At 39.1% G+C, this 72,089-nt stretch overlaps 3 protein-coding genes across 3 annotated transcripts; all 3 read right to left on the reverse strand.

Moving 5' to 3' along the window:
• Positions 1–12,090: 12,090 nt before the first annotated feature.
• LOC140233382 (phospholipase A2-like) lies at positions 12,091–28,670 on the reverse strand. The gene is made up of 5 exons (XM_072313488.1): positions 28,616–28,670; positions 25,000–25,113; positions 19,209–19,425; positions 13,576–13,712; positions 12,091–12,341 (listed from the first exon to the last, which is right to left on the reverse strand). The coding sequence occupies exons 1-5, from the start codon at positions 28,668–28,670 to the stop codon at positions 12,175–12,177; spliced, it is 690 nt and encodes a 229-aa protein (XP_072169589.1). The 3' UTR covers positions 12,091–12,174.
• A 4,591-nt stretch (positions 28,671–33,261) lies between these two features.
• Positions 33,262–54,919, reverse strand: LOC140233383 (neuronal acetylcholine receptor subunit alpha-7-like). Its single transcript, XM_072313490.1, has 8 exons — positions 54,773–54,919; positions 51,582–51,626; positions 41,966–42,075; positions 38,791–38,993; positions 37,723–37,855; positions 36,747–36,940; positions 36,031–36,264; positions 33,262–33,557 (listed from the first exon to the last, which is right to left on the reverse strand). Exons 1-8 carry the CDS (start codon positions 54,917–54,919, stop codon positions 33,262–33,264), a joined length of 1,362 nt encoding a protein of 453 aa, XP_072169591.1.
• A 7,245-nt stretch (positions 54,920–62,164) lies between these two features.
• LOC140232512 (gamma-interferon-inducible lysosomal thiol reductase-like) lies at positions 62,165–70,576 on the reverse strand. The gene is made up of 5 exons (XM_072312606.1): positions 70,319–70,576; positions 68,565–68,759; positions 67,829–67,996; positions 65,741–65,887; positions 62,165–64,539 (listed from the first exon to the last, which is right to left on the reverse strand). The coding sequence occupies exons 1-5, from the start codon at positions 70,433–70,435 to the stop codon at positions 64,417–64,419; spliced, it is 750 nt and encodes a 249-aa protein (XP_072168707.1). The 5' UTR covers positions 70,436–70,576; the 3' UTR covers positions 62,165–64,416.
• Positions 70,577–72,089: the final 1,513 nt, after the last annotated feature.

Raw genomic sequence — 72,089 nt, forward strand, 5'->3', positions numbered from 1 at the left:
TAAACATTCATGAGCGCCAAAAATCAGCATTTGTTACTTTCGTTCTCTTTAAATCAAACGTGTGTGTGTCTATGTTTTGGTCTTCAACAATCTGAAGATCAAAGTTTATCCCAGCTACTTGTTTAATTTTGTTCTCCTATTTTGGTGCACTTAGCATAAAGTGCTAAAGATGATTTTTGTTCTCCTATTTTAGTGCACTTAGCATAAAGTGCTAAAGATGATAAGAAACATTTTTCCTGCAGGGCGTGATAATATGGCCAAAGCGTACATCCTTGAAGAGACTTTCTAGAGAATAACGTCGTAGGAGAGATAGCATAATTCAACGCGTCTTCTTCAAGTTACATCAATTGGAATGCAGACTGGATGCCATTGATTCATTAAATCAGAATTGGTGGGCGTACAGCTGAGATGCGGTGTGAGATTTGAGATGGAGTTGGCCTCGTCGATCGTGTAGTTATGTCCAGTTTGAGTGACGTGTGGTCATAGGGCGCAGATAGAGATGAGTGTGAGAAAGAAAAATGTGATGGAGAGAGAGAGAGAGAGAGAGTGTGTGTGTGTGTGTGTGTGTGTGTATGAGATGGAGAGAGAGAGTGTGTGTGTGAGAGATGGAGAGAGAGAGAGAGTGTGTGTGTGTGTGTGTGTTTGTGTGAGATGGAGAGAGTGTGTGTGTGTGTGTGTTTGTGTGAGATGAAGAGAGAGTGTGTGTGTGTGTGAGATGGAGAGTGTGTGTGTATGTGTTTGTGTGAGATGGAGAGAGAGAGTGTGTGTGTATGTGTGTGTGAGAGATGGAGAGAGAGAGAGAGTGTGTGTCTGTGTGTTTGTGTGAGATGGAGAGAGAGTGTGTGTGTGTGTGTGTGAGATGGAGAGTGCGTGTGTGTGTGTTTGTGTGAGATGGAGAGAGAGAGAGTGTCTGTGTGTGTGTGTGTGAGATGGAGAGTGTGTTTGTGTGAGATGGAGAGAGAGTGTGTGTGTGCGTGTGAGATGGAAAGTGTGTGTTTGTGTGATGGAGAGAGAGAGAGAGTATGTGTGTGAGTGTGTGTATTTGTTTGTGAGAGAGAAGGAGAGAGTGTGAGTATTGGAGAGAGAGGGAAGGAGGAGGAGAGAAAGACACAAATATAACGAGGTGATACAAAGGCAAACGTTCTCAATGGTTATGTGCGATATACACAATGTTATATTGTGTTTATAAAAGCGTAAGTGTGTGTGCATGTGTGTGTGTGTGCGCGAAAAAACCCACAAGCATGCGTGTGTCTACGGAGGGTGTGTGTCTGTCTGTCCGTGTGTGTGTGTGTGTGTGTGTGTGTGTGTGTGTGTGTGTGTGTGTGTGTGTGTGAGTGTGTGTGGGAGTAAAAATGTCCATAATAAGAATAAGATTGAAAACACGAATGGAGAAACAGATCATTGCGGAGACAAGAACATCCGGATCAATATTACTGCCTTTAAGAAAAAAGCACCATAATTGGAGTTCTTGAAATGGATGCAGCAAGTATAGAGAGAGATTGACGAGAGTGAAATAGTATCCAGGAATCCAGAGAACATTATGAGGAGGAGGAATCAGGATGTAAGAGAGAGAGAGATTGAACTACTATTCCTTAATCTCGCTTCAAAATTGAAGCCATTTTCTGGCGGGGATTTTCATTCCAACGAAAAGTATTGATGTACTCAATCATAACGATTCACATTTCTGTCACGAAAAAAAAAAAAAAAAATCTGGTTTAATGGCTCTCTGCTCCCTGGGCAATAGGGGGCGCAGACAGATTATCCAAATACGGAGGAAAGCGGACAGACCGTTTTATATGGTGTCCATTTTTGACAAATTGAAATAAATGTTCAATTACCTTTTATCTAAGTTGTTGCCATTTTTTAGAATATTTTATATCAGTAGTCAGCTGGCATGTTTCTACGTCGAGATCATATTTTTTTTCTTTTCAGAAACTTCATATCCTACTGTGAGATAACCAAGTATACAAAGGCTTTATCACACTGTATTGTCCTGCTCTCTAACGAAAATAACAATTTTGTAACTAGCTTGCCTCATTTTTCCAGACAAGGATAGACATAAAAATGATTTCCTTCAGGATATAGAGTATAATCTTTTATCCATCGACCGCCTGTTAAAGACCCAGTGCATCTTTCTTGTTTCTTTTATGCGGCAAATGAATTACCGGTAGCCTATAAAATCCTGATTTTAACCTTGATTTTAGTAATATGGTTTGTTTTATGTAACAAAAGGAACTGAAATTTGCGTAGTTGATTGATCATTACATCACAGCCTTAGTGTACTGTTTGTGGAAAGCTGTAAAGCTGTCTGTAGAAAACGGGGGCCCTAATGGAGCGTATAAACTGCGTCGCACGTATAAGACATCGGTCCGCCAAATTGCACCTTGAAAGCACTCCGGCTTACTCAACATACACACACACCACCTCCCTGCACACACCATGGTTGATGTATTTGTTATCATCATTCAGGAAAGCGATGGCAGTATCCAGCGTCATTCAGCGGGTCGATCGACGATCGCATTCGCACCGAGTGGGCGGACCACGTGAGCGCTCGATTTGTTGCTGTAGGTGACCTTCAGGCCTGTCCATCTTAACATTTTTATGGGTGATGTCCAGACTTTAAAAAAAATAATAATATCGGTATTATTGATGACAAAAACAATCCGTATAAAAGAAGGACATTATCATGGCTTTTTTTTCGGGGGGGGGGGAGCTTTAAGGCAGTTGTTATAATGAATTCTTAATTGTTGTTTAAAAGGGTAAACAACTGCGTCTTTTTTTGTGTGTGTGTTTGTGTGTCTATTATGTATAGGGCCTATGTATGTTTCTGTATTGTGTGTTTCTGTGTGTATGTATGTGTGTGTATGTGCGTGTATGTACGTGTGTGTATGTTTGTGTGTGAGTGTGTGTATCCTAGCTAGGAAATGGTGTCTGTGTCAAGAATGATTATGTGTATAATGTGAGTGATATTGCAGTTGTATCTGTGTTTTTTCCTTTTCTCTAACTATCTCTGACTATGAAGCCATACCCAGGAATTTTCGCGCGAAAAGAAACACGATTTCCATCCAACTGTTTTTTTATTCCAAGGAATCGGTCCGTTGTGAGCAATCCATCTACCAATGTTACTGAATTAGCTTCAATTTATGCCACCAGAAACCGTTTGCGATTCTATTACGGAAGCGCTTGCATTTTGCATGAATATGACTTTTGCTGAAAACAGATATATCACTCGAAAAGAGAGAGAGATTATTATTGAATGAAAAAGATATATTCTTGTTAAATGGGAACAGTGAACCGGTTGGTACCAGCAGGCTGTTTGAATGAAGGTTCAAAAAGTTATGAAGTGTTGTTTACAGACATTATTATACACATAACGTATATTGTTTTACCGGAACTTCGTGAGAACATTGTTGTTGGTGTTTTATGTATGTTTGTGTTATAGATGTGCAGGAATTATGTAAGCACTCATAAAGACCATACGGCCAGTCTATGGATCATTGTAAATGGATCAGGAAAGCGAAGTGTAGTATTGCATGAAACCAAGTTGCACTATATACAATTTCCCCCACAATACACTCGGTATTTCACTCTGCAGAAACTGTTATTCCCGAATGCCTTTTAAGGACCGTCATGCGCCTCCAGCAGTATACACCTTTCCACAATCCATCTCCAGGAGCTCCTTTCTAACGACAACAGTTGTCTCAAAAGGGGAGATACCTTGGTTTTTTATTAATATCGTCAACTTATATTAGAGAGTTACTCGCGTCTCCTTTCTCGCCGGGCTTTGAACGTAAACTTGAAATCACGCCACCTTTTGAGGTAAACTGGAGTGATGTATATGCTTCCTACCGCTTTGACGTCGTCTACACAGAACGCCGGGTCATCGTTTGTGAGAACAGCTTTATGTTCTTTGCTGTAAGCCCTACCTATTAAACACCTCCCCCAAGCTTTCCGATAGATGTTTGATGTAACATTAACTACCTTGTTTTTAGAAAGTTACTCCCGGCTCCTTTCTCATCGCGCCTACGAGCGTAAACCTCAAATTACGTCACTTTTTGAGGTATAAACTAGAGTGAGGTATTTTTGTCGTCATTTTGGCGTCGTCGATACAGAGCGCAGGGCCATCGTGCGAACAGCTTTTGTGCTGTGCTTGCTTACCCATCACCTCCCGAGCCTTCCGGTATAGATAGTTAATAGCTTTGATCTATGATACTAAGTTACCAATTGAATTTGTATTAATACAATTGTTATGCTTATCGCGTTTCGAGCGCCAACTTTTGTGAGTGATGTTGTGTTAATAGTATATGCTTGATAAATTGCTCATTACTCTGTAGGGCTGTGAATTCGAATTGGCGTATGATTCAGTTTGAACAGTGATGAATAAAAACGGAAGAAATGCTTCTACACCGTCACGTACTTAGTTAAGCTGCCGAATGCAACTTGATGATGGTCAGATCCCTTTGCCATTTGCAAACAACGTACACCTGGAAAAACGTTGTAATTGCTCCTGAAATATAAAATGAGAAATCGCACACTGAGCACAGCATTGACAGGTCTATAAAGCAATGCCCAGATGACCTTTTGTCAATCAAGCTGTGAAGAGGTCACTTTTTTTGGTATTCCAGATATGCAGACGGTCTTAGTTGGTCAAGTGCACTAAAGTCTCCATGTCCAGCATGTCCATTGAGAAGATTTAAAGGGAGGGTACGCGGAGAGAGGACTATCTGGGTCACCACATCCATGATATACATCTGCTGCTCATTTCACAAAGGGGTTCAATATGATTGAGAATTACTGTAATTGCAATTACCATGGCAATGACCCGAATACTCACATCTGATTGGTTGCTACCTGGATGCTGTCATAGAAACTGCATGGAATCATTGTAACTTACGAATCATTATTGCTGTAAAGAGCCCCATGAAATGGTGTCCTGTGTACATCAACGGAATTATAAAGATCTGCCATCTTAACTGTCATTACCGTTAGATTATGAGTAATACATGTCATCGTACGTGGAATCAATCATGCTGAGCGACTTTATGGCTCAGATTGCGGGTGTATAAATGATAATTTTGCAAATTCCCAGACCCAACAGCTCATCATAAAACCCAGGTTTCCTAGAGCGCAGGGTGGAAGGTGTCATGGCGATGATGGGGACCATTAGCAACCGATATGAGACACGACACATTGATGTGAACCCTGGAGGTTTTATCCTTAATCACAGAGACACGCCTTCCAATTCTCAACCGCCTTCATTATAATCATAATTCCTAAACCTGCCATTCCCATTACACACGCCCTGCTCCTACACTGGATATACAGTCCCATAAAGCATGGGTTATACGGTTCGTTGTCATAATATATTATCCTCATTAATGCGGTATCATCCAAACTGAACTGCATGTATCTACATTCTCCATGTTCTGGTCTAGAGCACTCAGACATTATATGAACACACTCACATGCACATGTACACACACGCACTCTCTCACACAAACACACAAACACACAGACACACACACACAGACACACACATATTATATGGAAATCAACATTTGTGTTAATCACTTTTTTGTGTGTGTTTTTTTCCCCGAGTTCTCACTTTATGATCTTCATTTTGAATTTATCGTGAGATATACCGCATTAAAGAATGAGCGTAAATGTTATTACAAAGCAGGGAGGTGGTAAGTTAATACACCAGTCATTTAGATAGCTGAATGTTTACTCCGAAGACACACTTCCGGAGATTTCAAAGAGTCAGATTAACACTCGCCTCTCCCGTCCAACGTCAAGCCCTCCGCTCCTGAAGTACCAATTGGAGTGTTGTGATAATTAATCCAGAAACGAGTCACCAGTCCACCTCCTGGAGTAACCTGTATTCGATCGTGCATGACATTTAGCGCGCTCAATTACGGTCAGAAAACTCTTGTTAGCCGGCTGCAGACATTCGAGTCTAATTTATCAGCAGGGCGATCCATTACAACCCTTTGATATGTTTCCCTCATCGGATTTCAACCTACATTAGTCACTAGAATGTTTGATTCGTATGTTTTGCTCTCTTCCAATCTCGTCAATTTCCTTTCGGAGAAAATTCGTTTCGAGGAACGACTCTTCATCTCCTTGATACGTGTTTACTACCTCGTGTTACAGTAATGTACATTAATCCGTATACTTGATTTACAGGATCCATCGAGAAGCTAACTTTTGACATGTGTAATTATTTGAAATCCAGAGCAACGAGTGATATTGAAAGCGTACCGAATAAGCACTGGACGTTTTCCCTTTTTATGGAACCATTGTAAAATGACACCTAACATTAAAATGTGTAGACTTCATCAGTCTTGCATTAGAGACCGCAATGAATGTATCCATTCAATTAATATTATTCAGTCCAGTCATCCTCGAACCCCCTAAATCAAAGTGGTCGGTATGACTGTGGCTTTTGTGATGCATTATGTGACAGCTTTGATGGTAAGTACATCATAAATGAATTTATTTTTAAATACATAGTAAGACAATAGGATCGTTGAAAAGAAATATTTTACCCCGACCATTTGCTACTTTAAAAACGGATCATGACACCTGACGAATTGAGCAACACATTTCATACTACCTCGAGTTTACAAAAGAATTCACCAAAATTGACGGATTTTTTGTCATTTCTTTTTAAAGGAGAGTTGCTAACATCGAGAAGATTATGATTTCTCAGCGCCTTACTGATGGGAAGTCGAAAAGTGGTTGCATCTTCAGTCAGCAGAGTATCCATCTTATAAAAAAAGGTTTCGGGTTCGAATCCTATTGAGCCCAGTCATTGCCAGTTGAGTGATTTAATAGATCATCATACCGATTTGTCTTTGAAGATGCAAACCTCTCCCTCCCAGCGAAAGACATTAAGATTGAAGTCTAGCCTCCTGCGTGAGAGAGTTACAATCCAAGGAAGTAAACGGTCCCCATGCTTTATTTCACCTGAGGAAAATGACATAAAGTCACTGAAGTAATCAGTCACATACACACACACCGTATAATATACGTACATACTGACAGGCAAACAGGCAAACAGAGGGACGGACACTCCAAACACACACCCTGAAAAACGTTGAAAATGAAATCGACATCTCTGTATCGCCGATGATAACGATGGGATATTATGCAAAGAGACATCAATCAAGTTCATTGTGATAATCTGACTTAACCCCCACGGCCCGGAAAAAAAAAAGATATATATTATACTTCACGGGTGATACCAACCCTTTGCACTGGTTTGCCAGAACTATTGCTTTGACCGTGACAGCAAAAAGATACATAAAGTTAAGAAAATGGATATGAGGAGATGAGGAAAAAAATAAATAGTGAGGGCACCGACCAGCAGAATCTGAACGCGATCGGTCACAAAATTAGAAAGCTGTGATAATTTGATCATCGGTAAGTCACCTGACGTGACCTCCCCTGGGCATTCCCCCAAATTGTCGTGTTGCATGGTGGTCCCTTGAATTTGACATCTCCCTTGTCTGAAACTAAACACAAGCAGAAAGACACAAACACACACACACTCACACACACACCCACCCACACACACACACACAGTCACACACACACAAACGCCGGGATGTACCAGAGAATATATGATATTTATTCAGAGAGTTTGCGCTGAGAAAGTGTGAAATTCAACAATACAAAAAATGAAAATCGAATGAACACGTTTTGAGGGATTGTTAGTAATATAACGTCACAGTTACAAAGTTAGTTAAAAAGTTCTGTCCTTATTGACACAATGTTAGCAAACACTTCATCAGCTATGGTTTTCTACCTAAAACTTTTCAATTTCCGTCAAATTTTGCAAGCGTTGTAACTGATCGATTTGTTTAATTTACTAAAGTCAGAATGCCTCTTTTTGTAGAGGAGCATTACCGAGAAAGAGTTGTTTTGAGATTCGGCACTTGTGACCACCGTAATGCTTTTAATATCATGTTTCTATCTCATTGTTTGCACAGAGTATTGAGATAATCTGTTTCTATGATTATGATTGTAAACACATGCAATTCAGCCTTTGGCTGCCAGACATGATTTTTATCAAAACCTGTTAAATCAATTTCAATTGTTTTGGAATGCCTGTCAAATCCCAGTTTAAAGGGGTCATCCAGTCCAAATATAAGTTAGTCTGATAAAAAAGGGTAAAATCTTACAAGTTCAGTAGGAAAAATTTGACTGAAATCGGATGAAACATAAGGAAGTTATGACATTTTGAAGTTTTGCTAATTTCTGCAAAACAGTTCTTGTACAGTGGATATGAATATGCAAATGAGTGAGCTAACCATATCATCACCTCACAATTTTCCATTGATCCTGTACAAAAAAAAAAAAAAAAAGATGACGAAATTCAATGTTTCTGTCATTGAAATCTAAAACATATTCTTCCTGATTGAATAACTGCAGAATAGTAATTAGTTGAATATATCAGGATTTGAACATCGGGCATAATTGCGTTTGAATGAAAAACTGCTAATTTCAAAATTTTATGTACGAACTATATGACAAGTTGTTAAGTTATGACATGCTCACTTTGCCATCTGCATATTCATATTGACCGTTCAAGAACTGTTTCCTGAAAAAATTAGCGAATCATAAATGTCATAACTTCCTTATTTTCCCCCGATCTTTATCAAAGTTTTACCGTGGAACTCGTAATATCTTTGTCTTTCTTATCAGACTAACTTATATTTGGACTGGATTTCTCCTTTAATCTTTGCATTGTTAAGATTGAGGTGAGATTGAGTCTGTTCGGTGCTCACAGGCTTTTAATGCCTCTTGGGCGAGAGTGACTGTCATTAGGAATTTACCCGGTGATGTCCCCCTAGGGGAGTCCTTCACCTCCCCGATTTGGTGTCAATTAGTTCCTGCAAGCAGAAAAGCTCGAGTTATTAGACTATTATCTTACTGAATCGTGTTCTTGCTCCTGAGCTACCTTTATATCAATGTGTATTATTTACATCAAACGTATCCAAAATTTCATAACAAGCTGCACCCTGTCGACAGACTTTGCCAAAAGTTTCTGAATCAACCCCTCCTTTTCCATTTTCGATAGTTAGAGTTCACCACCCCCCCCCCCCCCCGCACTATATATATATATATATATATATATATATATATAATACGGTTTATTTATAGTATACACTGTACCACGCTATTATTATTATAAACTGACTGAAAGCGCAACTATTGATATAATACTAGTAACAAGAGATGGCGCTGTTTATGTTCCTGACTCAGTGGCGTTCATGCCCAGTCCCGAGTCACTCAGCCGCATATAATTTCTGTATGTCCTCTCCATTCGGGCGCTGTACAAAATATGATTATCTTTTTCGTTTTCATCTGGTTTTACTGCAGGAAATTGACTTAATGATTTCAAGAGAAAAATCTTAACAAAACTCGACAGATTTCTATGATGCGTTGAACCTTTATGACTACCCTATGTCCATTCAGAAAGGACAAGAATGCAAGGTACTTTCCATGTGAATTGTTAGGGGCACACAGCAGTTCTCCCCGTCCCCTTTCTCGCTCTCTTTGAGTGTGAATGTGTGCATATGTTTGTTGCTTATCAATACAAGTATTCAATTTCTTTGTTGTTACTCCGTCTCTTGTAAACAATGCCAACCCGTTCTGTACAATCTTTAGCGCAATACTTTGTCAATAGATGGCGCCGTTATTTAAAGTTGGTCTACGGGGTTCGTGAAGCAGAAATGACAGTGAGCCAGAAATATTCGGAGATTTTGTTTTTTTATTCATTATTATTTGTCTTTCAGAACAATTTGTACATCTCCAATACCGGGGAAACACTTGAATACCCGGACTTGTTGCTTCAGTTTTATTCAGCAACAGATAAAATGCTAACATGTGGACGGTAGATATTTACACAAGATGCGATTAAATCGGTATCCTTGGGTGGACAGTGATTCAACAAACTCAAATTTTAAAACATTTCGACATCAAAAACAAGCAGCGGGCATTTTAACAATCATTTACTCTGTATTCAGTGAGTGTCAAAATATATCATAATTGTGGATATCTCAGCAAATAAAAGGATCAAGTTTCCCTCCGAACTGTTTAGTTATCACATTTACGACGGTAAAATGTCACATTTTCTCTTTCCATCATTAGACAGAAAGAAAATTCAATATAACTATCATCTTAATCGTTTGAAAAAAAGTTTCTTTCACTTCCATGATCTCCCTAATTTCTAATTCATTTCACATAGCAACCGTAAACTCAACATTTTACAGTTGTAAGTGAATCACAGTTTAAACTCAATATTACTAAAAATAGAACGTTTCATGCCTATTGGATATCCAGGTCGACGCCGGACGCCGTACGCCAAAGTAGCTTTAACAACATTATTGTCATTGCACGATGAGAGAATATCTTCGATACATCGTGAACCCGGAGCCCGTTTCATAAAACTTGTCTTCAGTGACAACTGGCACATTTCTGTGACAAATTTGCTCTCAGCCAATCAGATGCAAGGATTTCAGTAGCTTGTCACATCTATGACAACTTGTCACTGATGACAAGTTTTATGCAACGGGTCCCAGATCCTTTAATTTACAAAGCGTTCTGGAATGTAATGTTGACAACCTTGGGTGCTTATTCCACTTGGGTGACAATTTGTCGAACCAAATCAGTAACGAAATCAGAATGTCTCATCTTTACAAGATGGATAGCATTGTGGCAGTCATACGGACGGACATTGTCGTACGCAGCTTCTGAACTGACAGTAAAATAAGCAGAAATACGTTTGAGGCCAATTATTCTTTGAAAGGTGATTTTCTACATACCAAGCCTATAGAATACAAAAAGACGGAATCGACAAAGTACGAGGCGTACATAATCCCTCGCCAACATGATGTTATCATTTCTATCCCAATGCTTACATACACATTCTATGGCAAAGTCAGGTCCTGTATAAGCAATGATTTAAAGTAACACTATCCTTCCAAAAAAAAAAAAAAAAACAACAACAACAACAACATACAGTACATGTACTTTTCACTTTTATGCCAGAGTTTATTAACGTGGAATTAAGAATGACATCGGCATAAATCTCTCACACGTGATGAATGCAATCAGGTCATTACTTTTTGTTAACAAGCGCGCTCATTGAAATAACGTATAGGACCTGTAACAGGGCTCGACATTAGCGGTGGCCTAGAGGCCCGCGGGGCCACTAAAAATGATGGCGGGCCACCAAACTTTCTAAAAGCATATAGATTGCCATGTTTCCTTGTATTTAGTGGCACTACATTACTTCTTTTTTTTTGGGGGGGGGGGGGGGCACCAACATTTCAAATTCAACGATTTCAGTGGCCCGAACAGGCCACCAGAGAGAGGGAAAAAAAATGAGTCGAGCTCTACTTAAAACTTATAGTCCGATGTACCACACTTAGTGACAAGCCTACTAGTCAGGTGACGTAAACGATGATACAATCAAACGTCACAATGGTATGAGGAAGACAAAAAGACAGCTGCATATTGATTAGTGAGAGTATCTCAGACAACCACTCAATACTCTTTACATCTTCTCTCATTAATGATGAAATACCATCTAGCCTCGCAACACTTCGTTTATCGACTTTGACTGTGATACGAGTTCGTCAACATCATGTTTACAGGCTGTACAGACAAGACTATAAACTTTGGCAACTGGTGCACTTCAAATTGCCCTACTCATACTGTTACTTCGCCCCTTGTTCATGAATGATTGCCACATCTTATGGGCATGAGATTGCACTGCTCATAATACTATTAGACCAGGGAGGGGAGATGGAAGAACTCCCACATTCTTGATTAAACCAGGGAGGTGGGAAGAGACACCTCCCTGATTAAACCATGTCATTACTTCACTGATCGTTCATAAACGAAGAGACGGTTGACGATTTCCCGTGAGACGGTGCTTTGGAAGCCACGTGAGTGGATGCTACATGTACTCTTTAAACTCTTTAAAAACTTTTCGAAGCCCAACTGACGCTGTTTACGGTCTCGTGTACTCATTCCTGGGCTGCGTGAAAACGACCCGGTTATTCTCAATCGGTTAGAATGCTACCTCAAAGGTAGTCGAGTCTCTTCATGGGGCATTTAATGCAAACTTCCCTCAGGGAACCGGCAGAAAACTCCGGATTCCTAGCACAATTTCTTCCCTTGGTAAGAAGCATAGTCGAGGTTGTATGAGGCACTGTGGCGGGCAAAACAGAAAGCAGACGTTCGGTCGCAGTGGCAGAGAGCCATGGCACATCGGGCCTGCCGTCCCGCTAAAAGACTGTCGAAGAACGAGTACTGATGGTGGTGTGCTGTGGTTGGAATAAAATATGATGATAAGGTCTACAGTTACCGAAATTAATCATTTCAATGCATTATGAAACTTCACTCCAGACTTTCTCCTTTGTACAAATTTGTCAGCTATCCAACTATTAAAGTGCGGGGTGCAGCCAAAGTTATCAATTTTGAAGAAACTCCTTTCTAATGACATTGCTATATCTGCGAATGTCAACACACAGTTCGGTTCCTGGATGGAATGAATGGTAATACATTGATTGTAACAAAAGGTCGGGGTTCAAAATGCTATCCAGTATTAAATGACTCTATAATTTCATTTCATTTCATTTCATTTCATTTATTAAGTTTCCTCACAAACCATACAGTGTTGTGTTCACAACATCCATCCATGACAATGTAAAGTAACACATAATTCATAAGTTGTAAGTTCAGTATATACAAATAACATTTACGTAGCACAAAATCAATTGAAATCATTCTCATGGGAACATTCATGACGGAATAAATAAAATTGTGTGTGAAGGGAACCTACATAGAAGCAGATCATTGCAACCTAATCTCACAGAACTGCACAAGCATTGATGATTAACTTTGAACTTGCCTTGTCTCAAACAAAAGCCGACTTAATATTCCCTTGAGTAACGTGGCAAGATCTGAATTAGTAAAATGCCATCATATTTTTACAAATACGCACTCTATCTGGATAACACATTTTGGGATTCACCTTTGATTGCCAACTTTCACTCGATTTCATCCTTAATTGGAATCAGGTCCTGATTTTGTGATCATTTTGCTTTTCTTAAAGGCATAATTTACAATTTGCAGATAAAACAAAAACCCAGCATCAGTGCTTCAAAATAATTCTAAAATGTGAGTTAGGGATAGAAACAACCAATGTAAAAATTTGAACCAGTATAATCGATGTTAAGTATTGTTAAATATACAAAATGTGAACAATAGTTATAATAAAAATGTTTCCAGACTAAACCGTCTACAGTTATGGTTTAATGAGAAAAATAGTGATATCTCGTTATATTATAGGTTTTACTGCAAATATATATATATATATATATATGGTAAGATGTTTTGTGATACAACTGACCCATACATATGCATTAAATGGGATATCTTGAACATTTTTAAATCACTGCTCCCAAAGGTAAACAGGATCTTTAAGATTATTGATAGAAACAGTAAAATGATTTTTTTTAAAAGCCCACTGGTGGTCAATGCTCTTGGTATACGTACAACAGGTAATCTTGGCGTTGGGCGTGTCACACTGTGTCATGTCCACCTTGTACCACGTGATGTAGACAGACTTATCCCCCTTACAGATTCCTTGGCTCTTCAGTCTGCTGTAGCACTCGTCGTGTCGCCGGCAACATCTAAAAGGAGACAAACGAGAAGGCTTGAATGTTCAGATAATAACAGGAAAGGATTCGAGTTCATTAAACAGTATTGAATTGGCCGATCTTACATCTACGAATGGTGAAAATTGACTATCAGAGTTACAATGTTTAATTGTACAAATAATATTGATGATTATAACAGTAACGAGTGACTAGTAGCATCGTTATAATGATAATAGTATGGTTAATATGAAATGCATTGCCTTTAACATATTTAATATTCACTGGGATTATTTGGCAGGGGTTTCTTTGAAAGAATAGTTATTCCATCAAGGGGTCTTGCAATTATCGTTGAGAATTTAATTCTACACTGCCCGCTCCTCTCGAAAAGAATTGTGTGTGTGTGTGTGTGTAAAATTGTGATTTAGCAGCACAACTTATAAGACCATATAAGCTACTTAGTTTTGTTTACATTCATTTCATTGTGAATATAATGATGTCGAACGAAATTCAAATAAAGATTATGTAAGATAGAATAAAAAGTATATAGGGCCTATGTGTGTGAGATGCGCTGTGTAAAAAAAAAAAAGAAAAAAAAAAGAAAAAATGTGTGTGTGTCTTGTTTTTTTGTTTTTATTTTTGTTTGATTTTTTTTTTCTTGGCCGGCTTCATTTCCTCCCGAATCTGCAAGTACTTGATGGATTTGTCTGACTAATTCATTACAGTGAGAAATTCGATACTTCATTCCGTGAGTGGAGGTTGTCATCGCCAGAGACCTCTATAAGGTGCTGAAGGGTTAAAATGCAGCGGAATTGCTATGGGCGGTGTCGAAAGAGGACCTCTGTCTTCTACATGATGTTAAGATAATTGACGCTAAACTCACTTCGGTACACGTGAAAATCCACGTGACGTACATCACTAACGTCCTCTCGACAGAAGGGGACATCTAAAAATGTCTTGTGCCTCAAGACCCTCCTGAAAGGTCGTGACGAGAAATTAGGACTACCATTTTTGGTAATCGATTGGGGAGAATTCCGCCTTGTGTTACACAGGCAGTTAATAGCCCAACCCACATTGTGTAGGTTTGCTAGTAAAAATAAAATGGTCATGATTTTAATCGGAAGAAATTTTCAAAGCAGCAACAGTGTAAACAAACTGACAAACAAACACTAATCATACTCTATCTATTCTATTCTATTCTATTCTATTCTATCTATTCTATTCTATTCTATCTATTCTATTCTATTCTATTCTATTCTATTCTATTCCATTCTATTCGATTCTATTCTATTCTATTCTATTCTATCTATTCTATTCTATTCTATCTATTCTATTCTATTCTATTCTATTCTATTCTAATAGTATTCTATTCTATTCTATTCTATTCTATTCTATTCTATTCTATTCTATTCTAATAGTATTCTATTCTATTCTATTCTATTCTATTCTATTCTATTCTATTCTATTCTATTCTATTCTAAAGCTATTCATCATTATTGAAATCTATGTCCCCATTCCCTCGAGCAATATTGGTTGGATCATTTTGAGTGAGTAATGGATTCTCACTGTAGCTCTCTGCATGCCATATTAATTTCCTGTCCACAGGTTTGAATGTGAAATATGTGCAAATTTGACTCATTGGCAGAGAAAGGGTTAAATTAACCCTTTTTGCGCCAACGAGTCTTAACACTCTTCTAGTCTTCTAAATGCAGTGTTAAATGCAGTGTAAACCGAAGTATCTAATTGACCAATTTCCGGAAACAATTTCGACCCGCGCATGTGCCAAAGGAGACTTCATTTTCAGTCCTACAGTATATCAATATCTGGCCCTATGAGAACCTAACTAGACTAACAAAATTCCCTGCCCTCTTGCCCACCCCCTTTCCTTTCCCCTTCCTTCAGCCAATGACCAAGGTCCAATGAATATAGTTCTAACTTAATTATGAGATTCAGATGTAGGACGAAGTATAGCGTTCATGCCAAGATAGGCATGGCGTTTCTCGGATGACACACGTCCGAGTATATATGGCATGCCGTGTGAGGCAAAATTCCCCGATAGACGATTATTAGCAGGTGTTAAAGAGAATTATGGAATGCCTAATAAGTAAAGTATCAAACTAAATCCTGTCCCTATTCCTTCTAGATAACATAACTCGCCGACCTACATAGAATTGATTAACTACACATTTGCCTAAATCTTCTGATATTAGGACATGCGGAACTTTGCCTTGCCTACTTACATTCAAGATATAGGAACAGGAATGCATTGTTCGTTCCGTTTCTTTTGGAAACAATATTTGGTTATGCATCCATGTTATCAAAGGGCCTTCATTTTCATTTGAATCCTGGCCAGATAGGCCAAAGATGATCAACCCACAATTACTTACTTGGCACTCATGTACGTGACACGAACCGAATGTCATAAACATTATGAAAGGAGTAAACACCCCAGCCATACAGAGATCTTTAACAACAGATGAAGGTAACATACTTTCATCACAGTTTTTCTACTGGTTGTATATTCCCAAGCAAAACACATTTTGAACGATGACGATGCTCTTTGGACTTTTTGTTAACGCTTCACCAGTCCTGACATAAACATCACGTGATGCGTACATGTGTTGTAAATGGTTGTAGTAAGACGTCATCATTAAAATGTTATCTAATTAAAGTCCTAAAATAGTATTTTGACCATTGTTACAACTTATCCCCAATTTATTTTAGGAAATATCCTTCACGTCATAGCAATGTCTCCACGGAGAGAGCTGCACACCAGTATCAAACAAGTCATGTAATACTAGCTATACCTCGACATTTTCCTCAGCTTAAACTGTACTTGACAGCTAAAACGATAATTATCATGTCGAATGTTGAACCTCCTTTTCCGAAACATTAATCACGTAATTCGTTGCACGTGGAATCGAGCGTGTATGCAGGACAAATTAAGTATACACTATACTACAGGGATTCTAATGTTGGTGCATTCGCGGGTCAATGTTCTAGCTATGTGCCTATCGGATGTTGCTTGTGTGTTATTTTTAATCAATGCCGGCAAATGGATATTTTGGCTAGCAGGTGAGTATTGATCATTGTTAACAGCGAGTTATTTTTATCTCGTTATGTTAGCGATTTTAGTGACTGGCAAAGCACAAGCTTGCAATGCATGTAGCAGACTTTATCCTATCTAGCAGCCAAACATTTCAAGAACTGTGAAAATTGTCTTTTCTAAAGCTTGTACTGAATTAAGCATTATATATTTACTCTTATGGATCTGAGACATAGACCAATGAAAAGACCATGCAAGACCAGCTTGACGGTACACAACCCGGCTTCTTATGAAAGTAGGCCTACACACTAAAAAATAAAGGTTCCAATTTGCACCCTATTTGTCCCTATAGCAGCACCCTGGGGTGTACAATTGCACCTTTTATTATGCAAGTAGAAAATTAAATCTCTTAATATTTATATTCGTACCTACAAAGATGCAGATATATCCATCAGAGTATAAGTTTGATCTTACGAGTAAAACCTTGGTACTCATGGTCCAAATTTTCAATTCACAATGTATCAATAATGTTTATGGTGCATGTTTGCACCCTTGATTAGCACAAAAACTGAGGGTGCAAATTCGCACCCCTGCAGGTTCAAAATTCAGCGTATTGCACCTCTACGGGTGCAAATTGCTTATTGGGGTGCAAAGTTGCACACTACAGGGTAGTTGTATAGCGACAATTTGGGGGTTCAAATTTGAACCCGTATTTCTTAGTGTGTAGCCTACTGATTATTATAGTTGGAGAGAACACAACACGAAAGAGGAGATCTATGGAGATATTTAATAATACAGGGTACTTATAATGCGCCAGTTCTACATAGTTAACGTGCTCAAGGCGCAGTAGAAGAAGTAAGTCAGGTAATACAAAAATCCTTACACAAACATGCACATGAAAATGAATGACACAATAATAATGAAAAAATATACATCATAATATACAATTCTACTGGAAAATGGTCATGAACAAATGAGTCTTGAGGGCAACTTTAAAGGAGTCAACATTCGAAATGTGATGGATAGCTTGGGGCAACTGATTCCACAGGTAAGGTCCAGCATGTGCAAACGACCGATCCCCCCATGATTTCTTCGTTTTTGGAACAACAAGCAATCTACAATCGGATGACCTTAAACATCTGGAAGGATTATAAAATGTCAGTAAATTAACATTGTACTCTGGGGCAGATCCATGTATGCAATGAAAAACAAATAGTAATAGTTTAAATACAATGCGAGATTCAACAGGTAACCAATGCAATGAGGACAAAACAGGGGTATAATGTGAGTATTTCTCCTGGTAAGGAGAAATCCATTTCTTACTTCCGTGCTGAGGAACAATTAAGGTTTAATCATATCTGATGTAAATTCTTTGAGACTATACTCCCCATACAGAGGATGAAGACCTCTGGGCACCGTTTCATGAAAGTTGTCAGCCCTGACAAGTTGTCAGTCTCTGACAATTTCAGCAAAATCCTTGGTTTTGACTGACTGAGATGCTCTGGTCACTGACTGTTACTATGGTAATTGTCAGAGACTGACAACTTGTCAGGGCTGACAACTTTCATAATACGTTACCCTGAACTATATACAGTATATTTATTGCGTTGCACAAGATATTGGGCATGAGATAGCCGACACGCAAACACTGATGATGGACAGTGATATTTGGCAAGGCATTGTGTATAATCCTCGACCTCTAATGCATCCGTCAAGACAGTGTAGGTAGTATAGTATTTTAGTGATTGCACTGATTCTTCTGATCTCAACAGTGATATGCGATGTCAAAATGAATCAGTAGGTCAGTGTAGATAAGACCATAATGCTGTAAATGAATCATTTTGTTCAATGTCTATTAGCTCGTTTGTTTGTTCGAGAAAGAAATACGTAGAAACAGTGAATTGACTTCTGAGAGAAACTGACCAGACAAAATGAATGTAAAGAACATTTTACACATTGCATTTTTTCCGTTCTTCCTGTACTGCTGTCAACAAAAGATACTTTCTGAGAACTTAAAATGATGAAGGCAAAATACTTATCGAGCCTTGTCTTGTATCTCCCGATTAATGAGCAACCCTATGAAAACTCACAGAGTAACTGTTAAGAAACATATCGGCTGCAATCTCATTGACGTTTTGGTGAAAAGCTAAAATCAAATAATGGGTTATAATCATTCCATTGCCACGGCAACGTGGCGACATCCTTAGAGGTGATTGGTCGTAGCTGCTGTAGGGTGAAACCATACTGTAATTCTTGACAGTTTCTCTGCTTGTGAGTTTTCATTTGCTAACTCATTTATCAGGGGACACAAAATAAGGCTTGATAGATATTGTTGCCTTCATCATGTTTAAGCTCTCAGAAAGTATCCTTTGTTGACAGAAGTACAGGAAGTTGCCTTCATAATAATAATTCGCTTCAGTATCATTTAACATGGTACCACGCCCCCTTTTAGCAGGGGACGGTCAACTCGGAGTATAGACACGTACCTATCAGTTGCGTCCAAGGGTTTCCCACTACCACCCAGACCACAGTAGCAGCCGTAGCCGTTGTATGCCAGAGATCCCCTCCTCACCAAACAGTCAATCATGCCCCCGAATTGCACCACCATGTTGCTGGGAGCTATGGCTCCCCCGTCCGTTCCGGCGGCCACTGCTGCCTCGGCACCGCCTCCTCTCGCCTGCTCGGCTACCATCTGGGCTTGACCTGCAGACAGCGAAAAGTTACATGAGAAAAGAAAAAAATCCACATGATCACTTTCGATGGCAGGGTGTCTTTTTAACACCTTGAAGATATTAATGATGACAGAAGAGTACAGGACAATCTCATTCTAAGAATAATCATGAAAATATCACACTTTGAGAATAATAATCAACCAGCTTGGTTAAAAATCTCAAGGTGCAAATACTTGAACATTATTTTATGCCATCTTTTGATCATGTGGTATCAATGTCTTAAGTAAGGCTCTTTGCAGTAGGAGTGGTATTCTTTGTGATTCCATGAAGACTTATGACGTTGTATTATTCGATCAGCACCTGTACAGACGTTTACGAGTTGGCAGTCAACGATTGCCAGAAGCCATGTCTACCTTTAAAGTTGTCAACACTTAGAAAGTCTGTGCGCGTTCTGGTACTTCGGAAATAGTTTGAGAAACTTTCTTGTCTTGTTGAGTTTGAGAAAGTTCCTTTCCAGGACAGTAACTACTTACATGTAGTGCATTTTATCGTTTGTAATCGTGCTCTAAAAGACGAGTGATAAGTTATTATCATCGAACATCACCCATTAGACACCGAAAGCATGTATTTTACAGGACTGAGCTTAATCCGCATGATCCATAGTGTATGTTCACATGATATACAAGTACCACTGCTCTGGGACCCCTTCTCAATTCAGTTCTCGCGCAAAACACCTGTTGAACATAGTCAGCACATCCTTGCTCTCGTGAGGCTACCAGAGGTTGTCGAAAGTGTCACGATTCTGAATTGACTCTTCTTTAACACGTAATCACTTTTGCCAATGTTTTGTACGGTTAGGTACCGACTTGAGATCAGTTCCTAGAACTTTGTGGTGTTAACATTAGTTATTAGGGGTCTAGGGCAATTACCCCCTGGGCAATTACCCCAGACCCTTCCCCTGACCCTAACCCTAATCCTAAATCCTGAACCTAAACCTAACCCTAACCCAAATTCTATAACTGTAAACCTAACCCTAAACCTAAATTTTACTCTGATCTTATCACTAACCAGTATTACGGTTATTAGAATTATGTCACAGTAATTTATGTTTCATTGCGATTACAAATCATCTTCATATTCTGATATTGTGCTTTTCCTCGCCTTAAAGTACAAGTCACAATACACTTAAGAGGCTTGTCTCTTTTGCAAGTGCGGTGTTTTCACTGTTAATAGAATGTTCACATTGCGATGTACTCTTGGCTACGACATTGCCTCGCACTTTTTGTTTGTTTCTTTTTTTTTTATGAATAGGAAGATGTGGCAGACAGCCTTTCGTTAACCTTGGAGGTGCAAATGCGAAAGATCAGCTAACATTATTTTGGGTGTGATAACCTTTACAAAGGCAACCCCCTGTTAGGGATCCACGCGATCCAAATCAGCTGATGGGGAGGAGATCAAATCAACGGTTTGACGTCACAGCGTTATACCTTTGTAGCCATGGCAACGGAGAACAAAGGTGGGGCACGTCAAACAATGCTCCACGTGATTGGAAATGATTGAAGAGAGTTAAGCGGATATAGTTCAATTTGGTCGTCTGTGTTGACTGATTGTTTGAACTTCATGTCCGACTTTAAAACTACGACTGCACGGACTGCTCCAATGACAAGATAACTAGTACTCGGATTATCATCTTTCGTCACCGTTCAGTATCTTACTTTTGATGTCATTCTCTGTCCTGACACAGAGGCTGGACTTACGATCAGTTGCAGATAACGAGAACAAGTCGAAATCGAAACAAAACAAACGAATGCTGCTGTCTGTTTATCAAATAGCTGCAGGCGAAAACGAACGATATGTAAACGGCTTTATGTTTTGGTCATTATTTGATATGTCTTATGTGCATTTCTTATTTTGTGGTTGTTTGCTTTATTCTACTCGATACAAAAGATTATTTTATTAGTTTCATCGTTGAAAGGTATCAATCTTGCCTGTCACTGTTATGTGATTGAACTTTGTCAGGAGATGCCAGAAAAACAAAAACAAAAAACAAATCCCAAATGTGGCAATGTCTGCTGGAAATACAGCCACAACCTGGCGTTTAAAAGTTTCTGACGAGCACGTGCACGTCCGTCAAGGGATGCGCGCAAAAGTTGATGTCTCAACAACCCTGGTTGTCATGGTGACGAGGAAATTCACCTAACATCTCCAGGGGGCGTCCTGTCATGATTTGAAACCAGGAAAAGGACTTGAAGGAAAGCTTGTGACCATTGAATTCCTGGTGAAGTATTTATGGGATTCTCTGGTGTTGGCGTGTCCATATTCTTGGCACCAGTCCATGGTCCTCACCATGAAATCCAGTTGCTGTTTGTTTGATTTTAATCATCAGAAGTCTTTGCAACATTAACGAACCAAAGAGGGGAATTTTGACAATTATATATTGGGGTTCTGTATCCTTAGTAGTTATTGAGTTTGTTTGATATTTAGTCAAGTGCTAAATTTCGATTACATATTATTCCTATGAAAATGACCTCAGCGGAAATTTCATGTCATGTTTCGATGACATAAAAACCAAATATAAACAAAAATTAACCACATGAATTCGACACTGAATGTTTCTTTCAATAGATTCACTCGATAATGGGTATCTACTGTGCGACTTCACTAACAAAAAGAAAGAAGAAAACTCCAAAGCAAACATTCAATGACCATTTGTACCTATGCAATGTTATGTTGTCTACTTGACGAAATCGTAGTGAATGCCAGGGTTTTCGTTCATTTCTCAAATCATTACGTTGAAAATTCATGATTGTAGTGTAGACAATTATTATATCTTTATAACGTACAACTTTCTCTTAAAGTCGAATTGTTTTAAAGAGCCTAAAGAAAGACTAGCAGCCCGCAAAATCGGAAAGATGACTTGAGTCATAGTCCCGTTTTTGGTCCGGGACTTAATCAGCATGGTGTGCTGGGCTGAACTCGGCCGGGGAGAGTTCAGTGTCGGGTCAATGAAACTCTATGAAAACCAGTGCTCCCTCTCTTGACGAGTATTACAACCCTTCGCGTATTTGCGTCCAGCCCTTGCGTACATCCGTACACTGTATCGCCGCATCTCGAACGATTTATTATCGACATCCTCGTGCGTGTAGGAAGAAACAAAAGGAAGTGAGTCTTTTTAAGGGGGTGGGGTTACCATGAGCACCGGAGTTAAAAATAGAATAAGGGTCTTGGGGTCTTTATTCTTCACACTAAGAAAAATATGCTCAACTTTGCACCTTTAAAGGTGCATACCAATGTCACACTGGGGGCACCTTATCTAATGGTGCAACCTTGCACCTTTCAGACCAGAAAGCTGCACCTGTAAAGGTGCTCCCATTCATGACAACTGGTCTCCACCTTTAAAGGTGCAGACCAATGTCACACTGGGAGCACCTTATCTAGGGGTGCAACTTTGCACCTTTCAGACCAGAAAGTTGTACCTTGTAAGTGCCCCATTATGACACTGGTCTTCACCTTTAAGGGTGCAGACCAATGTCACACTGGGAGCATCTTATTTACGGGTGCAACTTTGCACCTTTCAGACCAAAAATCGGCACCTAAAGGTGCTCCCATTGTGACACTGGTCTGAAAGGTGCAAAGTTGCACCCGTATAGGTGCTCCCAGTGTGACATTGGTTGAGGTTCAAAGTTGACCCATTTGGTCTTCAAAGACATAGGCCATGCATAATACTACCATGATTGAAATATTGCTTTAACAGCTGTCACAAATATTTCCACTTGTAACAAGTCAGTTTCGCTATAAGATACGACATTTTATTGGTGAGCATTGCCTCTGTGTGCTGGCCACAATTGTTTCTCGATTTAAATTCGGAGACTCGTCAGTTAAAATAACGTTAACATCCAATTACGTAAACAAAAGTGAACACACAAATGCACCTGATGGACTTGATAGTATACTTTCACTTCCTTCATCCATGTCAAAGCAGATATATCCACATTTTCACTAGCAACCCAAAAAAAAAGGCAAGCACCAAGTTTTGGGGAAAAACACAGGAAGAGGAAGAGGAAGAGGAGGAGAAGGACTCGAGGAGAAAAGTAAAAAAAAATGTACAGGACTTTTTCATGTGATTATAAAACATTGATAAAAGGATAATGATTTTTTCGTTTAGTGTTTGTTGAGGTGCGTATCTTCCAATCACTCTCAGCAGTCAAGTCACATGTTCGAAAAAAAAATGAAATAATGTGACGCTAGAAATCTGAAGAAGTCGATGAAACAAAGTGGGAGATAACAATGATGACAACTGAAAAGGTTATTCCCAGTTTCACATGATTACAGTCATGAATAGCTGGAGGACCTTCAATCCAGTTCAGATGAAGACGTTACCTAAGTTACCTCACGCAGCACTAAAACACTTACCGTGCTTGACTGAGAATGTTAGGGAAATGGCTGCCAGTAAACAATGATTTTTCTATAATTCACATGACAGTGCTCAGACGTATTGTCAGGTATCTTCGAAATACTTTTGAGATGAGGTTTACAGTTTGGGCTCGACACAAATCAAACCCGGGAGCAATTTTTAGGTCTCTACAAATTTGAACGCGGGTGATTTTATCTGAAGCATAACTCGTGCCGTTTCAGATTTTGAAATGCCCGCATTCGACCCAACACTGTTAGCTTATTCCTCCCACGTACTTTTAGGTTATTCCTCCCACGCACTTTTATACTCATTTAAATTATCAACCGTCTTTTGTGAGACTCACACAGACCCCACCGTCAAGGCAATTTTCACTTCTTCTTTTTTTCGCAATGAATCTTTAATTGCCTACAGGAATTATCAAAAGTATAAAAACATATCCATATAGGCCTATGGAAATATCGAAGAAAAAGTAAGACATTTCTTTCAATTCTCTTATATTTTCAAAAACATTTCTCTTCTTTTCTTTGTTTGTTTGGCTTGTTTTAATGTGTCTTCAAGTTCTTGTCAAAGTGAATATTATACGTGATCATACCAAGAGCGTCCACCATAAAAATACATATGTGTTCCTTAATTTATACAATAAGTCTTGGTTAATAGGTTGTAAGAATATCAATTTCAAGCTACGAAGAGGTTTGTAAGGTGATGAAGTCACATCATCTGATTGGCGAATATGACTATGGCCAAAATCACTTTCATTCAAACATAATATTATGAAATGTTCGCATGTCGTTAATGTTATAGGTGTATACTGTTAAATATATAGTGGATATGATTCCTGACTTTGAAACGAAGGTCCCGTTCGAATCATTTCCACTGCTTTCTTCCTTGGACGACATGTTTGTTTGGTTTTGTTTGTTTTTTTTTTACCCATGATGTCCCTCTAAACCTAAATGGCTACCTGGCAATAGTAGGGTAATGATAATGGCAGGGTCCTCTGGTAGAGCAGTGGCAACACTGAAGAGGCTACCCTGGGTATGAGGCCAAATTACTTTCACTATAAATTTCTTGCAATCATCGTCAGCTTTGAAAAATGATAAATAAAACCTTTTATTGTCTTCTTTGCTTGATTCAACCCAATTTGTTCCAGATTACAAGAACACGCATAAACAATCACATGAGCCTAAATCTTACCAGATGAGCCTTGTCTCGATCCCTGTGCCGACTCTTCGACGTTCTGGACGTTAGCGGCGCTGTTCTGTGGCGCCGTGCCAGTCATGACAATGAGCGGGACGGTCACGGCCATAACTGGAAAATAAGACAGAAAGAGTATATATATGTCGAAGAAAATAATGGGATTACATGACGCATTTTCCCTTAATCTACTCAGCAGAATCATTGATGACACAAAGGCGTGCAAGTATGCTTTTTTACCTTCAAACCTTTCTATGAGACAGATATTTATCTTATTATGGATATTGCTTAATATCAATTGCAATAGTAAGTTACTTAAATTCACTTGTCATGGTAACATGAAGTTGACCCAATTATCGCTGGAGTTTGCATATGTTCCAAATATAGGTCCTAATGTGTAATGCCAATATGATGATTGTACTTTAATTCCTTTCTATAAGTCTTTGCACTGCAGACCTCTATAGAACATAATAATACTCCGATACATTTAGTCAGACCATACTTCCAATGTTTCGTATTTGTCTGTCCTACTTTGTGTGTGTGTGTGTGTGGGGGGGGGGGAAGTTGTTCCTTTACCACACCATTTGACATTTTCCACCCTTCAATTACCATGGCTCTCCCCTTTAATACCCATACATAGGATGCAATGATTTCCCCCATTATGGCTCATACCCATTCTATTTTTGTCTAATGCTTTGTTTTGAGAGTCAAATTTTGTATACTGCAATAATGCACGCATGGGCAAATCAAACATACGTGTACTTTGATGTTGTTGTTGTTGTTGTTGTCCTCGTCGTCGTCGTCGTCGTTGTTGTTGTTGTTGATGTTGTTGTTGATGTTGTTGTTGATGAAGTTGTTGTTGTTGTCTTCTCTTTTTCGGGGGGGGGTCTTTTCTTTCTTTGTCTGTCAGTAATTATTTTGTGTGTGTTTTTATTTCTATTGCAGAAATGTAGATTTTCCCGCAAACCGAGAAAAGTGAATGTAATGTTCCATAATGAATCATGCTTTATGAATGGTCACCTCCTTGTGAGACAGTCACCAAAAGTAACGCCTGAACACACTGTCACTGCTGTCAAAGTAACAAATATTCCAATGTCAGAGACCATCTAGGCTTGATATTTGCGCCTCCAGAGGAAGAGAAGCGACCTTTCATAGGGGAGAGGGTCGCCGAGGAGGATGTAACAATAAAGGTGGTGTCCCCCTCGCACTTTAAGGAACATTTAAGCTGCAAATAATGCGATCTGATGCATACTAAACGTAATGTTTTTACTTCTTCCGATAAACCAAAGACTGTACTAAACATAATGTGACTTTTTTGGTGGTTGGAAACTCCCTGAAGCGTGAGTCTCATGCCTAATGCGTGACGCTTGGTAGGTCAACCGTTGATCTAACATTGTCCAGTGTACATTAGATGAGAATTTAATGAAGGTTCTTTATTACGAAGGTTCATTAATAACCAAATGAAGTAAGGTTCGTTATTCCGAAGATTTGTAATTCCGAAAATAAAGAAAGGTTCGTTATTCCGAAGGTTCATTAATCCGAAAACGAAATAAGGTTTGTAATTCCCAATGTTCGTTAGTACGCACTTTTTTATTTGTTACGAACCTTCGGAATAACGAACCCTTTTTTACTTTCGGATTAACGATGAGGTATACGGAATTTGTGTGTTTCGCAATAACGAACATCACCCAACGTTGCTGCGCTTTTAATTTGAGGCGAGCTGAAAAATAAGTGACTCATCGACTTTTACATGATCTCCATTTTTTTTTCTGAGAGGGGAAGAAGTTTGAGAGGCCCACGAAACCTAGCACAACTTTACTTAAAGAAGCAGCGCCTAAAAATAATCTGAGGTACGGCTAATCTCAAAACTTATCAGGTAGGCAGCGCTGAAATAAGTACGTATAGTTTGGCAACGAAAGATTGTTGGAAAACTACCAATGACGATTGCCAACCGCCCATAGATTTAAAGCGAGTAAAGGAGTACTTTTACTTCAAAATGAAACAAAGTTGAAACATTTTTATATAGCTTGAGACATATATATTCATATTTGTGAAAGATATCTTTTTCATGACGATGTCTTAATAAACACATGATATTACATAGTTACAAGAGGACAGGATAAAGGAAAATACAATGACCAAATCAATCTTCACAATTTCATTCAAAATCTAATATTTTGACTAAAAGGAAAAAAATGTATAGGTAGTGGACCTGCACACTGTCCATATGCTTGTACAATCCAGCTTACTTTTATCTCGACATTGTATGTTGTGTCTAGTTCAGTATAGACAACACGTCCATAAATTTGTGGATATAGACACGCAATACTCAAACATACGGGAGTCAACGACGGGACAATACTAACCGTTCATTGCAATACAGATCAACACCATAGTTGGTTTTAAAATAGTCACACCTATTGATTGCATCGACGGGTTTTCCACGATGTATATATCAAGAAATTCTTCGTTGATTGTTAAATAATAAGATGAAGGTGGTGACAAACGAAACAAATCCCTATCCATGGGTTTGTTGAAAATGCAACTTTTGTAATCCTTTTTTTTTTTTTTTTTTTTTAACTTTCTTGAACTCTGCGCTTACCGGCGTGATACACCATGTTAGTGAGTAAAGTGGAGAAGGGGCTTCAAGAACATTACTGAGAAGTTGAAAGCTTTTCTAGGTAACTTGAACTTCATGTTGTTAAGAGTTTGTACAGTCGGGACGAACGGTGAATCAAACACTTCAATCTTCGTGTAGGTTCCTAACCTACCGTTTGCGTTGCGTTCTTGCGGAAACGGGCATTAATGAGGGATTATACAGCAATTAACTCGTACTGCACTCGAACCGAGACGCTAGGTGAGTGTATGTGTGTGTTTGTGGGTGTGTGTCGAGACGGGCTAAAAAGTATTTCTGACGCGGTTGTCATGACAAGGGCAACCACAACAATAACAACAGTAACAACCTTGGTGATGACATTACGATTGCAGTGATATCGATCACGATAGACGAATATTTTGGATGACACACCAAAGTAATGTCAATACTTGTTGTATCACCCCTTTACGCAAGGCTTCAATTTAGACTGTGTCTTGCGGTGACTTGGTATCGGTATCGGAGAGCTATATAGTACAGTGTGCTTCTCTACATGGTTTGAGATCTAACAAGACTCTGACGACACGTGGCCGATTAAAAGAAAAGGGGGGGGGGAAGGGGAGAGGAGAACAATGGCTGATGACTTATCTTTAGTCAGCTCTTATTTGATGATTCAATATCCCATCAACCTCTTTCCTATTAATCGAGTTATTCCCCAAATGCGATTATGAGGCACACATTCAATTAGGATGAATTAAAAAATTGGTTCACACCGGACGGGTGACCGTTTGTTCATGGGAAAAAAGTTAACGCCAGTTTCTCGAAACAAAATGCATCAAAGATGTGAATTTTGCCTCCTAAATGCAATGACCTCGATGGAAAAATGATTACAGGGTTAAGACAAAACATTGTGCAAACGTAACAAAAGGATACTTCTCTGGTTTTTTCCATCTCTGTAAACCGAAGCATATAAAATAGACCTCGAAAATGACAAGATTGTGGCAATTAAAATGATATACTCACCGACTATCACCGATGTAAAGGCGACGCAAATTACCAATTTCTTATCAACCGCCATGGTCTTTGTGCTGGTGTTTGTCGATGATCGTTGTCGGAACCGACTACCGCGGAGAGGAGCCTTTGCGATGACTCTTAGTCAATCACTGTCAATGGTAGTGAAAGCAGTTTGATAGCAGACGACCTGGTTTCAGCGGTATCTTCACCAGCAATGGGAAGAACCTACTTATAAATGACTCCTTTTCCTTTTAGTTACCGATTCGGTTTGTCCTAATCATGCCGGTTGCTATCCGTAGTGTCTCATACTTCGTAGTCAAGCAATCTTTGACCCCATGGGAGATGAGAAGTACACGTGATAATTGAATTAACTTAAAGATTCTCCTCTTTCTTCTTATTCTTAACGAGGCATGGCATCAACAGCCATGTGGTCCGGGACTACCGCGTTGAGAGATGTGTTTGAAAAGATAGAAAGCGGCAAACTGCCGCAGACGGGTAGGTAGTACGGGGTGTGACGCAAACGTGACGTTCTGTGCGCACTCCCGCCGAACCCCAAAGCACTACGTTCCGTCAGGTTTAATCGTATCCACAACTATCATTCGTTTTGTTACTAAACGACCTTCGTCGCGAACAGTCATTCACCGGTAAGATCACACTGAAGCGGCGGAGGGCGTACAAGTTGGAGGTCCTCCCACAGGTCCCAATTTTGTCTCAAACGAATCGAGTCGAATCGGCACCAGAACTTCACAAATAACCTTGACTGCGTATTATCCGTCTAGTCATTAAACCAGTAATACGCACAAGTGACTTATAGTCGTGTGTGCTAAGGAGCGTTGTGTGACTAACTCAAGTCAGAATACTTTTGTAGCACAAACTGTCTAGCCTTGATTACACCGTGAGTAAGCAATTTGATTAAAGGTCTGCCAGCTTTGATATCTACACGAACTGTATTAAATGTGGATATAGATGTAATGCAATCATTCGAACTACACGAAAAGTATCTCAATGTAGTTAAAAGATTAGATTTAAAAAAAAAAACAGAAATATACACATCTAATGGAATATGATATTTTGTCACAGGTGTAATGAAGTAGATGAGAAAACAGCGAATCTTTGCTAGAGCCATATTAAAAAAAAAAGTAGAAACTCTCAATAGAATACGTTACTTAGCTGAAAAGGATGAAAAATATACTGCCACATTACATTTTTCGCGCTAGCGTTATATTCATTACATTATTTGTCTTAGTATCCTTGGACGCATAGAAGACACCGTCTAATCTATCACTTCCTAGCACGGTGATCATATCGTAATGAGCTATTACATGATACACGCTCCCTTAACATTAAAGGCATTATTTACCATTTGCAGATCAAACAAAAACCCAGCTTTAGTGCTTCAAAATACTTCTAAAATGTGAGTAAGGGATAGAAACAACCAATGTAAAAGTTTTAGATATTATAATCAATGTTAAGTATTGTTAAATATACAAAATGTGAACAATAGTTATAATAAAATTGTTTCTATACCAAACCGTCTACAGTTAAGGTTTAGTAAGAAAAATAGTGATATCTCCTTATATTTTAGGGTTTTTGCGAAATTTTCTCTAGTGATATGGTAGGATTTTTTTTTATACAACTTACCTACACATATTATGCATCAAATGTGGTAACTCGAACAATTTTTAAATCACTGCTCCCAAAACAATACATTTAAACGTCATCTCTCGTATAAATGAGTTTGAAACTACATTTTGTATTGTTAATTGGTCAGACACGCAACAGATAGATACCACCTTTAACTTAGATCTGAAGATTGACGGGTAACAGGAAGTGATGACGTCATAGGAAGTTGGCTGTTTTCAGTGATGACGTAGAAAAGGTGGTGTCTGTCTCCAAGCTGTCCTTAAGAGGACGCACGATATTCTCTCTGACTGTACAAAGGGAGTAGGCCGTTCAAGGGGCGCATCCTTTCCATACCTCTTATACGTATTGGCAATTCTAAACTTACACATCTCCAAGAAGCATGCAACCCATATGTTGTTCTTGTTGCGTAATAGAATTAAAAATGGACCCTATCGGAGATAATTTACTCCAGCCAATACTAATACCAAAACAAATTACGAAATATTTTTTAGATATTATCAAATACAACTCATACTGAGAGGTCCATTTTAAGCTCGTGCGCTGGTACAGTTCGCTTTTACGGATTTTAGATTGTCTGTCTTTGTTTTGTTTTGTTTGGGTGTTCTTTTTTGTTTGTTTGTTTTGTGTTTACAAATAGTGTATACTGCTCCCACGCATACATTGTGCACTTTATGTTTTTATCAACGCATATTCATTAAGCGTTGTTTTTTGGGTGTTTTTTTTTAGCCATCTGTGTCTGCAGAAAGGTTTTTTATCAACGCATATTCATTAAGCGTTGTTTTTTGGGTGTTTTTTTTTTTAGCCATCTGTGTCTGCAGAAAGGTTTGTATGATTTACCGCAATGAATGATCCATATAAAACTTAAGTTTGTTAATGACTGCAATGTTTCAAATAATCTTAGCGTAAGGTTTAAAGTATGGTTTTGCCACACAGCTATAACACATTGATAAAGATTTCAAACGTATACATAATGTGATACTGTAAAGGTAAAATTTTTCGTTACGTCTACATTTTCCTTTCATGCTCTCGTAATTACTGCATATACTGTTGACTGTACGGCTACATAAGTTTGTTAACCCGAAGGTCCATCATTCCGAAGGTTCATTAATCCGAAAATGAAATAAGGTTCGTTTTTTCGAGGGTTCGTTATTCCGAGGGTTCATTATTCCGAAGGTACGTTGATCCGAAAACCAAGGAAGGTTTGTAATTCCGGGAATTCATTGATAAGCACTTTCTTTTCATTTTCGAATAATGAACATAGAAGAGTAACGAATCTTCGAAATAATGAACATCACCAGGCTGCACACTAAGATACAAAATTTGTGATTCTATTGCTATTTATTGTAGTAAAATTCTATCAATTCAGCCGGAAACCTGCGAAGGTGATGAAATAAACTATGTATGAGAGATGAGATGAGATGATCATTGAGAGACATCAATGCGAGTGATCAATGACAAGGATAGGACTGTACATGAACCCTCAGTAAAAGTTTTTCTGAGTCCCGTCTAAGAAGAATGTAGTTTAGAACCTCATGACTTCATTTCATTACTAAATATGAAAAATGACACAAATTTATATAATTCAAACAATAGATCGAGCGGTAGTAATTCTATCACAATAGCTTTGCTTAGTATATTTTACTCTGTAAAAAAAAGATATCCATGTAAACAGTTGAAATTAATGTATACGAACGAAATACCATGACGTATTATGAGAATTGCCATTAGTAGGTGGAATTAATGCAAAGTGTGAAATAGCTGCATGGTTGACTTTCAAGGAAAGAACAAACAAGCAAACAAACAAACATTGATTTCCGCGCACAGGCACAGCAATGTTTGATTAATTTTTAGACCACTCAAAGAAGCAAAAGAAATCCATATATCTTCAATTTCGAAAGATTACTCGAACGCGTGTGTAATAATGTCAATGAATTTTTTTCGTTGTTTTTCAATGCATATTCCACTTTTTGTGACGTGACGATCGATTCAGAAGTATGTGATATTCAACGCAAATGACAGAACTTTTGCAACAAATCAAAATTACTAATATATACTGCAAACCAAAGAAAATCACCTTTGCTAACTCTGCAAACCTATTTTTTATCTTATGCTAAATAAATCAGAAAACAAGAAGAATGTATATCAATGACCAAATATCAATAACGTTTGTTTTTTTTTTTTTTTTTCATCTTGCTCTTTCTGACGAATCACAAGTCTTGAAACAGGGTTCGATGTTCTGTGGTCGCTTCTTTGGACAATTTCTCATATTTACTCCTGCAATGTGACATGTTCCCTATATCGTTTCATCAAGAGACAGGTGGTACTCAAATCTTGAGGAATTCTGATAGCGCCCGAAAGCGACAACATTATGCTCCGCTAGATCAACATGCAGAATTAATGCAGATTATTTCCTTTATCCAACGTGCCTCAAAACTCAGTGCCCTATTGCTTCCAGTCTCAATCAGATATATACCTTACTGTGCTTAATTTAAACATTGGTTGCACCAAGGAGGCATTAGACTCGCCGTGTGCCCAGTGCCTTGATTATACTAACAGAAATATAAAATGAGAATGTTCATGAAACAAAAGAGCTAACACTATGAAATCTGTATGTTCGAACTCCTAAAATCCTTTTTTTTTTTAAAAAAAGATATTCTCACCCTGTGTGTTATCATGAGCATGCAACAAATCTATCTGAAATCAATTCCAAATGACACCAAAAATAATGCACTACTTTTGTCCATCAACTTGGAACGCAAACGATAAAACCACGATCTGTTCAGTTAGCTCATAAACAAAGAAATTCTTTCTTTAGCCACTTAGGCCTACTGGGTATACTGGACATAATATAATAATGGTGTAAAACTTCACACCATTGCAGTCATTAAGCCTGATTACCAGTGGAAAGGTGTGTGAGCTCGAATGTAAAGAGCCTGTGCCGCCGCACAGACTGTTGAATCAGTCAGAGTTGTATAAAAATCTTTTGGGGTAATACAAACGACCTTGTTTGATCAGGTCAAGTTGAAGAATAGAACTGTAACGGTACAGATCATGCCGATGACGTACAAAACGGCGAAGACGCGATCGACCACCAGCGCTATCTGCTTCCACTCGTTCTGAACATCCTCTGATTCCGTGACGTCTTGGTAATGTTCACGTATGTAGCGCACGTGACTGACAAGCCGTAGCATTAGCGCAACAACGTCTTCTTTGCGTTCGCTGCTCCCGTCCCTGCTTTTATTCCCGCTGGATATTCTATTCGGTTCCGTTGTTTTGTTATCCAACGATCTGCCCTCATCCAAATGATCTGCGAACAGGTGAATGAAAAAACAAGCAAACACACAAACAACAAACAAACAAATCATCGTTCTGACAGCACTGTAAAAACATCGGTGTTAGATTTAACACCATAGGTGTTAAATCTAACACCGATCAAGTGTTAATAGAAGGCCACACCCACGGGTGTAGAAAATGCATTGTGATGGTGTTGAAAAAATGTTCACCTGGCACTTCGTGGTGTTAATTTGACACTGTATCTGTTGATATTTTTGACACTCTGCTTGTGTTAGTTCAATAATGACACCGCATGGTGTTGATTTGATATTGCTGGTGTTAATGTCAATGGTATAACACCCGTCCAGCTTCAATAGGAGACCACACCAACTGGTGTTACTGTGGTGTAAATGTGTTTAGATTTTTTTTTCAAAAATCAAGTACTTTATCGGAAAATTATTGATCGTCTTGTTGAAGTTCAAAATCAACAAGGAGTGCAGTTACTAAGAAACTCTTCAAAAAACAATTTTGTATTTTGAAATGACACTCGGAGGTGTTAATCTAACACCGTAAATGAGCACCGAAAATTTAACACCAGCTCGGTGTTTCATATTTAACACCGGACTTTTTGCAGTGAGAGAGGTGGAAAGAAGACTACTAAGCATTACATCTACCTTCCAATCGGGTTTTGACATCTCGTTATCTGATTCAACTCCACTTTTCAGTTGACTTAAGAAAGTATACCTACCGGTAAAACTAAACAATCAAAGTGCTTAAGGTTTATAATTAAATCAGAACTGAAATAATCGACTGATGGAATTCGAAAGTCTTACATAATTTCACAAAACAGCGGTGTTTGAATTATGTAGCAAGCACATTAAAGGAACGTAAAATTCCATTGATTTCTCATTCTATGTCCGATTTTTATGAGTGAAACTTTAATTATTCCATTCGACTGAGTTCCTATTTCTAATCACCAACATATTCCCTGCTTCCATTAAAAAAACAAACGGGGAGGGGGTCTTAAATTTAATAAAAAATGAGGAGAAATGCGTGGAATCAAAGAGTTTGAAGGGAGCCTCTTGTACATTCACAAGAGGTAAAACTCTACCCCTTAGCCACGTAGGTTCATCACAATTAACCATAGTTACGGCATTCCCTCTCTTCAATCTTTTACGCAGTTAAAGGCCGTGTCACACCTTTCCGGGCAAGCCTTGTGTGCGACTTGTGAAGAACAATTTTTACTACCCGGAGGTCCCCGCAGATGACCCGCACATTACAGTACCTAGCACGTATCTCACCTGTAGTCGCCCGGAGGTGCGCACGCAAATCTTTTTACCCGCAACCATGTTTAGGCCCTGTCACACCTTTCCGGGCAAGCTACGCGGGCTTGTTGCGTGTAGGGATTTTCCAGCATGTCGGACAATTTCTGAGGGCGGACAAGGATTTGGGCGAGTCAGTGCATGTGTCTTACTTGCTGGACGCGTTCTACTTAAATTCTACTTGCGGGGATACTGTGTGCCCTGTGTGCCAGGCGCGTGGGGGCTGACAACTCAGTGGAGGAATTCCTCTGAAGGCTACATACGGGGACTGCGAAGTACCTGCGTGGGAGTTGCCTGCGAGGTGCTGCCGCTAAGGACCTCCTACTGGCGTTCTGCGTGGACCTCTCTGGGCATCCCCGCGACTCACCCGGAAAAAGTTTTGGTCATGCTCAAAACTTGGCTGCGGTTAAATCGGACTTACGTGCGCACCTCCGGGGAACTACAGGCGAGACACGCGCTATAGGTACTGTCAGGTGCGGACCAACTGTGGAGAGCTCCGGGTAGCAAATTTGTTTCCCCGCAAGTCAAGCCGCAAAACTTCCCCAGATACGGTATGACAAGGCCTTGAGCATGCTCAAAACTTGTTCCGAGTGAGTCGTAGGGGTTCGCTCGCAGAGGTACACGCAGAACACCAGTAGGAGACCCTTGCCAGCATCATCTCGCAGGAAACTCCAATGCAGATACGTCTCAGTACCCGTAAGTCGCTCGTAACAGAAAACAGTTTGGTTTCAAAGCTCTTACGCAGGTCACACGGAATACACGCAGGTAGAAGGTAAGTAGAACGCGTCTAGCAGGTAAGACACAAGTGCGAAATTCGCAAACATTCTTGTCCGCCCGTAGAAAATTCTCCTGCGTGCTGGAAAATCCCTAATCGCAACAAGCCCGCATAGCTTGCCCGGAAAGGTGTGACACGGCCTTAAGGCACGGAGATACGTGCTAGGTACTGTCATGTGCGGGTCATGTGCGGGGACCTCCGGGTAGTAAAAATTGTTCTTCACAAGTCGCATGCAAGGCTTGTCCGGAAAGGTGTGACATGGCCTGTAAGTCAAAGCTTAAAAACCGTTATGTCGAGGGTTCGTCATTTCGAAGGTTCGTTATTCCGAAGGTTGCGTTTTTCCGAAGGTTCGTTTATTTCACCTTCTTTTCATTTTCGGATTAACAAACCTTATGTACACGACAGTTCACCTAGGTTATCATTCCCAGTTGGTATGTGGCTGCTATTTCTATCCAGTTCGTGTTTCCGTTGCCGAAGCTCCGCGGGCTGCAGTCGCAGAAACCTGGCCAGGGTACCGAGCACGAACACCCTTAGCCACTTTGGGGCTCGGTTGCAGTAGGGTCCTCGGTGGTGGAGGTTTAGGACGAGGACGGTTAATAAAAGGGAGAATGACACCAGGGCCATGGTAGAGATGTAGTAATGACCTTCGAAGGGGTAAACATGTAACGAGATGGATACACCACTCAATATGGCTCGAGAAAATATTGGCATAAGGCTGAGATCAGTATTGGCACAGAGTTATAGGATGCACAGCACGTGTGTTGTCAATTTAGAATCACAATAAAAATCAAAAGTAGCAGCAGTTTAACATATAATGCAGTAGAATGGGTATCGTTTTTGCCTTTTTATGTCAGTATGACGATTTAGTGTCACCTACCAGTATAGACTTATTACAGTCTGATTAAAACCTTTACGTTCCTTATGTATCTTGAAAATAAAACAAAGTGTTTTCAGATTAACGAAACTTCTAGAAATAACAAACTCTGTCTCAATTTCCGATTAGCGAACCTACACGAACCGTGAATGTACTATTTTCAGTCTTTTTGCTTTGGTGTTAAGCGCCTTTAGCATCTAATCAGAATGGAAAATGGCGCTATAGAAATTGTATGTATGTATGAAAACATACCTATGATGGGCACAACGCTAGAGGGCGGCATTGACTCTGCGATGAGAAGCAAGAAGACGGTGAGCGAGAGAAGGACAGTGACCCCAAGTGAGACTTTCTCCCCCGAGTCTACAGGGAGGAGGAATCCCAAGAGTGTGATGGAAGCTATCAGGATACACGGCAACAGCAGGTTAAACACGTAGTGCATTGACCTCCTGGATGGTAAAATCAATCACAAGTTCACCGTATGTGCGAAGCATACAGGAACGGCGAAGATACTACATGATACGTGTCTAATTAATCCATGACGGCCATTTCCCAACACAGGCGCGTACTACTGTTCACTCGCAGAACACTATTTTACTGTTTGATTCAACCCGTGTACCCCGGTAAGTGACAGCCATGTAGCTGGGATTCTTCTCACCGAGATTAAGGGGTTAGTCAAACCAGGGAGGTAGGCCGCCTCCATGGTCGAACTCAGGTTCATGATTTAGCCTTATGACCCAGATGGTAAATACTTGAAAATACCAGGACGACCACGACGTGGGAGAATAGTGCTATGGTAAGAAAAGTAAAGACTGACACCATGTCAATATATCAAACTGTCACCAATGTAAATTTTCAATGCTTTGATTAAAGGAGGGTTTTAAAAAAACACGTAAAGTTTGTCCGTATCCAACGTGCGCCAAACAATTTGTTTTTCAATCTAGTTATAATTTGTTTGTTTGCTTGCTTGTCTTTAAGACGTCTTTTCTTGAAAAAAAAAAAAAGTAGTAACAGTTTTCCTATGTCTCAAAGATCAAAAATTATATGTTTGGATACAGCGGAACTATTATTAGAGTGAAGGTCACGCGGGTATTAATAGGCATTACCGTTTTGTCACCCAAAGTGCACATGGGTTTGAATTGGAGCGAAAGTGTTACTCAATTGAGTAACATTACTCCTGAACGTAAACTGCAGGGATGTTTTACCAACGTGAACTTTCCCCAACACTTACCTTCTGATCTTGATGGTAAACGTGACGTCATAGTACCGAACGCCAGGGTCGTCTGGGTAGTTGAATTGGTTTGTTTGAATAGCAAGGCCAACCATGTCCCATTCGCCGTCGCTCCGAAACACCGTCTCGTCTCCTTCATATCAGGAACCAGGGAATATTTTGTTATATGAGCCCCATGCTTTTATGAAATTAGGTCAATATTACCACTGAACCTACGAAAAGTGAAGCATATTATTAATTTGTGTAACATACAGTTTGTACACAAGCTGGACGTTGTTGGATCAAATTGCAATGCGTTATTTACAGAGCTGTACTCTGTTGCATAGGACGTTACGATTTGTTCACAATCAAATATTCAAAATACCCTAGTCAAACACGAGAAACTAGGGATTTATTTTGACTATGTGTGATTCTATGTTACTCGTGTGCCGTGAAAATGGGACCAGTAGGCCCTACAATGTATTACGGACACTGACGGAACTGGGTTAGAGTTCATATGATTACGGTACTCGGTTACGTTTAAAGCAAACTTTTCAATGTAGAACATGATTTATAAAATCGTGTTTTATGGTTTAAAACGGTAGTCACAATTACAAACACGATTTTGAAACACGGCTTTGAAATGCACTGTGGATGTGCGATTCAAAACCGTGTTTAACTGGAAATAAGGTTTTGAAAGTCTTATAAAAACAACCGAGATTTGAAATACAGTTTATATAACGTCGTATATTTGAAGCGCCATGTTTGACCAATCGAATTGCGAAGGGAAATGCTGCGCATAATGAGATGCGCAATCTCGCAGTCCGAGCGAGCCAAAAACACGCTCTGGATACACCCTTATAAACGCTCCTCTTTCAAACCATGTTTCAAATTCGTGTTTCTCAGTACGCAAAATCTTATACACGCAGCCTAGAATGTACATTCGTTAATAATTAATGTCTTTCAGGGGTCTTCCAGAGTGTGTAATTTGGTGGTGACACTGTAGCGATGGATGAGAAAGAAAGAGAAACCACCAGCCCTCGTCCCAAACCACACCCATCATTATACCACGACCCCGTCTCATCTCACCGGCTCCTTCCATGACGAGTTCCGTGCAATCGTGCTGCCAAGGGCCGAACTTGAGATCACACTGTTGGGTGTCAAAAGGAAAGTTGGCGATGTTCAAATCACAGCTGGCCCTGATGATATGAGGAAAAGCCCAATTCACGTGACCCGTGTGATCGATCTTCACCAGCTTGTTCTGAAGGTAGGGTTCATACCCCGTGCCTGCACTGATGAAAACAAAAGTGGGACAATACTCCATTAATGACAATAAATGCGTATCTTAAAATGGTTTAGTCTTCACCCTTCAGTAATGTATTACGGTAGAATCGAAATTCGGTTTCATTTACATAGGATATACATTACTGCCGTACTTTAAAACGGGAACGCAAAACCAGTTAATAGTTGGAAATAAATTTTACGAACACAGCTGTGAAAATGTTATGAAAATTGGACAAAATTTAGGGAAGTTATTGAATTTTAAAGTTTCGCTAAGTTTACAAAACAGTTCTTTAACAGTTGATTTGAATATGGAAGTGCGCGAGCTGATGACGCCAAGTCATCAACTCAAAATTTTCCAATGATCGTGGACTAAACAAGGCAAGTGCCAAATTGTGTCTCGCCCATTCGCGTACAAGAAATTAATATTTTTATATCTCCCAGAAGTTGCCATAATCAAAATGGGCCCTAAAAATTTGTTGACCCCTTTCTGTGACCTTTGACCTTGTGATGACCTTTGATTCCCCAAGGGACATCTACCGTCCAAGTTTGGTCACAAACGGACATAGGGATCAAAAGTTATGAGCCACAATCGAAACACGCCCTAAAAACTTAACATTGGGCCTTAAAAGTTCGTTGACCCCTGTCTGCGACCTTTGGCCTTGTGATGACCTTCACCTCCCCAAGGGACATCTACCATCTAAGTTTGGTCACAAACAGACAGATACATCAAAAGTTACGAGCCATAAACGAAACGCGCCCTAAAAACTTAACATTGGGCCCCAAAGTTCATTGACCTCTGCCTGTGACCTTTGACCTTGAGGTGCCCTTCATGTTTGGTAAAATGTGTAACTTTGCATAACCACTCTTCCCTCCAAGTTTGATTGAAATTGAAATCCTCAGTAGAGAGTTATTCAAGTTTTTGTAGCGTTACGGACAGACGACGGACGGACAGACGCCGCAGGCGATCCCTTTGTCTCCCCACACCTCCGGTGGGCTCGACAAAAACTGACGACCATTCAATTATTCTGCTATTAAAACGTTAAACACTATTCCTGGCTGAATGACTTCAAAATGATGATTAATCATGCAGACATTGTTTTAGGACGTGAGAATATGGAATAATTGGGTAATCATGAACAAGGAAACTGAAAATTTCAAGATTTTATGCACAAACTATTATGACAAGTTATTGTGAGGCAATGCCATTTTCAACCACAAGCATATTCCTATTAACTGTCTGCTATTTCGTGAAAGAACTATTTCGTGAAAGTAATTAGTGAAATTTCACAATTTTGTAACTTCCTTAATTTCCATCTGATTTTGATCGAGTTTTCACTGTTGTGCTTAAAAATGTTATTCTTTCTCTTCAAACAACTTTTAACTAGTTCGGAAGTCCTCTTTAAATCATTAATCTCTCTACCACCTCACAAATATGCAAGGACATTTCCTTATAAATGAATAATTGTTTGCAGGTGGTGTTGGCAAAGTTAGTGGGTTTATGATACTCACTTTTTTACACAAAGTCAAAGGTTAACAAATTCTGCGACGAATTTTGTTTTGATTACAGTATCCTTGTACTTAACGACATTTAACTGACCAGTTGGCAGAATAGTGTCATCGAAAAACAAGGTATTCAGGTCAAAACTCGGAGTTTCCACCATTTACGCGAGGTAATGATTTTGTATCAAGTTTTAGCCAAGCCTGCATAGTAATATAAAAGGCAGGAGCTTGTTTCTATACATAGGTCAAAATCAAAATCAAGAGGAAAACATGACAAATTTTAGTAGTGCGTAATAACACATGCAGCACTCACAGCATAATTATGTTGAAAGTATGTAAATGAGCAGGGGAAATTTTCTTTTGTAACCTAATGAGTGACAGGTAAGTGGTCAAGCCGAAAGGTGATTCATTTTCACTGTTTTCAAGAACACTCTCCATGGGAAATCCGTGGAAAAGAATGAAACGGTAGAGGGTCACCGGAAAAGACTTTAGTATCTATTTCTGAGGATTATGAGCTCTTTTCAAAGATTATAGGGTAAAGAGTCAGAAACAGATTATGTATTTTGAATTAGTTGTTATTTTAAGTACTTTGTAATTATGTTGGAGGGCCCCCAAGAAGGGGTCATCCCACAAGACCGACACCCACGAGTTCGACATTGAAAAGAGGTCCATGAGTCATACAGTTCACGAGTCATACAGTCCATGAGTTCGACACCAGGCAAATAAAGCCCATGAGTTCGACACTAGGTAAAAACAGCCCACGAGTTACACAGATACAACACCTGGGGCTTAATGTGTCGGTCTCGTGGGCCTTGTTGGCTTAGTGTCGAACTCATGGGTTGTATGACTCGTGAGCTGTATGACTCGTGAGCTGTATAACTCATGGGCTGTTTGACTCGTGAGCTCTATGACTCGTGGGCTGTATGACTCGTGAATGTCGATCTCGTAACGTGCACCCCCATGAATAACAGTGTATAAGCCACTTATGAGGCTATACCCTGTGAAAAGAATATACTAACTGAATGACTGACTGACTGACTGAATGTAAAAAATATGTATAAAAATATATAAAATAGATAAGTCAATAAATCAATAAGCCTTTGTAAGAACCCACTGCAATAACTTACTGGAGGACATGAAAACAGATGAGAGAGTTTGAATGATGCTGGTTGGTGGCGGGGCATATCATCTACCAATACCATCAGACAGCTTACATCATTTCTGATTAAAATTAAATTGGCTGAGGGCATGCGGGTGCAACAAAGCGCAAATGGACGCGTAAGAGAGAGAGAGGGAGAGAGAGAGAGAGAGAGAGAGAGTGTGTGAGTGTGTGTGTGTGTGTGTGTGTGTGATATTAATTATGTATAGGGATCTCGAATGTGATGTAAGCAGGCATCGACAATCGCGTACGATAGGAGAATTCCACAATGTTTTTGCCCTGATAACGAATCATAGCGTGCAGTAATCTCTTTCGTCTTACTTGTTATAGAGCACAATGTCCGGTAGCCAGATGAGATCAGAGGAGATTTTGATGTTCTCCACTCCTTCGTATTCTTCTGGGTTCCACGTCAAGAATTCATCAACCCAATCCTTGAACAAATGAAACAAACGAAAACTAAATCCTGAAACCGTTCATCAAAGGGCATTTTGAATATGGATATGGGAAAATTTTAAGTACATCTGTAAACAATTTATGGTATGAAAGAAACATGAGATAACTTTCAATAAACTAACTAATATTGTAAATGCACACACGAAAAAACATTCATATACAGATATATATATATATATATATATATATATATATATATATATAATGTTGATATCATACATACATCTTTGCTTCACATCCTATTGTGAATCAACTTGTTTCACTTCAGTCCTTGACAAGCAAAAAAAAAAAAAAAAAAAAAAAAAAAAAAAAAAAACTGGTCAAACACTAGCTCTCCGTAGCTATAGGAGAGAGAGAACCTCCCTGAATTGAAGGAGAGCATCAAGTTCTCTAGCTTGTGTGGATATTATGCACCAATGAATTCAACTTCATCAGCTACAGCTGGCTGGGTATCGAATAGATATTTACTGATGTTATGAATTTTATGTCTAATCAAGAGCAATTAAGATTTGTGGGCAATGATTCAATGAACGAGGAGAGACTCATTATGACGTCATTCTTTCTGGAGAAACATGAATGACATGACAGACTAACAACCTCTCCTTCTTCTGACGTATGCATGAACACGTAGTCGACGTTGACTCTACCAAATTTTATTATATATTATCATTATTATTATTAGAATGGTTTATTTGGTGAAAACTTGCAAACTCGTAGCCCGAAGGCTAAAATACATTGCAATGATACCTCGAAATTAAACAGAACACATTGTTACTGTCGTATATAACATCCACATCAGGAATCGCAATTAAATAGGAATATATTGCACAAAAATATTACCACATAGTTTACCAAAAATACAGAAGTATGAATATTACACACCATCTTTCATCATTCTACTCAACAAAAAAAAAAACAAAAAAAAAAAAAACACACACACACACACAACAACCAGCCAAATCATATTCTAAAGATACACTTAGTACAAAACACATCTGAACAAAGAACAAACGAACAAAAACGGAGCACCACACAACCGCGCAATACTCCACCACAGGGCGAATGAAGGTGCAATATAGGTGACAATCAGGTCAGCGAGGCACGTACGAAAACCCTTCAGGACTCGCAGAAAGTGGAGTCTCGTATTGGCTTTCTTCAGCATGTCATTCACGTGACGAGACCATCTCAAATCCTGTTGCAATGTTACACCGAGAAGTTTAATCTCATTCATTTGGGCTACAACTGTATCTCCGATCACGATATCTGATGGTTGCGGCACATTACGAGCAAAGCAAATTTGACGCATTGACGAGCACTTTTCCGGGTTAAAGGGAACCCAAATCCAAAGAGCAATGTGGATTGAGTGAAAGCAGCAACATTAGTAGAACATAATTATCAGCAGTAAAAGTTTGAGGAAAATCGGACAATCGATGCAAAAGTTATGAATTTTTAAAGTTTTGGTGTTGGAACTGCTGGATGAGGAAACTACTAGAGGTTATGACGTATGTGTGGACAACAATATAAAGAAAATGTAAAGAAAATTCCACCAAAATGTACTTTTCTAGCATAATGAAAGAGCACTTGACTAACCGCTTTCAGAAAGTAGGGAGAAAAATAACATTGTTACCCCTAACATATGTCAGTATCAAGTTGATGGAATGTGCAATTTTCATGAAAAATGAATTTTTGTGGAATTCCCTTTATATTTTCTTTATATTGTTGTCGACACTGGCATGACGCCATTCATAACTTTTGCATCGATTGTCCGATTTTCCTCAAACTTTCAAATGTATGTTCTACTAATGTTGCTGCTTTCACTCAATCCACATTTCTTTTGGGTTCGGGTTTTCTTTAAGTTTCATGAAGTTTTGCTCAGACCAAATAATATGCAAATGTGTAACAGCTTCCTGTATGATAGATACTGCATCGAAGTTTCTGCACTCCAGAAGGGTTAGGTCGACCACATATTTCAAGCAAGGGATCACTTCGTTGATGCATGCATCATTAATCATCGCCAGATCCTCCTGATCGGAGCTCCTGCCAATCTGAATAATATGTATTCTGATATTTGACACATTGGGTACATTCGAGATAAGAAATCACACTCACGAACATTCATAAGCAGTAATTTTTGTAACGCGAGATTGTGATTTATCCGATCGAAGGTCTTGCTATAATCAGTAGAGATTGCAGTGAAGATTGTCCTCTGTTTGTCAGCATTCGTGTGTACTGCATGAAACAATGAAACAGGCCTTTTTTTTCTGGTTTCCAATTTGCGATTTGTCAATCATTGGTTGCATATCGCGCAACGTCAATTCTGCAATGAACTTCTCCGCTACTTTCGCAAAGTGATCGGTAAGAGACACTGGTCTGAGATTGTCGATAGATGGCGGTGTGGTTTTGGGGATGGCAGTGCCGTAGATAAAGATCTTTATACCTGTACAATGTATAGGGCTCACACGGGTAAATAATTCCCCATAGAGACGTGTGTTAAAATTCAAATTTCAAAAAAATTCTGTAAATAGCTGGGAGAAATGAATTGTTTCATCTTCACTAACCCGGATAAGACCAGTGAGGTATACCCTGTCATCCATCAAATTTCCAAGGCAGGTTCTTCGGCTCAAACTCTGTCCAAGGGTCCGCAAAGCCAGACTACGAGTTCTTTTCACTCAAAATATAACCTATTTTCCGTACACGCACCCAAACTCCATGAGAAAAGCTTTCATCTTCAAACCAAAATGCAGTTTGTAGAGGAATTCAAACTCAATATCTGCAGCTATTCAGTTTTATGCCAAACTGCATTATGACTTTTAATTTTTTAAATGCAATAAACCCAGATAATTATAATAAGCAACATAATAATTTATTTAAGAAGCAGTATAAAAGACATCTTTTGTCTTTTTATTAAAATTACATTGATGTATTTAACAATCCCTTTTATGTTCATTTCGTTTTTTGTTTTGTTTTTTGTTTGTTCTTTTGTGTATCTTCTGTATAAAACTGATTTATGATTTTTGAAAATAACTTAGATTCCAATTCTACATGACTTGTAACAACGGTGTACGCGCGCCTATAGGCCTTATTGGCTTTTTATGTGTACACCATTTTCCATTTTACTTGTTCCCTTTTGTAATCTGGAACAATTTATGACGGTAATGCTGATGTCGTTGTGGTTTCTTTTATATGTCATTGCTTTTTATGTTCATCTGTAACACTGAATGCTTCATGTTGTTTTTATTGTGATTGAAATGGAAATAAACGAAATGAAATGAAATTAATTTTTCTTCATTTATTTTGGTATCTTTGGTACGAATTTGTGAAGGGGTCCGGGACATTCCATTTTATTTACAGGTGTGAGCCCTATATGGCACTGGGGGTGGGCACTACACATGCGCACTTCCATCGTTCTGAAAGGAGGCACTGAACGCGGGAATCCCATCAGGTCCTGGGGATCTGATGCGCTTGAGCTCTCGGTAAACTTCCCATGGTTGTACAAGAAAGCAGGGCTCTCGAGAGGAAAGGAATGCTGGGAGGCGAAGCGTATCAAGCGGCGGGGTGTCGGAAGCGACATTGACGAACTGCGTGTTAATTATGTTTGCAGTTGACTTATAATCTGTTGGTCCAATGTTCTCAATTTGGGTCAAGGGTGATGTTCTTTGCCCAAACGTAATTCTTTTTTTCCGATGTGTTGAAACCAGGCTGATGGACTACAATGTTTGAGATGTTGAACTCTTTTCGAGTAATACATGTAATTGGCTTTGGGGGGGGAGTAAAGTCCGATTTGTCACCTCCTCGTGGTACTCCCTGGTTGACGCTAACGACAAACGGTGAAGCTACTGGTGATATAACAGTGATAGACTTAGCAAGTCAGCAGTTTTGCTAGTAGTGGATAGCTCAAGATGGTATGCAGACAGCCTCAAAACAGACGGACCACACGGAATACGACCACGGAACGAACACTAACAAAGATTTATGAATATGCGAATATTGGTACTATAAATGCTGGAACCATACGGGGGAAGACGGAAGAAATAGTTAACCTCATGCAGGAACGACAACTGAAGGTGCTAGGCATAGCCGAGACAAGACTGCAGGGACAGGGAAGAAAGACAGTCCATGACAACTATGAGTTGATCTACTCAGGCAGTGAAAGAGACACAAGGCACGGAGTTGGGCTCTTCTTCCACCCAGACTTCGCTGTGCACATAGAGAAGGTTCATTTTATCAGTAACCGCATTATTGCATCAATCCTCAACATTAGCAATCATAGGGTCTCATTCATCCAAGCATATGCTCCACAGCAAGGACGGCCACAGGAAGAAAAAGTTGAGTTCTATGAACAACTGCAAGACACGCTTGACAATATACCCATTGACAGTGAAATTATTGTCATGGGCGACTTGAATGGACACGTTGGCTCCAGGCCAGTAGAAGGCGTCATTGGAAACTTTGGCGTAGGCTCGATGAATGAGGAAGGGGAGATGCTAATAGACTTCTGTGTAAGAAACAACCTCTCAGTAATGAACACTTATTTTAAGCACCAGGAGAGCCACCAGTATACATGGTACAGGTACAATTCTCGGATTGGGCAGTACGACCTGAAGACACAAATAAATTTTATTTTGTCCACCAGAAAGTCTGTCATCAAGGATGTTAAAACCATTCCATCGGTATCCCTTGACTCAGACCATAGGCTCGTTAAAGGCAAAATGAAGATACACCTTCCAGAGAAGGAGAAGTCAAAGGTGCGAAAGAGGGTAAAGACCGAAAATATTAAGACATCGCTACTGGAAATTCAACTCAAGTTATGGGAGGTAAGAGATACAATCAGAGGAGAGGACATTGAAGAACACTGGGAGAAACTCAAGCACTACTTGCACGAGATCCAAGAGAAGATAGTAGGAGTAGCAACTTTGGGCAATCGCAAGAAGAAGAAGACAGGCTGGTGGACGGAGGATGTGAAGGCAGAGGTCGACAAGAAAAAGAAACTCTTCAAAACTTGGCTAAAAAAACAGAACAGCGGAGAACAGAAAAGCTTATGTAAAACAGAGAAATTATGTCAACCAAGTAAAAAACAACAAGGCTCCAGGGCCAGACATGATCCCGATTGAAACAATTAAGGCAGATGGTCAGCCACTTAAGGAAATGCTACTGGAACTCTTCAACCGTTCATGGGTCAGTGGTACCGTGCCAGAGGAATGGAACCAATCTTTAATCTGTCCAATATTCAAAAATAAGTGGGATCCTTTGGACTGCAAAAATTACAGGGGGATATCGCTGATGAACCATGTTGGAAAGCTGTATGAAAGGATACTTGAGAAAAGACTGAGGAAGGAGGTGGAAGAGTTCCTATCGGAAAGCCAGTGTGGTTTTCGACCAGGAAGAGGGACCATTGACCAGATCGCTGCCCTACGACTCTACTTGGAGAAAAGCTGGGAGTACGCAATTGATCAGCACATCTGCTTCCTGGACCTGGAGAAGGCTTTTGATAGAGTGCCAAGAGAAAATATGTGGAAGGTGATTGTGGAGACTGGAATAAGCAGCAGACTACTCATGGCCATCAAGAGCACCTACAATGATCAGAAGAGTGCCATCGGAGATTCAAACTATTTTAACATCAACACAGGGGTTCGTCGAGGCAGCGTGCTCTCACCGTTGCTTTTTATCATCTATCTCAGCCACGTACTTGTGAACATCAAGAAGGAGGATTATCATGCGGAATGCCTGGGCTACGCAGATGATGTAGCACAAACTGCAGACAGCAGGGACAAACTACAAGACGTACATCATGAACCAATGGGATAGGGACCTAACCAAAGCTGGTCTCAAGATGAGCTACACCAAAACTGAGTAAATGCATGTGTGGGAAGGGACTTGGAAGACCGGAATGTCGCCGTGAATGGACACGTTCTTAAAAAGACGGACAATTTCACACATTTGGGCAGCAAGATAACATCAAACAATCTCATGGAGGAGGAAGTTAACAACAGAATAACCAAATTCACCAGAAATCTAATCGCACTCTATCCCCTCATGAAAGAGAGAGAAATACCCAAAGATGTCAAAGTGTGTATATATGCAACAATTCTGAAACCAGTGCTTCTGTATGGCAGTGAAACTTGGACACTTACTTCAAAACTGAAGAGTAGAATCCAGGCTACCGAGATGAGGGTTCTCCGTCTCATCTATGGGGTTACCAGAAGAGATCGGGTTCGCAATGAAACCATCAGACAAGCCCTCAAGGTAGAGTCAGTTCTGACCATCATAGAAAGGAACCTACTACGATGGTATGGTCATGTAGAAAGGACGCCAGACTCTAGAGATGTCAAGAGGATCCACAAATGGAAACCAAACAAGAAGCGACCAATTGGGAGACCAAGGAAGAGATGGGAAGACCAAATCAAGGAGATTGCCCGAAGGGAGGAGATGGATTTTAACACAGTTAAAACCATGGACAACAAACTTGGCAAGGACTCATACGAAGGCTGTCAACTGACAGGCCAACTGGCCTACAGGCATCCGGGTGAGAAGGTGAGAAGAATTGGCTTTGGTAGTTGCGATTTCTTACTGGATTTTGTTCCGGAGAGTGCGCCATTTTTTTATTTTTGTGTGTGTGTGTGTCATATTTTCTTTCGAAGGCTTTTTGTCTTTTCACTACCATCGATTTAATGGCTGGTGTCATTCATTGTGCCACGAGAAATATGTAATTCAACGTTTGATTGGTTTCAATGAGCTATGCGCCCACGCATGCAAACTGAAGCCCGATATCCGAATGATATAGGTTTTCCCGGCCAATTTTGCACTTTTGTCAGTCCATTTGATAGAAGGTTCATTCAATTCAGCAAAACCCTCGTTATCGCACAGCCTGTCTTTCAAAATTGCAACTCGTGCGTTCAATTAAGCATTTCGATCAATAAAATTGATCGCACATGTGGCTTTCGAATTCGTAAAACGGGTATCCAAGTTGTCTGGTACTCTATACGTTCATTTAAATTCGCCATCACTCGCCGAAAAGGGTATTTGAGTCATTCAATTTCGCGAATGGGCAGTCAAATTCCAAGCATATTCATTCAAATTCAAATGCTATTTCTCTCTTCTTCTTCTTCTTTTTTTTAAATGGTGGGAACATTAAAAAACATGTATTTCTATGTGACTTTTGTTTCACCCACGTAAAAGTAAAAGTATATAATATTACATCATATTTTTGACCCTATAATAACTCGAGTTGGTTGTTCTGTAACGCCCCTTTTCTTGTCATGTTATTATAGGCCTACATGTACCAGTACTACAGATTAACTTCGTCTTCTTACAGTCATGACAGCACAAGTTACAGACGTATATCTCAAGAAGACAGAGAAAGAATTAACAGAAATATTTGAGGATCATAACCTTGACTTCCTAGAACTGGCCGACACACTCGGAATAAAGCGCTCAATGGCCAGATAAGTTGTGGCCACATGCACTATCTTCGGACTGGGAGACTCAATAAGCACATTAGAAAAAAAGAAACGGTTGTCAAAATCTCTAAAATGAATACGAAAATAAATGTTATGATACTTTCAAGATAATAACTATGATGAAAGAAAATAAAGAAAGAACTAAAGCATAAACATGTCTGTTAAATTGATTGCAGAACATGTTAAATTGGATGCCCCAAAATGAATTTGAATGAACGAGGAAGGGAAGCATATACGTGATCACGTGACTATATCATTCTAAATTGAATGAACGAACAGTGAAATGGTGTTTGTCTTATGAATTTCAGTTGAAAAGTGTTAATTAGAATGAGGTTAGAGGTAGGCCTAATTTGAATGCTCCAGAATGAATTTGAGTGAAGAGATCATAAATTGAAATACCGAACATATCATCTACGCTAAATTTTGCTAAAGTGAATGCAGCAATAAGGAATTGGATTGAAAGCAGTGCGAAATTGGCCGGGAAAACCTATATTATACAAAATTTAATGATGCAGAGAACAGAGTGTTATGGATAAGTGAGAATTGGATGCGCGAGTTTGACCTCGGAACTGTTAAAGCCCACGAGTGCATGCAGCGAGTGCGTTTCAGATTGTTCCAAAGTTAAACGAGAGCATCCAATTCTCACCGATCCACGAAACAGACCTGTGCATCATTCGTTTTATAAAAATGGGCCCGTAAATTCATGAAATTCAACCATTTTCTCCACCATGCGAGCGGTTCACCTATGACAACACTATACAAGGCTTGAGCCATGCGTTCGGATTTTACCGGACGCATGGCTCAATGTGGATCAGTAAAAACCAATGATAATTGACCAATCAGACTGGAAAGATTCTAAAGCCCATCTTATAAAAACATAATAAAAGACAGCTTTAGCATCTGATTTTTTTTTTCTGTTGATTTTGAAAGAAGAAATGAACACTGAACTCCACTATGCTCTCTCTTAAAGGGATGGTACAGTTTCGATTGAGATGGTACTTGAGGTTTCCAACGTTTTTTGATGATGATTGTTTGAGAAACCTATTATGAAATATGAAAGATGATGTCAAAGTATATTTGAAGAGTTTGTTTGCAAAAACCGATAAGTCCATTTTTGAAGATTTTGAATAAACAATTATTGGTTTTGATGTTGCTGAGATATCCAAAATAAAGTAAGCCTAACAAAAGGTGGGATCCACCTCTTATTAGGATCGCTTTGTTTTCCTTTGTTTTATTGATATCTCAGCCATTGTATTCTTTTGTATGCTTTTCAATATTTCATAAAGTGGTTTCTAAGTATCTTGCAAAAAGTTTGATGCTGAATTCTAACCTCAACCAATACTATACCATTCCTTAAAAGATGTCATCAACTATAAAATGTAATTAACAGATTTACAAGTTCTGGTTTAGAGATAAGTAAGACGTATGTGTGATAATTAAAGAGATAAGATAAAGGTATATATATTTAATGATTGTTGTTCAATAGAATGCACGCCTATAATGAAATTATACTCTGAAGCTGTATAGATTTACCTGGAGTTATGAGGCCCCATCCATTTCAAACTTAATCGCCTACGATGGCGGTCTCCTGCATTCAAAAATCTCTGTTATTTACTGAAAATAATACTGTATGTTCTATTTTATGTTTCTGTGTATGTATACTGCTCAATGCAATTGCTTATGTGTATCTATAATTATGTGTACTGTTATCATTTTATTTCACTGCACTTGCTATTCTTTGTCTTTGTGCTTTTGAAATTTGTATTCATTTGTGTGTGTGTGTGTGTGTGTGTGTCTGATTGAATGCGGAAATAAATCAAATCAAAAAGTTGGTTAGAAATGTTGTTATTCAGTGCAACGATAGAGGGTTCGGGAGATTGTTTGGCGGTCAAGATCATAATCAATAATGTAAAGATAATGTGAGAAATAAGATTAATGACTGAGCAAACGTGTTAAATTAATGGAACACATCATCAGAGCAATATGATTTTTTTGTTAATTTATTAAGAAAAAATATATATACTTACGAATGTTAACCAAACATTGGCCTTCAAAAGTTGAAACCTTTCATTCTGTAGCAAAAAAGATTAGACAGAAATTCAAGAGAAAAAGGTGGTATTAATAAACATATCAATATTTGGCTAGCGGAGGTTGGATACCAGCCCATCCAGCACCCCCACAAACAAACAAACAAACAAACAAACAAACAAACAAACATTTCTGTGTTGGTGCTCTATCTTTTCATTCAATTCATCCAATTCAGTTATACTTTATTTCGATCCAACAAAAAGTAATACATAATCTAAAGTATGGATTTGGCAATTGATATTCTAACATTCATTTTTAGGTTTAGTTTTAGGGAATGTAATACAATCTTTCATTTGAGTTCGTCAGGGTTCACAATAATGAAATATGATTACGTACAAAATATGATTACGTATCAATTGCAGAACTTTCAGAAAGTGTGAATTGTGACTGATTTGGAGCTGCAAGTTCCCGTTCTCTCTAATATTCGCACATTACTTAAGTTTTCATTCTGCTAGCCTTTCTCAAGTATAAGATTTGAAGAGAAATTAGGGGAACCATTTTTTCAAATGATATCAATTAGACGATAATCCCCAGGATTTGATGGTTAAATTAGGGAAAAGAAAGTGTGTTGTAACCATCTTTACAGCTATTATCTGCTTGGTTTTTTTTTTTTTTTTCAATCATTGGTAACGATTATCGATTAGTGACGATATCATGCGTTAAAATGGCTCCTTTTTTTTTTTTCGAGAGGATCTGGTGTGGGAGGTGGCGTCGTTGAGATTGTTACACCATTTCCAATGCTAATACCCATCAAGGACTACTATCAATGATTATCATTCTGGCAAACGGGTCCATGCAGGAAGAGTGTTTTTAATATCCATTCCTATAAAAACTGGGGGAGGGGTCTGGAATCCGACTCATGTTTTGACAGATTGTCCCCTTTGCTGTCTGTTCAATACTATCAATGCAAGCTTTATGGGTGGGGGGCATTTCATGAAGTGCTTTGTCAGATATTTTTGACAAACTGCTATAAGCTACTGGAATCCTTGCATCTGATTATCTGAGAGCAAATTTGTCCGACAAAGTTCATTTCTCGGGGGGAAAAAACGCTTCATGAAATGCCCCCAGGCATTAAGAAGAGACTGCGAGGAGAGATAGGACTCCATGTCATATTACAGGTTATTATTTCATTAATTACACAAAATGGAAATGTTAATGCAGTGAGACCCACATCCGTCACTCATTGCTCGGAGGTAGCAACAAGTCACACTGCGTGTAAGTACGCAGTAATTGCTAACTTGCTAGCCCAGTCATACCCACCATCGCTAATGGTGATGGTAATACAGTTTGTAATATAGAGTTAAGTTACCCGTATAGCATTATTTGAGTTACATTGTCGTTCTTTGTATCCCGCGTTCACTCTGCAGTTTGAGAACTTTTTTTTTTTTTTTTTTTTGAGCGGAACAGGCCCCTAATTGATGATTGTTAAATTGACTTTGGCTTGGACTACTACACACAGTTACCTGTAATGCCGTGCACGCTGCCTCGGCTTAAAATTAGTTCTCAGATAAGAAATAGGCCTGAAAGTAATAGGCCTGATAGTAATGGCTTTCGCATGAAGCGTCGCTTAATCGCGAAAATTACATCTGTACTTTTGACGATATTTAAAGGGAGGTATAGGCATTCATTAAGTACCCTCAATTTCAAAAGACCGGCGATGAACGCCTGTGATGGCCGTCAACATCAAGGAAGTAACTGTCAAGGACAACACTATCCCAAATTTAAACTAAAATAACATCAACGTTTCATCAAATTTCGTTTTTCATTCTCTTTTCATTCCTGCACTGTTGTAATTAATGTTCATAATATTAAGTTGTATGCGCGCGCAGATGCTATATCAATCATCAATGTCAAGACAGTGAAACCGTCCATTATGTTCCGTGTTGAAGATAGAGAAAATAAACAATTATTCTTGAAAAATGCATAAATTATTTTAAATGCATGAGTTGAGAAGCGTCACACTCCCATTCTAACATCAAGACATGTTGAATTTACGTACTTTAACAACCATTATGGCAGCCTCGAAACCACGTCCTTTTAGACGTTAAAACTGCTTGATTACCCTGTATTTATGATGAAAATAGGCTATAATGAAAACTGAAGCTTTGAAACACAAACAAACGAAACAAAAATGTATGAAATCTAACATGTGATAACTTGTTAGAACGAACCAAAAGTTTGAAATCTAACTAGTGATATCTTTATGAAAAATGCTTATAGAAACATGCCATGGGACAAAAAGAGGATTTAACAGTGTCCCGGGTCTATAGGTCTTTAGTACATTCTCTACTTTACAGACAAAAACAGTGAGATACTTAAAGGACAAGTTCATTTTCATTAACATAAGGATTGAGAGAACGTAGCAATATTGGTAGAACACATCATTGAAAGTTTGAGGAAAATCAGACAATCCGTTCAAAAGTTATGAATTTTTGAAGTTTTTGTGCAGTCACCGCTGGATGAGAAGACTATACTGGAGTGTATGATGTCACATGCGTACAACAATATAAGGAAAATATAAAGAGAATTTCACAAAATTTCATCTTTTGAAAAAAGTACACATTCCCTTGGCTTGTTACTGACATAATTATGTTATGGGTATTATTCCCATTGCCTTTAGGAAGAGGTAAGTCAAGTGCTCTTTTATTATGCGAAAAAAGTGAAAATATGTTGAATTTTCTTTACATTTTCTTTATACTGTTGTACTCATATGACATCTTGAGCCTTACTAGTCTCCTCATCCAGCGGTTGCAACAAAAAAAAAAAATCATAACTTTTGCATCGATTGTCCAATTTTCCTCAAACTTTCACTGATGTGTTCTACTAATATTGCTGCATTCTCTCAATCCTTATGTTTATGAAGGTGAACTTGTCCTTTAAACAATTCAGTTGCCTCTTGAACGCTGGCGCAGGTATTAGAACTCGCACAAACACACTTATGGACACATACACAAACACACACACACGCACAGATGCAAAACGGTAACACATTCCGACATAATAAGAACACGCATGAATTTAATTGTTACCACACTGTGCTCAAATGTGAGCATGCTGGTAATACGAGGAACGTGAGGTATGATAGTCTCACCTCCCTGACGAGATATAGCCTTATACTACACTCTCTTACCAGTTCCAGGATTCGAGCCACGAATAACTGCATCTTCAGGTGAATGGCCGTTGTCTCGTTAATGGTCGGCCTGATTTGGCGATTATATGGATCCTCCTTATCATTGAATAACCTTTTTACCAGGCCTTTCGTCAGAACACTGCACATACCTGGAAAATCAAATATTGACAATGGCTAAAAAACAAACAAACAAAACAGTACTTTGCAATGTTCACTGTTTGAAAAATCTGAGTTGATTAGTCTCTCATCCTGTTAGTGCCAGTCTCTGATATTGTGCAAAACAATGAAAGTAAGATTATTCAAATTTACTTCTTTTATTCTGGATTTACCGAGATATGAGTTCAATGGAAATCAGTTATTAATTAAGATTGATGCTCCATGCTATTTCTCAAAATTCCTTGGTACTACCGTGATAATCTTATACTAAAAGTTTAGTATTTGACGCCTTCTTATAACGCGTTGAGAGCGCACAAACACCGTTCATAGTAGCAATGAATAAGGCATGTACACAGCCAGCCATCATAATTATTATCACGTATAGTATAAGCTGCCGCGACGCTCTGTCTGAATCGCCGATGTATGAAATGGGCTTATGCATTCACCTGTATAGTCTGATATACACCTAGTTCAACATGAATATTCATGACATTGTTTTCAAAGCGACCGATCCAGTTTTCAAATAATATTATGTCAGTTACAAGTCAATTTCGAGAGAAAGTCTGCTCATGCTTAGATGGTAGTAACTTTGAACTGGCTTGTTCTGAGTTTTGCTCGTAGAGGAGTTGGTGATAACAAAAATTTAAAATCAATCCAACAAGAATTCTTGTACTCTCTTCATCACGTTCATCTACTTGCAGATGTAAAGGACATGATGGATGAGTCGATATGCACTGGATGGTAAACGTGTTAAGTAATTATACTAATTAGATGCTGACTAATTGATTAGCAGCTGCTTATGACATTTTGGTTTTTTTTTTATAGCTGATGTAATGGAACATTAATGTTTAGATTAGCACACCACATGGGGAAAGTCTGAAATGAAATGTGAACAAGTGCGTGCAATCTACACCAAAAATATCTTTCTGAGTGTTCTGTTGATAGTCTGTCTTGTTCACATCCAGGCATCTGTCTGCAGTAATGTGTTCACTTAAAAAAAAAAAAGAACAATCTTCTAAGAAAAGATTTCTGATTATGAAATGGGAGGAAAGAAATAGAGAAATATAAAGAACATGCCATGAATATCTAAAATAGGCAGGCAGATGGGGATTTAGGAAATCGCGATGATCTATTCATGAGTTACTTCGTATAGAGACATCGTATTGTATAACGGAGAGATAAGGAACCAAATACTAATATGCAGACCAAGAGAATCGTCCGATCCAGTGATTGATAGTGAGATGAATGGATGAAGTGATGAACAAAAATATATGCATGATTTCGATGGAAATCAAAGTGCCACCGGTTGATCAGTCCGGGTAATGGAACCGTATTGATAATACCCTGTCGTGAAAAAAAAAAAAATGATGTATTACAACCGGAGAAATTAGACGCAAATTTCTCATGGTAAGTCACTGATGGCCTGATCACCTTGAAATTACACTCCTACCACTTTATTAAATCCATGTCGTTTTGTGGTTAAATTCTAATAACTTTCGAGATTGTATTATGCGACAGGTGTCTCGAAAAAGATGAACTGCAAATATCAGATAAAAACACTGTAGACACAATCATGTCGCGTTCTGTGGTGTATTCACGCAGCATTGTGATTTGTGGAATTGGCGTCACGAATTTGGATCAGAACTTTCATTGTTATCGTATATAAGATATGGGCGTGCTACACAATCCCCAGGTACAGGGATAATCATATTCGACAAAACACGCTCTACGTATCTACCCGGCACTAAAAAATACAGTTGACAACGAAAGTAGAATATCTTCGACCTCAGTTGCAAAAGATATATAAGAAGGCTAACTGTATGGAGGGAAAGGAAATTTTTCATGCCCTTGTTGCAAAAATGATCAGAAAATTTGACAATGAGAGGTATATTTGGGATGAAACTCGCATCAAAATCAAACTCTGCATGGGAATGGCCTGAAAAAAGTTAATTAAGAGGAAGTGAAGCTATATCTCGAGGAGAAAAAAAAATGAGCAGTTTGAGCCCTTGGATAATGCCAAGGGTGCACGTCACGAGTTCGACACCCACCAAGCATACAACCCATGAGTCGTACAACCCACAAAGTATACAGCCCACGAGTCGCACTGCCCATGAGTCATACAGCCCACGAGTTATACAGCCCATAAGTCATACGGCCCATGAGTTCGAAACTACGCAAACAAGGTCCACGAGACCGACACATTAATGTCGAAACCCATGGGCTGTTAATACCTCATGTCGAACTCATGGGCCTTATTTGCATATCCGTCGAAGTCATGAGCTGTATGACTCGTGGCCTCGTGGACTTTCTATATCGAACTCATGGGCTGTATGACTTGTGGGTGTCGGTCTTGTGGGATGACCCCGGGTAGTTCCCTCTGAATTGAAATTATTGCATGTTTTACTTTTGTTTGTTGAGTTTTGTTTTGACGAACTCTGTGTTGTCTCCAGAATAAGAAATTCACAAACCCCTAATCCTTATAAATGAGTGATAATTCTGATAGATCTGTAGTATATAGAAATAGTTAGTTACAGAAAAATGGCACACATGCTACAGATTGCAGGATAGAGGAAAAAGCCTAAAAACATTTGTAAGAAACAAAATCAACAACTTTATGTTGAACATTTTTTTTTTTGTAACCAGCTCAACTATACCGTTGGGATATATACCGACGTAAAATAGGCCAAAATATAGCATGCTTTATTCAGATCGTGTAGCTCCGTATTGTTTTTTGTTTTTCTTCTTCTTAATTCTATTAAAGAGGAAATTACCGCAAACATAACTTAGTGAATTCGGGAACATTAGTGAATCAGTTAGAAGGTATAGCTAATCGGAAAGTTCGATTAAAAGTTGTCATGAGTATATATTTGGTGAAATCTATGTGTCCCTATAATATAAGAAAGCTATAAACAGTAGTTCTTAATGTCACTGTAAGTGGACCACAATCTAAAGATAGTAATGCACCGCTTGTATATAACATTGTTTTCAGTGCTTTAGAATTAAATTGGCGTTTTGAATGAAAGCAAGAAAATCTTAAGTATCAAAGAGGTAAAAAAAGTAGAGAAGATACGAGGTAGGAGTTTTCTTCAATTTCTCTGCCCTCTGTTCAAATGAACTTTGTAAGGTCGCAATTGCTGATCTACATTTTTAACAAACCTGTCAGGAAAAGAAACCAGCGGGAATCCAACATAATGCTTTCCGGACAGCGACAGTACCACCACACTATCCCTGGTTGCCAGGAGTGACACGATTAACTTGTACAGATGGCAGTCAAATCGAAGAAACCTCATTCCTCACAAACTGGCATTATTTCAAAATCACAACCATAAACTTCGAACAATAATTATGACGAAGGTGTCTTTCTTCCGGTGAAAATGGGTGAAACAATTTCCATATATGTCATGAAATATAGCAGCGCGGTATGAGGGTAAATTTCTTTCTGGTGTATTAAATGATCATTTTTCAAGTAAGACTCGCCGCTTATTTTGATGTTCACTTCGTATAATAGCTATAGGCCTATGTTAGTTTTGTTCGTTTTTCATGGCAGTAAAAGGTTAGCAAAAAGATTCCAGTATTTAGTACATGTAACATTTCATACGATACATCTAAAGAAACATAAATCCCAACTGGTTTTAATGAACGAAAATTAGTACGTGACTGGTCCTCAAAGAAATCGAGTTATATTTAAGAAGTGTAGATATCCTTTACTGACCTTGGCTAATAAGGAGAAGAAACAGAAAGATTTTCCGTAAGTGTCCATCCATCCGGAAGATGTCAGCGTCCACGCAAGGTATACTGACAAGCTAACAGCAATATCAACACCCTTCCTATCCCAACGCTGCTTCTAATACATCAGTATACTCAACTGTAACTCTTCGATGTCCTCCACTGAGATAAAAAGCTACCAATAGTCCAGGCACCTGTATAGTACTGAGAAACTTCGCAAGAGGAGACACAGTACCATTCATTATTAGTGAGATGAAATGGACAGTGCGTGCGGGAGATCCGTTGGAGGATCCGTTTAGAAAAGTGCGCTCATCCGCGCGGCTGAACATCTCCCTGCATCATTACGCGGCATGTTTTTCTCGTCACGTTCATGCTGTTAGAAATGTCAAATGCGGGTCGCCTCTGTTTTTGCCCCCCCCCCCCTCTCTACCTCTCATTCGCTGTCTTTGCGTACGGAATTTCAAACATTTTTAGCAAACGATGAGCAATCCGGAAAAAATCGCCTCACGTGCACGCGAGGATTATTCTTTTAAATTGATGAATACATTTATCGTTTGAAATGAAAAGAAAAGATCCTTACTAACTAAATCTCGACGTTGCTTTATGTTGTAATATTTAGAATATCAGGGGCGGATCCAGGAATTCCGTAAAGAGGGGGCGTGTTTACAAAATTAAAGGGGGGCGCACGCACCCCTCCCCCCATTTTTTTTCTTTTTATTTCTTTTGTTTCAACAAAAAAATAAAGGGGGGGGGGGGCGTGCGCCGGTTGCGGTCCTCCCTGGATCCGCCCCTGGAATATGTAACTGCACTTGAATACTACTGTACTGTACTTCAAAGGTCAACGTGACAGCCTCATTTCTTCCTTTGAAATGTTAAGTAGAAAAGCTTCTGCTTGAGAGAAAATTTGTCTCCCGGATGAAATCTACATAATCATGCATGATAATCATTATGTGACGCAAATACCAGCACGAAACTTCTGTATATGCGCCACCTAAAATGTGTGTGTTTGTGTGTGTGTGTGCGTTTATGTGTGTTTGTGTATTTGTGTGCTTGTGTTGAGGAAGGAGGGTAAGATATATTATGTTACTATAACTTTGTGTCTGTCTGCAGTGTTTGCGTAGAAAATGACTGCTATTATTAAATAAACCAATACATGCTTCTTACTTTGTCATCATACAAGAATTATCTATTAAAGTTATTTAGTGTCATCACTCTCAAGGTTATTCTTGTTGTCTTCCTATATCTTCATTAGCATTTATATCGCTTTAATTATTCCAACCATCATTGGTCTGTCTGTGAATGTACTTGTTTCAGTCTTCAAACACAATGCCGACGTCATTACCCCCTGCCGAAGTTCAAGATTATTTCCCTTAATTATTCTGGTATAACTTTGTTAGCAAAGTCACAAAAGTATATCGGAACCGCCTTTGAAAAACGAAGCGTAGCCTATCAATATAATACTTTCCCTTTAGCACGTCGACACTATGAGTTGGTGACTCTTTAAGATGTCGATCTCTTTCTTGCGACACTTTGAGGATCTATCCTCAAACGGTCCTAGGTTCTTGCAGCCTAAAATGACAATTTATGTCACGGCGATTTCCCATTGCCCAATCCAGCTTGCAAAAGGAACTTAAATCTGATAACTTTACTTTTGTAACCTACTTGCAGTCCCTTGAAAGACGCTCAAGTCATTCAAGGTAAAAAAATCTGAATTACTAATGTAGCAGCAAGAAAATTACTCTGAGCTAATACTGTCACATGTCATGTGATATTCTGACATTCAGATTATCATTGTCGTAATGTAATTGATAGAAAACCTGCGGGAGGACTAACATTGAAAGAAAAGTTTTAACGGGTTGTTCGTTGCGCTTTTTAGGTTAAAGGCCTACTTGTGATCAATTCCATTTAGTAGCTTAATTAACTTTTCTGAGGCGCGCATGCTGCAATCATGCTGAACAGCGAGCGCCTCGAAAGGGACCTGAACTCCTCATCAGCGTGGTAACGAAACGTGAAGAAGAATCGTTCACCCCCACTGAGCTACCTCCTGTATAGAGATCAGTGTTCACACATCGTAATAAACCTTTCCGCCCTCATTCGGACACATCTTCACAGAGCTCGTGTGGCGGCGCCAGTGAAAGGTGAACATTGCATGCTCTCGCACGTGACATGAGTCCAATTTGGTCATATCTTGTACAAGAAGGCCATACTCGAACAGATGACGATCACTATTAGTATAAAACTGTTTATTTTGTTTCAAGTCATGGCAGATAGCGTTTAAAACTGTCCAAAATCCACGTTCCCATGAATTCTTACATAATAGTGTGAATAAAAACAAACAACAGGTCCAATTCTGATTGGGTAGGTTCTAGGTTTCAAGGTGTTGTCACTAATACCAAGTGGTACTATTTCGTGAAAAAAAAAATCCTGTAAAACTTGGAATTCCATATTATGAGTTGCTCATTTTCATGTTATTCTCTAACGGAAATCATACATATCGTATAAAATGACGATAACAATGGAATTCAACTTCACCCTAGAGTTCACCGATTGTCACTCATCAGCATCACTCGTCATTCACCCCACTGATCTCTAGGTATTTACACAGAGATCACTGCTCACCCTATCAACCGTCACTCGTCGCCTCTCGTTTGTACTGTCCATGGTACACTACCTACCTTCAAGTGGTATCAGACTTTTGAGCATCTTGGGCGTGTCCATTTTAAATGACAGCCTTGGTTTGTAGTGATATGTCATACATTATTAGTGTACAAGAGAGCTCTTCTCTACAGGGATATTATACAGGCGACTCCCTTAAAAACGAAGTCGTTGGGACTGCCTTTTTTTTTTTTTTTTTCGTTATATCGAAATTTCTATATAGCATATATATAGAGTGTATAGAGATGTACTGATAATTTTGGGACCCGAATTTTACTTCGTTGTATCCGAAATTTCGTTAAACCCGCGTTCGTTATAACGTGGGTGCACTGTATCGGTACGTGTTGGTAACCTGTACACGAAATGTATCTTATACCACCAATAATGGTGTTCGGGTTGACCATGTATACCTGTTGAGACCTATTGGCTGTAAACTGAACGGAATTAATGCACTCTTTAAACTCTTTTCTATACCGGCTGTAAAACTTCACGATGTGTCAAAATAAAATTATATAAACGCACAACAGTGAGAATTTTATCATCAACTCACTCAGCTACATAAATCATATACTATATCGGTTGTTTAGAAACATGTGTTTAATTTAGTGACATTTTATAATTTCATAACTTCCTTAGGTTTCATCAGATTTTGATCAAATTTTCACAGTGCTATAAACAGTTTACTTTTTCTTATCAAGCTAACCTCAAACTGGTCTGTAATTCCCCTTTAAGCAAACAAAACTTTTTTTCCTTCTTTCTTTTCTTGATTTCCAGCGGCGACTTGTAAGAGGAATGCCGAGTAAGCTCACAGTTATTGCAGAGTAAAGATTCAAATAACATTCAAAGACTGAGGAATTAGATCTGAATCAGTAGAAATAGTTTTATTGAAGTCAAGGGCACGATTTTTTATCTCAACAAAATACATGTAGATAACTGAAGTGTGTTCTTACAAACCTAATGCCCACAATCAATATGAAGAATGTTACAAGATTCCTCAAGCACACTGGTTACGGTGTCGGTCAAAATAGCAAACACATGATGCACACTTGTGGTTCGTTGAAGTCTCTGGTAAGTGCAGTAGGCTTCAAGCGTGTAAATCCCAGAGATAAAGTGCTAAACATCGCAATTTTTACCCGTTTCTGAAGTTTATTCCCGTGACGTATCTGGCGCATTTGCTAAATGTGAACATTTTAGAATGCGCACGTGGACCCGCTTTTATAAAATGATAGCACATCCCAACAGGACCACTCACGATCTTGGCAGAACATCTTGATAACCGGATCGTAAAAGTGTGGACAAGTCTCTCAGTATCCAGGGTATCACTTGCTATATATGCATAACTCTTTACTATTAAACTAAAAATGTATAGAAAATGGTAAATGCATGCATATTTTCACAGAAGGTAGACATGAGCTGCTCTGAGTTGACAAAATATTGTAAAGCGTCATCCTGTTCCGCTCTCCATATCAAACTGCAACGCCAATAGCAGAATGACCTTATGCATGTTAACATTTTAGGGATTGCACGGAAAACACTTGACAATTCCAAGGTTTTACAAACACAACGGCGGTGAACGTAAAACATGTAATCGTTGACTTGAATTGATAATGATATCAGAAAAATACTGTTCCATAGATATCTGGTATAAGGTTAGAATGCAACTCGAGTATAGAACCCAACACGAATCACCTTATAATTCACACACATACACATGAGAAGAAAGTAAAAATTAATCTTGGTTCACTATTATGCCATGCTCATTAACTACACGTTAGTACCTGAGATAACATGCACTTTTTTCAATCCTACAGATACACAATACCTCATGTAACTTAGTATTTTGGTCCATTGATGCAACAAAATATCATTCATCATCAATAACATGAATGAAAAAATGGTCCAAGATCTCTGATGAGGAAGTTAGAAGTGAGCTTTAGATTTGCATCGCGGACGTTTAGACGACAATTAAATGACCGTTCTCCTCTTTCCCTGCGTCGTGTTGTAAAGTGGCTTTAGATTACGCAAGGACGGGACCTGAATAAAGTAAAATGGCACCCCAATATGATCAGTGCAGCAAGTAGCTCTCTCTGCATCGTGAATTTGAGCGGACGCAAATTTGGCCCAGAACGCGTTATGAAAACTCAGACGACGCGAGATCAATTTTGCGCATACGATTAAAACAGTTTTGTGGGTTTTGTTTTTTTTTTCCTCTGAACGACCGCGTCGCGAAAATCTAGAGCTCCCTATTTTGCACTGAGTGGAATCCGAAAACATATTTATATGACGAACAAAGGATTCGGTCATTGCCATGATGTCGTACAATAACATATTTGTTTCCTTTACACTCGTACAGTGCACTCTAGTTTTCTTTCATTATATCGAAATTTTGTTATAGCCATACAGTAAAATGTATACAGTATAGATATAAAGATGATAATTTTGGGACCTGAATTTTTACTTCGTTGTAACGAGAATGTCATTATAAAGTAACTGTTTTCGTTATAACGGAAGTAATTGTCACTGTTTAAATTTTATTGGCACTGTTTGAATTCCTTCTGACTTGAAAACAGAGCATATGGACGCTCCAGAGCAGTCATTCTAGAACATGATGGTGAAAAAAAAAATCACTGCTGCTCTCATTAATTGAAATAAGTTTTCATCTTTTATGATTATTGTTTCCCCACTTAGAAATTTCTGCATATCGATCATTCTCGATGAAGCTTCACGTTTTTGCTAAGCTACATGTTTTGTTTTCTTTTTGTTTTCTTTTCTTTGTTCTTTCTTTACACTATTGTACCGTAATTCAATGCTGGTATCCCGGGTCATCACAATCGAGATCAAGGTTGTATTTTGCCGTTGTATTTTTCATACCTTCATTGATGAGCGGTGTTAATGTGATATTAATACCCCGTTAGAATAGGTAAATAATGAACACCTGACTGACTACAACAAGTTTTAATGAATTAGTTACGACACAAGTGCCAATAACGATTTTTGTTCTCTCTTTCTTTCTTGAGGGAACTTCGCCACTGTCTGATGGAAGACCAGGTATCAAGAGAAGAACGTGGTGATGCGACTCCAGATTAGGAATGAGACGAGGTTGGTTTTTATTCTCGGGAGCAGGCCTTGGGGAGCGTGGTGCACCCTGCAGGTTTGGGGCCCGTGTAGGTGTCACAAACCACGCCCAGGGTATTGGACGTTACCTCATTCTGAATCTGCTCAGTGTGAACCTAGAAAGCAACAAATAAAGCAAGTTTGAATCAGAGAACGAGTGACCCATTGCCTATAACTTTGTCATTCCTGTATCGCAAGAATTTCCTTATATCGCGTTTTCACACTTTAGTGGGGAAAACGTGAAGGGTCTTGCGTTTGCAAAATTGCATTCCATTCATTATGGTACTTTGTTATAACAACACAAAACAACTGCTTCCAATGGGATATAAGAAAAGAATTTGTATTGTCGCAGTATCATTACACGGATCTCTTTGCATCAAGTTTTCAATGTATTGTCGACTTTGTTTTACCAAAAAAAAAAAAGACATTTTGGGAAACTGATCCAAACAGGGCTTATATTGACTGATAAACTGACTGACAAAAGAAAAAAAAATAAAGATAATCAACGACTGGCAATTTCTTGTTGACTGATTAAATGATAAATACTGAAAGAAATGATGGAGGAAATGTTAGCATTGAAAATAAACGACTGACAGTTTTTTTACAAAAATATTATGGTGCTATTCACCCAAGGTAGCCTCCTCGGTGTTACCACCATTTTTCCAGAGGACACTAGCATTATTATTACCCTGGCATAACCAGGTTCCCATCGTTACCCCTGGGTCGACAGAGACATTATAGTTTAAAAAACAAAAACAAAAACAAAAACAAAAAATCTCATCGCAATTAATGGATGGAAAGATTTTCATGATTTTCATTGGGTAACTCTTTTCCCGGAATACATTAGAACATGCAAGGTCTGTTCACATAACATGGGTGACCCGTTTTGAAAAGACACACATACAATCGAAATATATTTAACCTTTATGCAATGCAATGAATGAACATTGTACTTTAAGGCCCTTTACGGATATATCTATATACACAGATTGTGAATAATGACATGTTAAAATATATGTCATTGCATCAAATTATTCAGCATTTGCTTATCACGCTCCTGATGTCGAGAGCTCTCCGCAAGTACGATAAATGTCTGAGAATCATTGACATTGCATTTGATAATTTCCACTAGATTTTTAACAAATATTGATGTTTTCTTCAGTATTAAAAAAAAAAAAATCTCTAAAGAATATTTGTGCTCAATTTTACTAAGCAGAAACTTTTCCATCGGCTCCTACTTAAGGAACAAAATCTTCTTCATAGATGCAACAGCTCCATCAGAAGATGTAAAAAATGCAGACTGTGTTCATATCTCACCCCATTGAGGACCAACCAGGGTACGTATTGATGCGGGGGATTCAAGGCATCAGTCTTCACGGCCATTTGGTGCTCCATGTCGTTCCCTGCTTTGCTCTGTGTACACGTCTCGATTTTCGAGTAGTCGACGGAGTGCAGGGAGGCGCACTTTATGTGGTCAGAAAGGAAGAATAATGAAAGAATGAATCAGCATCGCAAAGAGAACATGAGCTATAGCACAATAAGCCCTTATCCATATGAATACTATATATACGTCATATATTTCGCGAGTCTAAATGTTCGCGAATCGGAAATTCCCGACGATTTCGCGAGTGGTTATAATTCGCGATCGTGGAGGCCTGTACTGAACGGAGAAATGTACACGCGTACGTCACATCTACATCGGCATCAGAGTCAATATTTTAGCGTGTCTTCAATTTCGCGAATAGCATCTGACTCACGAAATTTGCAAAAATAAAAACCTCACGAAATATTCGGCGTATAGTACAGTATACCCTCTACATCAGGGAGGTGCTTCTAAGGAATTATAAAATGGGCTTGAGGATCTCTGCAATCTGATTGGTCAGAATTATTATTGTCATGCATTGATTTTTACTGATCCACACTGAGCCATGCGCCCGGTAAAATCCGAACGCATGGTTCAAGTCCTGTATAGTGTTGTAGGTGTACCGGGCATGATGGGGAAATTAGTTGTACTTCATGAATTTACGGGCCCATTTTATAACACAAATGATGCACAGGCCTATTTCGTGGATCAGTGAGAATTGGATGCTCTCGTTTAACTTTGGAACAGCCTAAAACCCACTTGCTGCGCTCGTGGGTTTAAACAGTTCTAAAGTTAAACTCGCGCATCCAATTCTCATCGATCCACTTTGTCCTGTGTATCATTTGTATACTAACGCTCTCAAAGCAGAAAAGACATCTGCTGCAGTTTGCTCTAATCTATCTCATCTTCAAGTGGCTGGTAGCAATGAACGGGCTTGCTTTGCGTTGAGACAGCAAGTCAAGTGCAGCTTTAGAATTACACTTTTAACTGCATGAAGAAGAAAATCGCGCTCGAACATGATTTAGCAGATTACTTGATTACCTTATTTTAAAGCCAGATTAAATTATAAGAATCGAACGTGCATAGAGAAATGTGTGCGTTATGGAAAATATTCAGTTTTTAACAGGAATCAATTTTCAATTTATTTTTGATGGAGCATTGTGATGAGAACGGATTCTTTCACAAACTGTTTAAAAAACTTTAACATTTTATTCACATTTTTACGTTGCAATACAGTTTGCAATTTAATCACATGTAGGCCTAAAAAACTTTTTCTTCGGCTCCATATTTCAACGAAGGGAATGTTCGACATCCCACTGTAATGCTTTAAAACCCAAACTATGTTTGCATGGATTACAAAGAGTTATAACACCTCCCTGTTACACATGTAAAAAGAGTCTCGCGATTTGGCCGACAGGGCATCAACCAAGTTGCGCATGCGTGGAATGTCACCGGAGTCTCGCAGCTCTACCCTTTCGCCTTCGCGAGGTTATTCCCACGTTCACTGTGCAAGTTCACAACATAACAAAACTGCATCAATATCCAACAAAGAGAATTGCTGAGGTTTAATATTAATTTCTCATTCATATTATATTCTTATATTCATTATCTCAAAGTTTCCTTGATCCGAAAACGAAATAAAATTCGTAATTTTAACCCACCTTCTTTTCACATACCTTCGGACAAACGAACATCATGACCCCTCTCTCACTCTGTTCAATTTTATCATCATTGATATAAATTTGTATTCTGCATGGTTTATCGCTCTTACTGCTGAAGACAAGGGTGAACTTGGAGCATAAGTGAGTTACGATGACATGACATTGGTCCTGCGACAATTTACTGCTCCGGTCTTATTTTCTCCAAGGACTTAGGGTTAGCATTAGGGTTGTGATGGGGTTTTAGGTTTAGTATCATCCAAGGATTAGGATTAGCCTAGGGTTAGGGTTATGTTTGTGGGTAGAATTCATGTTTGGCTTAGCGTGTAGATATTTCATGGGAGCAATTGTTGCAGAAGCAAATGTCATGGCACCGTGACTTACATATTTGGCGTTGGTCAACGTCGGGCCGTAGTATTCCAAGCAGCTGATAAAAGGGAACGCCTGTGGCATTGCGTAAAAGTTCAGTGCGCACGTTTCAATCAGATTTCCCAGGCATTCGGCGGCACCGTGCTGGCACGTAAAGTACCATTGGTCGCCATATTGTTGCTCCTGACACAGAGAGAGAGAAAGAGAGGGAGAGAAAGAGAGGTTGAGAGAGAGAAACCTCCTATGATTAACATCGGAAAAATAGACAGACAACATAGAACGGTGAGTGGAATACGGTACATTGTACTTGTGTTCGTTCTCTCCACAACCTGTAAGTTTTCTTGGGTCTGTGGGCCAGCGGGTACACAATGGAGAATTCTTTTCCTCGTGTAACTTCCACTTTTCTGTGCCATCTTTTATTTTGTTCATACTTTTTTTTTTTTTTGCTCCCTGTTTTAATTTACTCCGTACTTCAGTTTCTTCGGACCCTGCATGTATTTGTAATTGCGGGAATTGATCGCTTCTCGCACAATCTGATATCTGCGTTGGTTATCCTTTTAAGCAAAGGAAGAATGAAGAGTTCCTCACAATCTAATAGATTTCTGATAGTAAGATATTCTTTCAAAATGTTTCGCGCCAAATAGATAGTGATAAGGAGTTAGACTACGTTACCAGCTTGATATAAATCATTGTTTTGTTTTTTCTTTTGATTAACCGAAATTAAATGAAGATGAAAAAAGACGACAAATACCTGAGCGTTGCCATAAGGTACCAGAGTGAGGTTCAGAATGCCTGAATCACCGATCTTCTGCCAAGTCGGGAACAGCTGGTTCTGAATATATTGACGGCAGTCAGGACACAAGGATTCATAGTAGAGCTCCAGTTGAACATGGGGTGCGTCTGTTAACCCCTTCTTAGACTGCCAAAAGGAGCACTGCTTTTCCACCTGCGAGAAATGACGTGAAATGAAACCGTCCATTACCAAATGTGTCAAAAACACCACACACAACCACTATACCTTTACCTTTCGTACAGTCGTCATGGCAATAACTCCATTAACCAGGCAAAAGTGCTGAAAAGGGTGTGGAAAGGTGGCCCACCCCTCTATAGAATATACATATTATACTTAATATATCTGTGCTCACAATAATCACCTCCGTCAACAACTGAAAAGGAAACAATCACCCAGATGTGTATACTACTCATTGCAACTTCTTCCAAACAAACAACTCAAAGAAAAGGTTAGATGACAAATATGCAGTTTACAAGCAGTTCCAACTAACCTTTGAATACTTTTTATACAGATTGATGTTAATACAGATGGATATCGTATACATGCATGGTGCCATATACAGTACATATACACGAAGACAAAGTCACTGACCCGAGTCTTATACATCTCTTAATGCATCTCCATGGGGCCTACCCTGATTATGGTTACCTTTGTGAAAACTGAATAAAGACAATCATAGGCTTACAGAAGACGAGTAAAGCTATAATGTAACCACACCATCATTCAGAATCAATTACATGTACTGAAATTCTAGTACATGTGTATGTAGAACTCCCTATCACCATCCCATCAACTCCTTGGAGATAGACTACAAGAAGAAGGTCCAGTTCCGATGAGCGCCTGCCTGATTTTTTTAGCTGCTGTGCACATAGAAAATTGTAGAGGATTTTCACCTGCTGCACACTCACTGTACACCCAGCACTTGACAAGCACGAGGTATAGGCCTACGATAATTGCCCAGAAACGGACTGTACCAGAAAGGGAGAAGAAGGAGAAGAAGAAGAAGAAGAAGAAGAAGAAGAAGCTAGGGGGCCTAATACACGCTAACAGAATAAACATTCCTGTTCAAAGCAGAGCAATCATTTCCATTCTTAATTTGATCTCACACTCACCAGTCACAGTATTCATGCACTCCTTCTTCAAGTCGAGAACACGCCGCCATCGACACATTTCAATTTTTAGGTACCTATGCTTGTCAAGTGCCCAAAGGATAGTGCACCTTAGATCTCACTACAAAACAAGTTTTGACAATATGTAGGCCCCTGCTACGGTCAGGGAGGCGAGACGAAACCTCGCTGCGCTGCAGGCCGTACTATACCAGCGCGCTGGTACGGCTTATCGTACTACATGAGGGTGCACGTGTAACATGCACGGAGAATATTACGTCGAAGCAGCGGCCCAGAGTCCATAAAACCAGGGAGGTGGAAAGAGACACCTCCCTGATAAAACCTAGACCGGTAAATCTGCATCTTGTACGGTTGGTATCAAATAAGTTTAAATAATATGGTCGGCCCCTCACAACAGGGGCCGACTGACCGGACGACCGTATACCGACCGTACGAGGCCACCGAGCAAGAGGCATCGGTCTACATCATCAAGTAAACCGTACAAACCATACCGTACTTTAGCTTTGTAGCTTACCATTGACCACGACGCGAATACAATCAGGGCATTTTCATTTTCAAAGCACATTAGTATGTTAATATCCTTACCCCACATGACTTTGCAATGTCTGGAGAGCTGCACCACACGGACGGAGGGAACTTGCAGGCATTTATCACCGCCGTAGTGGCAAGGATTATCGCCAGAGTGTACAAACCCGTTCTCATCTTGACTAAAATTCTGGTAACAGCTCACAGAGTCACGCAGGATCAAGTAGCTGTATAAAGTAGTGTCTATGTTTCACAGTTGGGTTACCTTGTTTATATCCCTGCGCTGCCGGACTGCCGGTTACGTTTGTATCAAAGAGTCTACATACTCTCTGGTTTGTATTGTGTGTGGTGTGTGGGGAGCATTTAGTCACATGACACAGGCAATCATGTGATAGTCGTCCCATTGCACAATCGCATGTGAATGTAGCCTCAACCCAAGGCCGTAACTCTACGCTGATGTCACGATATTCAGCATGCTAGCATGCAAAACCAAGGGCCAGTCCGCTCCCTGCTTTTGCAGTAATTGGAGTGAGAGGGTCTTTGACAAAAGCTAGGCAGAACGCGAATGGACACAAGTGTGCCTATGTATGCTGATATTATCATGACATCTGTATGTCAATATTACAAACACAATTATATGACATTGTGTACAGCAGATTAACTGTAATGCATAGGTGCTTTATATCCTAGTCTTCAGTAGGCCGATATGTATTGCAATCTCTTTGCTGTCTTGCAGACTAACAGTTTATGTTGATTGTTCAGCTGAATTCATAAGAGGGAGAATTTGAGAGGTTCAATATTATCTGAACGTATTGTGATCGAGCTTGAACTCATTAACCAGAGTAGGCCTACGGTACGCCGCCCCCTCAACTTTGAACTGTTTCACTCCTATAACCACAATATCTCTCCCAAACACCCACGCACACACTGAGAACTGAGGTTGTACAGTACATGTAGTATAGGCCTATGAGTTACAAACCAGTATAGGATAGGTGGCTATTGGCTATGATGATACCATAAAACAGTTGAAATAATATTGCTTGTTATTCCTCTGAAATTACGTGAATGCAAAATCGATAACTATAAAGACTTGAGCTAACGTTCGAAATTAAGTGGGACCTAGCTAACGCTTAGATTAACTCGGGAACGCATGATACAAATAATGTACCACCATTACATCAAGACACGGACTTACACCTCATAAACCTTGAAATAATCAGAAACTGAGACATTGTCACACGGTAGCGATGCCCTATAACCCTAACACTAACCACAAAGTTCAACAGAAAGTAATAAAAGGAGAGTATAACAGATACACTTCCTTGCCTACGTTTGTAGGCAATAAAGACAACACGCACAATATTCTCTTTAGACGATAAGAGTATAGGCCTAATGCAATCCCAATGACCCAATGGCCTAAAATTTGTGAAATTCTACATTGAAATAAATTACATAGATATTGAATTTCTTTCTAGGAAGGATAAAATCCCCAACATAATTGCACAGGTTATCTTTAAACAGACAATCATTTCTACATCAGGTACAATGTCCCATGAATAAATGTAGCATATTCAGAAAATTTCTGAACATAGAGTAGTTTTATGAAATACGGGGGGGGGGGGGGGGGAGGGGAGCTGCCTCTCTTGTCCTGCCCGTACACACGCAGCCCTGCACGTGTGGTAATGATAATTCCTGGCTCGCTTAAGTCCACGTTATAAGGTCGTTTGGAGCTGTTATATTATTGTTCGATGGACTTGAACATTGATATGAGCATATAGATTTGGTCAACAAATAACTTATGACGATAGTAAGGAAAGAATTCGACACACCG

This window comes from Diadema setosum, chromosome 9 (assembly GCF_964275005.1).
Source record: "Diadema setosum chromosome 9, eeDiaSeto1, whole genome shotgun sequence".
Lineage (NCBI taxonomy): Eukaryota > Metazoa > Echinodermata > Echinoidea > Diadematoida > Diadematidae > Diadema > Diadema setosum.

What these genes read in the sequence shown, in the direction of transcription:
- LOC140233382 (XM_072313488.1), bottom strand. Translation starts at nt 28,670, where the DNA reads ATGGCGGTTGATAAGAAATTGGTAATTTGCGTCGCCTTTACATCGGTG. An exon ending in CTTTACATCGGTGATAGTCG is followed by an intron (nt 25,114 to 28,615) that starts GTGAGTATATCA and finishes CTTATTTTCCAG; the next exon opens with TTATGGCCGTGACCGTCCCG. An exon ending in CCCTTGGACGCAACTGATAG is followed by an intron (nt 13,713 to 19,208) that starts GTACGTGTCTAT and finishes GTCTCCTTTTAG; the next exon opens with ATGTTGCCGGCGACACGACG.
- LOC140233383 (XM_072313490.1), bottom strand. Translation starts at nt 54,919, where the DNA reads ATGTGCAGTGTTCTGACGAAAGGCCTGGTAAAAAGGTTATTCAATGAT. An exon ending in CCAATGTTTGGTTAACATTC is followed by an intron (nt 42,076 to 51,581) that starts GTAAGTATATAT and finishes CATTTGTTCAAG; the next exon opens with GATTGGGTTGATGAATTCTT. An exon ending in TTTACCATCAAGATCAGAAG is followed by an intron (nt 36,941 to 37,722) that starts GTAAGTGTTGGG and finishes TTTACCATCCAG; the next exon opens with GAGGTCAATGCACTACGTGT.
- LOC140232512 (XM_072312606.1), bottom strand. Translation starts at nt 70,435, where the DNA reads ATGAGAACGGGTTTGTACACTCTGGCGATAATCCTTGCCACTACGGCG. An exon ending in TACCTTATGGCAACGCTCAG is followed by an intron (nt 67,997 to 68,564) that starts GTATTTGTCGTC and finishes TCTCTGTGTCAG; the next exon opens with GAGCAACAATATGGCGACCA. An exon ending in CCTGGTTGGTCCTCAATGGG is followed by an intron (nt 64,540 to 65,740) that starts GTGAGATATGAA and finishes GTTGCTTTCTAG; the next exon opens with GTTCACACTGAGCAGATTCA.